A 72089-nucleotide genomic window follows, 5' to 3' on the forward strand; every position below is an offset into this window, starting at 1 on the left:
ATAATCATACTGCTTTTCTATCTCAGATTGAACCAAAAAATATTGATGAAACACTTCTTGATAAATCTTGGGTTCTAACTATGCAAGAAGAGTTGAATCAATTTGAAAGAAATGATGCTTGGACACTTGTTCCTAGACCCAAAAATCATACTATTATTGAAACAAAATGGGTTTTTTAGAAACAAGAAAGGTGAGTCTGGAGTTATTACTAAAAATAAGGCTCGACTTATAGCCCAAGATTTTAATCAAGAATAAGGAATCGATTATGATGAGACATATGCACCAATCACAAGATTAAAAGCTATTCAAATGCTACTTGCATAGCTTCTTATAAAGATTTCAAACTTTTTCAAATGGACATTAAAAGTGCTTTTTTAAATATTTTTATAAATTAAGAGGTATATGTTGAATAACCTTCAAGTTTTCAAAATCATATTCCATCAAATCATGTTTTCAAACTCACAAAAGCATTATATGGACTCAAACAAGCTCTTAGAGCTTGGTACAAGAGACTCAGTAGTTTCTTAATTGAAAAAGGTTTTTCAATCGATACAACTCTATTCATTAAACACGAAAATGATGATATTCTTTTAATTTATATTTATGTTGATGATATAAAATTCGGTGCTACTAATGAAAATATGTGTCAAGTTTTTGCTAAGACTGTGCAGGAAGAATTTGAAATGAGCATGATGGGAGAACTTACATTCTTTCTCAGATTTCAAATTAAGCAAGTAAAAAGTGAGACATTCATCAATCAATCAAAATATATTAAGGAATTACTGAAGAAGTTTGGGATGGAAGGTGCTAAGGAAATTGGAACACCAATAAGGCCATTCACAAAACTTGATAAAAATGAATCCGGTAAATCAGTTGACTCGAAGGTATATCGAGGTATGATTAGTAGCTTATTATATTTGACAGCCAGTAGACCAGATATTATGTTTAGTGTGTGCTTGTGTGCATGCTTTCAATAATCTCCAAAAGAATCATATTTAATTGCAGTTAAGCGCATTCTTAGATATCTTAGTGGTACAATTAACCTAGGGTTATGGTACCTTAAGCACACATCTTTTGATCTAATCAGCTACACAGATGCTGATTACGCTGGTTGTAAAATAGATCGAAAAAGCACTAGTGGAGCATGCCATTTCTTAGGTCATGCACTAGTTTCTTGGTTTAGTAAAATATAAAATTCTGTTGCACTATCTACTGCTGAGGCAGAATATGTTGTTGTAGGTAGTTGTTGTACTCAAATTCTTTACATGAAGCAACAACTTGAAGATTTTAAACTCATGTATAATCACATTCCAATCAAATGTGATAATACAAGTGTTATAAATTTTTCAAAGAACCCAATACAACATTCTAGAACTAAGCATATTAAAATAAGATATCATTTTCTTCGAGATCATGTGCAGAAAGACGATATAGTATTAGAGTTCACAAACATACACAATTAGTTAGCAGATATTTTCACAAAACCTTTACCAGAGGATAGATTATGTATGATTAGAAGAGAAATAGGTATGATGCATGCTCTGAATCTCTTAAAAGATAGACCAGAGTCAATAAAAATAGAGAGAGATTTTTTAAATACTTTTACATAAACTTGAGATTCTTAGCCTCATGTTTGAGACGCTCATTCTCTTCATACAATATCATGTCATTCTTATCCATGGGAACTGGCAAGCGGAATGAAGAATCTAATAAAGATTTCAACTGTTTATTCTTCTACCAAATGATTCCGTCCCTTGTGTGAGACTCTTGAACAATTCGTTGAAGTACAACAATTTTTTCTTTGAGTTTATCAACTTCATGATTTCTAATTTGTAGCCGCTGGGAAAAAGCAACAATAGAGGAAGAGTAGCAAGTCCTGAGACTCACTAAGTCATAGATAGCATCGAAGTTTGACTTATTAGCTAAATTATTATTTTCTTACTGCAACATGGCACCAATGGAAGCTGTAGAAAGGACAGGAGGTTGAGGTGTAGAATACCTCATGGATGGATCTAGAGAAATGTTAGAAGAATGAGCCATTGAGAAAAGAATTGAAAGCTTAAAGCGAGAATGTTGAAGGAATGCAGATGAGTTATAGAGATGAGAAGAAAATTTGATGCAAGTTGGATGAACTTTAAGACTGATTTTATGGATATAGTATAAAGAATAAGACAAGCTATCATCCAAGTCAATGAGTAGTGTGACTTTTTTTTACCGATCAGTGAAAATGACATTTTTTTATAAACTCAGAGCCCTCAATCTTATTTGTCAACAACATCAGGTGATTTTTTTCAAATCTCCAGCCACACTTGTCGGGTCACGGACGGATCCATTTTTTCAACTATCTACAGTTTCTACTAACGCATCGTTTTCTTCAGTCCATTTACTTATTGCGGATCATTTTTAATGATGCCAAAAGGGAGAGAAGTGTTAAACTAGAACATTAACGTTGTTTGAATTGCTAAACTTGTTACATATGCTTGGAATTATATTTATACTTTTGCTTGAAAAACTAACGCACATCTCAGGGGGAGCATAAGTATTAATACAGGTTTTGATGATAACAAATGAATTCAAAAAATAAATGAGTCTCAAGCTCAAGTTGTCTACACAATAGAGTCAAGCACATTAAGGAAACAAGCATGAGAAAGAAGGGAATAAGTTCACATTAAAGTCATAGAGTAATGTCGTAAATCTCTTAAAAATTTGAAATTAGGATTAAGGCTCAAAATTAATATTTTATCATAAAGCATTAAAATACATTTTCCACATGTGCATGAATATTTTGAAAATTAAATTTGAAAATTTTGAAAAATGATTGATCGTCATCTTTCACATGTGCATTACATAATTAAAATTTTGAATTTTGAAAATATTAAAAATGATTGATTCTCGTCTTTCACATGTGCAAGTTTTATTTAAATATTTTCAAAAGTGATTGATGTATTTTTTTTTTACTTATGAAAAATGTAGATGATTTTGTTTGAAAATTTTGAAAAGTAAAGTGTGCTCCTTTTGTCATATGCAAAAAGTAGAAAGATTAGATTTGAAATATTTGAAAAGTAAAGTGTGCTCTTTTTGTCATATGCAAAAAGTAAAAAGATTAGTTTTGAATTTTTTGAAAAGTAAAGTATGCTCCTTTTGTCATATGCCAAAAGTAAAAGATTAGATTTGAAGTTTTTGAAAAATGAATGATATTATTTTTGACAATTGAAAAAGAAGAATCTTTTATTTGAATTTTTTGAAAAAGTGAATGATGTTATCTTTGACATGTGAATCTTTTTAAATTTGAATATGAAGTCTCATATGCCTATAGATAGATCATTTGAGAGCTTCACATTTACAACACCAAGAGCATATAACATTCATTCAAAACTTTCATTCTCTCTTTTTTAAGTATTGAGCCTTAATCCTTATTTATTTTGAAAGAAATATAGTTTGCGCTGTATTGTTCGTATTTCACTCGTTGAGGAGTGCTTTCTGATATCCTACCCACTATTAACTCTTGTATCAGTTAAATGGTGTGTATAACCCTTGTGCGTGTAGAAAGTGTTCTACACAGGGAATAGTTGAATCACCACGTGTAATGTGATTGCAAGTGTAGAGGGTGTTCTATACGGATCCTTTGTAGCGGTATTGTTCAAAAGTGTAATAGGTTTCTATCTCCACCTGAAGAAGGTTGAATAGTGAATTTGGGGATCTTCAAGGAGTAGCTTGAGGCGAGGACGTAGGCAGTGGGGTCGAACCTTGTTAACATATTGAGTTTGCTACTCTCTTACCCTTACTCTTTATATTTATTGTTGTTTCGTATTTAGTTTCTATTTTATATTGTATATTTGATTTATAATTGTTATTTTTTTAAATACACCTCAATTTACCCCCCTCTTGTGTTAGTCATCTAAGCAACAGGCTCCCTGCGTGAATACCAACAGGAATTTTAACAATTAGGCAATCGAGTCTGAGGCTGGACACAAAAGGCTCTTGTGGGAACATTCATGGGTAGTTTAAGTGACAGTGATCTCGGACGGGATCCACATTATTACCCAGATGACTAATACAAGAGGGTGATGAATTGAGTTATATTTAAAAAAATAACAATTATAAATCAAATATACAATATAAAATATAAACAAAATACGAAACAGTAAAAAATATAAAGAGTAAGGGTAAGAGAGAAGCAAACTCAGTATGTTAACGAGGTTCAGCCCCACTGCCTACGTCCTCGCCTCAAGCTACCCCTTGAGGATCTCCAAATTCACTATTCAACCTCCTTCAGGTGGAGATAGAAATCTATTACACCTTTCAACAACATCGCTACAAAGGATCCGTGTAGAACACCCTATACATTTGCAACCACCTTACACGTGGTGATTCAACTATTCCCCGTGTAGAACACTTTCTACACGTACAAGGGTTATACACACCATTTTTCTGATACAAGAGCTGATAGTGGGTAGGTTATCAGAAAACACTCTTCAATGAGTGAAATAAGAACAAAACAACGCAAACTATCTCTCTCAAAATGAACAAGGATTAAGGCTCAATACTTAGAGAAGAGAGAATGAAAGCTTTGAATGAATGTTGTATACTCTAGATGTTGTAAATGTGAAACTCTCAAATGATCTATTTATAGGCATATGAGACTTCATATTCAAATTAAAAAGGATTTCGTATGTTAAAGACAACATCATTCACTTTTTCAAAAAATTTAAATAAAAGGTTCTTCTTTTTCAATTGTCAAAAATAACATCATTCATTTTTCAAAAACTTCAAACCTAATCTTTTACTTTTTGCATATGACAAAAGGAGCACACTTTACTTTTCAAAAAATTCAAACCTAATCTTTTACTTTTTGCATATGACAAAAGGAGCACACTTTACTTTTCAAATATTTCAAACCTAATCTTTTACCTTTTGCATATGACAAAAGGAGCACACTTTACTTTTCAAATATTTCAAATAAAATCATCTACCTTTGCATAAGTGTAAAAAAGCATCAATCACTTCTGAAAATATTCAAATAAAACATGCACACGTGAAAGATGACAATTAATCATCTTTAATATTTTCAAAGTTCAACCCTTTAATCAAGGCATGCACATGTAAAAGATGACAATCAATCATCTTAAAAAATATTCATGCACATATGGAAAATGTATTTTAATGCTTTGTGATAAAATATTAATTTTGAGCCTTAATCCTAATTTTGAATTTTTTAAGAGATTTACAACATTACTCTATAATTTTAATGTGAACTTATTCCCTTCTTGCTCATGCTTGTTTCCTTGATGTGCTTGACTCCATTGTGTAGACAACTTGAGCTTGAGACTTGTTTATTCTTTGAATTCATTTGTTATCATCAAAATCCATCATTCAGATATATAATTACACAAACCTTGAAACCTTGGGTTCAATAATCTCCTCCTTTTTGATGATGACAAATATTTGATAGAACCTGAAACCTATATTAATACTTAAGCTCCCCATGAGAATGTGCGTTAATTTTTTAAGCAAAAGTATGAATACAATTCCAAGCATATATAACAAGTTTAGCAATTCAAACAATGTTAATGTTCTAGTCTAACACTTCTCCCCCTTTTGGCATCATTAAAAAGGATCCGCAACAAGTAAATGAACTGAAGAAAACGGTGCGTTAGTAAAAACAGTTGATAGTTGAAAAACAAATGGATCCGTCCATGACCCGACAAGTGTGGCTGGAGATTTGAAAAAAATCGCCTGATGTTGTTGACAAATGAGATTGAAGGCTCCGAATTTCTAAAAAAATGTCATTTTCACCGATCGGTAAAAAAAAATCACATTGCTCTTTGACTTGGATGATAGCTTGTCTTGTTCTTTATGCTATCTCTATAAAATCAGTCCTGAAGTTCATCCAATCCGCATCAAGTTTTCTTCTCATCTCTATAACTCATCTGCGTTCCTTCAACATTCTCGTTTTAAGCCTTCTATTCTTTTCTCAATGGCTCGTTCTTCTAACATTTCTCTAGATCCATCCATGAGGCATTCTGCACCTCAACCTCTTGTTCTTTCAGCAGCTGCCATTGGTGCCATGTTGCAGCAAGAAAATAATAATTTGGCTAATAAGTCAGACTCTGATGCTATCTATGACTTGGTGAGTCTTGGGACTTGTTACTCTTCCTCTATTGTTGCTTTTTCCCAGCGGCTACAAGCCAAAAATCATGAAATTGAAAAGCTCAAAGAACAAATTGTTGTATTTCAACGAATTGTTCAAGAGTCTCACACAGGGATGGAATCATTCGGCAGAAGAATAAACAGTTGAAATCTTTATTAGATTATTCATTCCACTTGCCGGTTCCCATGGATAAGAATGACATGATATTGTATGAAGAGAATGAGCATCTCAAACATGAGGTTAAGAATCTCAAGTTTATGTAAAAGTATTTAAAAAATCTATCTCTATTTTTATTGACTCTGGTCTATCTTTTAAGAGATATTCATAGCATGCATCATACCTATTTCTCTTCTAATCATACATAATCTATCTTCTGGTAAAGGTTTTGTGAAAATATCTGCTAACTGATCGTGTGTGTTTGTGAACTCTAGTATTATATCGTCTTTCTGCACATAATCTCGAAGAAAATGATATCTTATTTCAATATGCTTAGTTGAATGTTGTATTGGGTTCTTTGAAAGATTTATAGCACTTGTATTATAACATTTGATTGGAATGTGATTATACATGAGTTTAAAATCTTCAAGTTGTTGCTTCATGTAGAGAACTTGAGCACAACAACTACCAGCAGCAACATATTATGCCTCAGCAGTAGATAGTGCAACAGAATTTTATTTTTTACTAAACCAGGAAACTAGTGCATGACCTAAGAAATGACATACTCCACTAGTGCTTTTTTGATCTATTTTACAACCAGCATAATCTGCATCTGTGTGGCTGATTAGATCGAAAGATGTGTATTTAGGGTACCATAACCCTAGGTTAATTGTACCACTAAGATATCTAAGAATGCGCTTAACTGAAATTAAATGTGATTCTTTTGGAGATGATTGAAAGCGTGCACATAAGCACACGCTAAACATAATATCTGGTCTACTGGCTGTTAAATATAATAAACTACCAATCATACCTCGATATATCTTCGAGTCAACTAGCTTACCAGATTCATCTTTATCAAGTTTAGTTGATGGGCTCATTGGTGTTCCAATTTCCTTAGCACCTTCCATCCCAAACTTCTTCAGTAATTCCTTAATATATTTTGATTGATTGATGAATGTTCCACTTTTTGCTTGCTTAATTTGCAATCCGAGAAAAAATTTAAATTCTCGCATCATGCTCATCTCAAATTCTTCCTGCATAGTCTTAGCAAAAACTTGACACATATTTTTATTAGTAGCACCGAATATTATATCATCAACATAAATCTGAATTAAAGAATATCATCATTCTCATATTTAATAAAAAGAGTTGTATCGATTTTTCCTCTTGAAAAACCTTTTTCAATCAAGAAACCACTGAGTCTCTCGTACCAAGCTCTAAGAGCTTGTTTAAGTCTATATAGTGCTTTTGTGAGTTTGAAAACATGATTTGGGGAAATATGATTTTCAAAACCTGGAAGTTGCTCAACATATACCTCTTCATTTATAAAACCATTTAAGAAAGCACTTTTAACATCCATTTAAAAAAGTTTGAAATCTTTATAACAAGCATATGCAAGTAGCATTCGAATAGGTTCTAATCTTACGACTAGTGCATATGTCTTATCATAATCGATTCCTTCTTCTTGATTAAAACCTTGGGTTACAAGTCGAGCCTTATTTCTAGTAATGACTCCGGACTCATTTTTCTTGTTTCTAAAAACCCATTTTGTTCCAATAATAGTATGATTTTTGGGTCTAGGAATAAGTGTCCAAACATCATTTCTTTCAAATTGATTCAACTCTTCTTGCATAGCTAGAATCCAAGATTCATCAAGAAGTGCGTCACCAATATTTTTGTGATGACCCGCTTTTACATATATTTTCACTGAAGGGTTGTTTTTAATTTAATTAATATATTGGTCTATTTATTTTAAATTATTGAGTTTTAAATTGGTTTTTAATTTATTTGATGTTGTGTTTTATTTATTTAGTCATTTTACGGTTTTTAATATCGTTTTCGGTGGACCTGTTTTGGTTTCCGGAGTGAGGACTGGACCTCATTTCTTTTCCATCATCTTTTCTTTTTCTCTTTTCTTTCTCTCTTTTCTTTTTTTATTCTTTCTCTTTTTTCTTCTTTTTCTTTCTTTTTTTTTTTCTTTCTTTTCTCTCCTCCCCAGTTCTCTCTCCCGCGCGACACTCTCTCTCCTCTCCCTCACGCCGTTTCATCCAGCTGCCCAGACCCACCGCCGCTGGCCACCGTGCGGCACACCACCACCACCAATCTCTTCCCCTCCCTCCGGTGAACCACCCCACAAATTTCCACCGCCAATGGAGCCGCCGTTTAGCCAGAAAACCACCTTCAAGCCGAGCGGCTTTTGCTCCGATTTGCAGTCGTCGCTCCACCTCCGACCACCACCTCTTCACCACTTCATCACCGACTCCTTGTCGTCCTAACCCACCCATTTCCGGCCTCATTCCGTCACTGGAGCAACTCCCACGAGCTAGCTTTCCGATTTGGGTATTTTGGCCTTCCTCCGCCGTTTTCGCCACAACCCATGGCCACAGTGAAATTTCACTGTTACGTTACTTTTCTTCTGCCGTTTGCAACTCCGTGAGCTTTCTAAAAATACCATATAGCACTGTAAGTATTTTCCAAACTCTGCTTTTAGATTTAAATATATTTTGCTCATACAATAAATTATTATCTGTTGGTTGGCTGATTCCGGACTGAGTCCGAAGAGTTCGGGGGTCGGATAGATGGAGGACGGAGTTGCTTGATTTATTGATTTATTGTTGGTTAATTGTTTTGTGCATTGAAATCGCATTTACATGGTGCATGCATGTGCGTTTTATTTAATTTGAGAAAATCTTGTTTTATTAGCGTAAGTGGATTTTCGGGTGCGTGTGTATCACGACCCCAAGCCGGGATGGGGTATTATCTTGGTGAAGCTCCTCTGGTCACTCGGGAACATAATAAACTGAGTGACGTCCCCTGAGTTGTCGCTGGGCGACGACGGGAGCGGGGGCTAGAGGATGCTTGGCTACGAACGCGTCGGGCGCGGAATCGAGCATCGCTCTACGCACCAACTCTGTGGCCCTTCGCTAGTGAGGGCTAGGGGATGCTTGGCTACGAACGCGTGGGGCGTGGAACTGGGCATCGCTTGTTTAGGTGTCACACGTGTGCTCGTTACCTACGGTGTGACACAGAAGCCAGGTTGTGCGGATGACCCCTAGGGGAGGTCATGGTGCATACGGATTAATTGGTTAATGGTTTGAGTTTGATATGGGCCAAATGTGACTTTTGGCGTGATACTTGGAAAGGATATGTTTTTGGGCCAAATGGGATTTTTGGCGTGTGTGGAAAAATATGATTTTATGGGTTTTGAGATGTGGCATCCTTTTATGCATATTGTTTGAGTTTCATATGTTTTTATCTAGTGGTGTTTGGATTTTACTTACCTACGGCACCTTTTTTGATTCTGTAGATTTTGGTGCAGGGTTCGAGGAAGAGGAGGAGGTTAAGCCCGAGGATGCGGCTCTGCTGGAGTTCTAAGTTAAAGTTGATGTTTTGTTGTTTGGTTTAAAACTATATTTGTGTTTTGTAATATTTTATCATATATGTTTTAAACAGTTTTGTATTAAATTAAGAAAAATTCTGGTACTTAGTTATTGACTTTGCTATCCGCTGCGTTTTTTCTCGTGCACATTCGTTGCTTATACACACACTTGGCACACGTCGATAGGGTGGTGACCCGAGATGTCATCATCCGGACGTCTCAATTTTTCTATGTCTGTGCATGGGGATTTGGGGGCATCATAATTTTTGGGTTCAAATTGAGATAGAAAAGCAGTAAGATTGCAAATATTTCTAAGAAATGATCGAGTACTTACACCTCATGAAGGTTCTCCCCAAATTTGTTCCACTGGATGATCTTTCACAAGTTTTCACTGTTTGGTTGCATCTTGTATTAAATTTTGATGATCTTTCCTGATGGCTCCATGTTGAACTTCCTCTATTGTTTTCTCTTTGTTGAGATTGAGACTTTTCGTGTTATTTATACCTTCTGTTTCTTGATCAATAGATTTCTTGGAGAGTGGAGAATTAGATTCATCAAATACTACATGCATAGATTCTTGTACAGTCAAAGTCTTTTTATTGAATACTCTATAAGCTTTACTATTAGTAGAATACCTGAAAAAGATATCTTCATCAGATTTTGCATCAAACTTGCCTAAATTATCCCTGTCATTCAAAATAAAACATTTGCATCCAAATACATAAAAGTAACCAATGTTGGGCTTTTTCTCATTCCAAAGCTCATAGGGGGTTTTATCTAATTTAGACCTGAGCATAACTCTATTTATAACATAACATGCAGTACTTACCGTTTCAGCCCAAAAATAATTAGGCAAGTTGTTCTCATTGAGCATTGTTCTTGTCATCTCTTGAAGAGATCTATTTTTCCTCTCTACTACCCCATTTTGTTGAGGAGTTCGAAGAGCAGAAAAATTATGCACAAAACCATTTTCATCACAAAATGTTTCAATATTTTTATTAACAAACTCTTTTTCCCTATCACTTTGGATACTTGAAATAGTATAGCCCTTTTCATTTTGAATTCTCTTGCATAACTTGGTAAAGTCATTATGTGCCTCATCTTTATGAGCAAGAAAGATGACCCAAATATATCTAGAGAAATCATCAACAATAACAAATGCATAATATTTTTCTCCTAGACTTGCAACTCTATTTGGTCCAAAAAGATCCATGTGTATCAGTTGCAATGGTCTAGTAGTGGAAATATGTTTCTTAGTTTTAAAAGAAGTTTTTGTTTGTTTACCAAATTGGCATGCATCACAAATTTTGTCTTTAAGAAAATTTGTTTTTGGTAAACTTCTCACAAGATCATTTTTTGAAAGTTTGGAAATAAGTTCCATGTTGGCATGACCTGATCTTCTATGTCATAGCCAACTAGTTTCATTTTGAGCTGAAAAGCAAATAGCATCTTGTGAGGTAATTTTTTCAAAATCGATTGCATAAACATTATTGTTTCTAAAAGCAATAAAATAAATATTACAATCATGATCATTCAAAATAATGCACTTATCCATTTTGAAAGTAACTGTAAATCCTTTATCATATAATTGACTTATGCTCAAAAAATTATGTTTTAGACCTTCAACAAGTAGAACATCTTCAATTATGAGAGAAGATTCATTACCAATTTTACCTATTCCCACAATCTTCCCTTTCGAGTTGTCTCCAAATGTCATGTGTCCTTCTTCTTTAGATCTAAAATCAAAGAACTTAGTCTTGTCTTCCGTCATGTGTCTTGAACATCCACTATCTAAAAACCATGTTTTTGCTTGTGAATGACTTCATGCATATCTATAAAAATAATTAAAATGATTTTTCTTGGTACCCAAGTTCTTTGGGTCCTTGATTTATTAGTATTAGAAGAAACAAGATTTTTAGATACCCATATGGCCCTAATAGTCATTGTATGATTTCTTCTAATAGGACAAGTATGATAATTATGACCATTTCTATTACAGAAATTGCAAATAACATGTGACATATATGAAGAACTTGAATGGTTATAATAATATTTTTTTTTGACAAAATTATTTTTATGAAAAGAATTTTGATTATTGGTCTTTGATGTAGAAGGATTATCAAAGAAAGTTTTATATAGTTTGTATTTTTGTTTTGGCATATATCCCAAACCTGCCTTATCAAAAACACATCTTTGACTACCAAGAAGTTTTTCAAAATTTCGTTTTCCATTTGTAAAGTTTTCAACGATATTTTCTAAATCGGTTTTCTTCTTATTCAATTTAAGATTTTCATCTTTCAAAATGATACTTTCTTTTCTTAAAATATCAATTTCATTTGTTAAAGAAGAATTTTTCTTTTTCAAAGCAGTATATTTGATACCCAATTTTTTAAATTCCTTATAAACATCTTCTAAAACATTTTGCAATTCTTCATATGGAGGATCTTCAATATTATCAAGATTTGTTACTTCAATGTCATCTTTAGCCATAAGACAAAAATTTGCTGATTCTCCATTGCTTGCTTCATTATCTGAGCTACTTGAATCATCATCCCATGTAGCTTTCATTGCTTTCTTGCCCTTGTTTCGATCTTTCTTTAGCAGAGAACAATCTGGCTTGATATGACCAGGCTTATTGCATTTATAACAAATTAAAGTGTCATTTTTACCTGAATCTTTCTTAGAAAACTTTTTGAAGGATTTCCTCGGAGGAGTTTTATTTTTCTTTAAGAACCTCTGAATCCTTCTTGTTATCATCGCAACTTCTTCATCTTTGTCTTCATTTTCCTCATCTTCATCACTTTCACTTTCATGAGGAACAGCTTTAAGAGCCAAGCTCTTCTTTGGCTTTCCTTCTTCTTCTCCTCTTTTCAATGTGTACTCATGGGTGATAAGTGACCCGATGAGTTCATTCACTTCGAGCTTCTTGAGGTCTCTAGTTTCAAGAATCGCTGTCACTTTTGATTCCCAGCGTTTTGGTAGAGAGTTGAGAATTTTTCTTACTATCTCCGACTTGGAATAAACTTTGCCAAGAGCTGTCAAGCTATTTATGATGTTAGTAAAACGAGTGTGCATATTAGAAATAGATTCATCATCATTCATCTTAAACATTTCATATTCATGAGTAAGAATATAAATTTTTGATTCCTTGACTTGCGAAGTTCCTTCATAAGTAACTTCCAACTTATCCCAAATTTCTTTTGCCATAGCACAAGTCATTATTCTATTAAACTCATTTCCATTGAGAGCATTAAATAATAAATTCACAGCAGTTAAATTCAAAGTATAAAGTCTATCGTCTTCACTATCAAACTCTTCTTCTTCCTTTTTGACCTTTACTCCATCAACCACTTTTGTTGGAATAATAGTCCATTTACAATACATTTCCAGATTTCTCGACTTTGAGCCTCAAGGAATATTCTCATTCTAACTTTCCAGAATGAGTAATTATCTCCACAAAAGAGTGGAGGCCGACTGCAAGATTGACCTTCACCAAATGAAACTGCAATATTAGCCATAAGATTTTAACTCAAAAGATAGTTAATCTTATAATAGAGCTCTTAGCTCTGATACCAATTGTTACCCAGATGACTAACACAAGAGGGGGGTGAATTGAGTTATATTTAAAACAATAACAATTATAAATCAAATCTACAATATAAAATATAAACAAAATACGAAACAGTAATAAATATAAAGAGTAAGGGTAAGAGAGAAGCAAATTCAGTATGTTAACGAGGTTCGGTCCCACTGCCTACGTCCTCGCCTCAAGCTACCCCTTGAGGATCCCCAAATTCACTATTCAACCTCCTTCAGATAGAGATAGAAACCTATTACACCTTTGAACAACACCGCTACAAAGGATCCGTGTAGAACACCCTCTACACTTGCAATCACCTTACACGTGGTGATTCAACTATTTTCCATCTAGAACACTTTCTACATGCACAAGAGTTATACACACCATTTTTCTGATACAAGTGGGTAGGTTATCAGACAACACTCTTCAATGAGTCAAATAAGAACAATACAACGCAAACTATATCTCTCAAAATGAACAAGGATTAAGGTTCAATGCTCAGAGAAGAGAGAATGAAAGCTTTGAATGAATGTTGTATGCTCTAGATGTTGTAAATGTGAAGCTCTCAAATGATCTATTTATAGGCATATGAGACTTCATATTCAAATTAAAAAGGATTCACATGTTAAAAACAATATCATTCACTTTTTCAAAAAATTCAAATAAAAGGTTCTTCTTTTTCAATTGTCAAAGATAACATCATTCATTTTTCAAAAACTTCAAACCTAATTTTTTACTTTTTGCATATAACAAAAGGAGCACACTTTACTTTTTAAATATTTCAAACCTAATCTTTTACTTTTTGCATATGACAAAAGGAGCACACTTTACTTTTCAAATATTTCAAACAAAATCATCTACCTTTTGCATAAGTCTAAAAAAGCATCAATCACTTTTGAAAATTTTTAAATAAAACATGCACACGTGAAAGATGACAATCAATCATCTTTAATATTTTCAAAGTTCAACCCTTTAATCAAGGCATGCACATGTAAAAGATGACAATCAATCATCTTTCAAAATTTTCAAATTTAATTTTCAAAAATATTCATGCACATGTAAAAAATATATTTTAATGCTTTATGATAAAATATTAATTTTGCCTTAATCCTAATTTCAAATTTTTTAAGAGATTTACAACATTACTCTATAATTTTAATGTGAACTTGTTCTCTTCTTGCTCATGCTTGTTTCCTTGATGTGCTTGACTCCATTGTGTAGACAACTTAAGCTTGAGACTTCTTTATTCTTTGAATTCATTTGTTATCGTCAAAATCCATGTGTAGATATATAATTACACAAACCTTGAAACCTTGGGTTCAACACACATGTTTAAAACGCAGACATTAAAAGATGCTATTCGCTTCACGTGGATGAGAGACAATCAACTCACACTGCAGTGGGAGTTCTTACAACCACCACCACTTGAACAAGCTCCTCTAGCTTTTCCACCAGTAGCTCGTGTAGCTCCTGCAACACCTGCTGATCCAATCAAGCGATTATCATGGGAGGAAATGCAAAGGAGGAGAGCACGAGGCCTCTATTTCCATTGCAATGATTGTTTTACAGCAAGGCATAGATGCCAAAGACCTTAGTTGTTTCTCTTGGAGGGACATGCGGGTAACGTGGTATGTGAGGCCTTTTCTGGAGAATAGGAAATGGGGACTCAGTATATATAGGCAGAGATAAGTGAGTACCCCAACCCACTTCATATCGGGTTCAATCTCCTTTAAGTGATAGGCACACAAGATGGCAAGTGAGTGAACTGATTGATGATTGAGCTGAATTATTACATTTTTAATGCTTTTGGAACCAATATATATTAATTCTTTCATTACTTTATCATTGGTTTTATATGGAAAAATGACTAAATCAAAGTTGTAATTTAATTGATTAAAAGCATGAATTTCTCTTTTAATTTTATCAACTGTTGATTACTATGGATTATGGTACATATCGCTCGAGTGGCAAAAAGCCGCCGCTCGAGTGAATTCAAGTAGATTCAAACGCTCGACTTTCGCTCGACAGTGGGCTCGAGCGGGTGTGCGAGAAAGGAGATTGCTGGAGCGGGGGCATTTGGTCGCTCGAGCGAAGTCAGGCAGAGTGGAACGCTCGATGTTCGCTTGACCCTCCGCTCGAGCGAATTTAGGCAGAGTCGAACACTCGATGTTTGCTCGACACTCCGCTCGAGCGAATATCGCATTTTACAGATTAGTGTTTATTCCACCGTCAGAGTATAAAAATGATTTTTTACATCTTATGGCCGACTTTTTGGCCTGGAAAACTCTGTTTTGATTAGAGAAACACTTAGAATTTATTTTTCCTTTGATTTTCATTCAAATTCGAAGAGGAGGATTCATACAATCGATCATTCACGCAGCTATACAATTTCCACTGGATCATTCACTCACACTGCAGCAGATTGAAGAACTCCTTGAGGGGTCTAATTGCCACTGCAGCTCAGCCTCCTCCACCGCTTCGAATCTTCATCTCCATTCAATTGGTTTGATCTTTTCAATTCCCTACTTGCTATTTCATTTCAGTTTTGAGTTTCTGAATTATTTTGGAGAATTTTGATTTAGACGTTTGAGTAATTTATTTTTTATTCCTTTAATTCATGTTATTTATTTTTATCGTTTCGTTAAGCTTTCATTTTAATAGTGATTACAATTACGATGGTTTAATTTGAGAATTTGTGATTTGAATACAATGATGAACCCTAGAATATTGATTTTGAGGCTTTTCAATTTTCAATGCATGTTTTGTTAATTACTTCTTAATTTAGTTTAATTCTTAATTTTTGAGTTTAATCTATTAGTCCTTTACATTCCAATCCGACAATCAAAATCTAAAAACATGAATCTAGTCCATGACTAGTACCCTTTTTCATCCATTGCACATACCATCATTTTATTTTCTCTTTGTGAAATTTTTCACCCTTTTCAACGAGTTTGATTTTTAAGTAACTTTCCCAGAGGAGACGATTTAGGAATTTATTCCTAATTATTACACGACATCCTCCTGCACTTGGGATAGCTTTAGTGCTACTCATTTTTGAGTGAGTCAATTGATAAGCAAGAGAAGACATGGAATAGGTCCATGTTGAGGGAGGTCTTCTCAGAGGAAGAAGCTATGGCAATTAGCAAGATTCCTATAAGCCTGAGCAGGAGCCCTGACCAACTAATTTTGAGACTCACAAAGAATGGACTATTCACAGTCAAAAGTGCTTATCATCTTCTAGGGGAGATGGAGGTGTGCTCAAAGGGGCAAGCTTCTAACATTCTAAGGAACAGTGACTTCTGGCATAGGCTATGGAAGTTAAATGTACCAAATGCCACTAAAATGTTGCTTTGGAGAGCTTCTCATGAGTCCCTGCCCACAAACCAGAAGCTAAACAAAAGAAGGACAAGGGAGTCTGCTTTGTGCCCTATCTGCACCAGAGAATTAGAATCAACTACACATGCCTTATGGATGTGTCCCTCAGCTCAAGATACATGGGGTGTCAGCTCGAGAAAACTACAAAAAGAGAGAGTGGTCAAGTCTCAATTCTCAAACATAGTATGCCACATGTTTTCAGTACTAGATGAAAGTGACATGTCTATCTTTGCTTCTATAGCTCACCAACTGTGGAAGAGAAGAAACCTATATGTCTTTGAAGGTAAGTTTGAAGCCCCTGAGACAGTGGTAAAAACTGCCACTCAGATAGCACTAGAGTACAAGGAAGCAAATAGCATCCAAGGGAGTAAGGTCAAACCAGTAGTTTCCTCGGCTCAGAGCTGGTCAGCCCCTCCTTTGCACGTGTTTAAGACCAATTGGGATGCCTCAGTAGACAAAGTACAGTGCAAAGTGGGAGTAGGGGTGGTGATTAGAGATTGGAATGGTCATGTGGTTGCTACCCTTAGATCCCAAAGGGATCTTTTCCCTGATCCTTTGTTAGCTAAATCCTTTGCAGTCCTGAAAGCAGTCATCCTATGCAACCAACTGAACATGTAGGATATACTTCTAGAGGGGGACTCTTTCAATGTGGTTCAATTGATCAAGGGTGAAGAGATGAACTAGAGTTGCGCAGGAATGATCATTCAAGATACCAAAACACTGCTTAAGAAAATGAAAAACTGGTCTGTGATGCATGTATCTAAGAATTTTAACAGTATTGCCCATTGTTTAGCTAAGGATGCACTTAAACTCTCTGAGGAGATCATCAGTTTGGAGGGAGTCCCTCCTTGTATCCAACATTTGCTAATCTAAATGAATTCCATTTTCAAAAAAAAAAAAAAAAGCAGTCATAGGTGCTCTTCCATTACGCCAAATATAGACCTGTTTGAGTATCGTACAGTACATTTTTTGGACTATTTGATTGCCTCCTTCTGGTTGGGACAAAACTGTAAGAGTTCTTGACTTGTCAAATTGATACAACGACGACATACATCCGGCGTAACATCTCCTCTACTAAGTGCAATCGCATTCACTTTGTCAGAATTTACTCTGGCAGTGAAATTGTAAAATCTGTAATCGATCTTCGTGTTGGAAGAGATGGAGGCTAGAAGGCCAACGAGGTTTGCCCTGTAGGTACTGTTGCTGATGTAGTTACCAGTGTCATAACGGTAGTGCTGAGCTGTGGGAATAACAAAAAGTAAGAGAAGGATGCCGAGCAATAAAAGTCATTTTAAATAATGCATGATCTTTGTTGTTCCTCTGTCTTTGGCCTGCAAATCAAGGAACCAATATGATTAGGTTTTATGGAGATTAGGAAGGATGGACTTGCGCTGTACGTTAAAGATACCAATCTGGAAATTTGGGTTGCTTCTGTATTTGTAACATACGAGCACTATGGGCATTTACCTGTTGAAAATTCCAAGTCTCTGATCATAAATGTTCATTTGTGACCCTTCCAACTAATAATGTATCTAATGATATATTAATGGTACTAGCCATCAACTTTTGTAATCTTTTTTTTTTTTAAATAGAAATAATTTAAAGATGATAAAAATGTAATATTTTATATAATAGGATGAAAGATGAAAATAAGACCTTATAAATTATTACTCTGATAATATTAAGAGAACACCTATAAGCCTATTCCCCACTACAACCACGTCCAAAAAAGGACAAGCACTTTATGCGTTGAACTGCAATTTTTCAGCAAAGTTGGAGAATGGTACCACAGCATCTCCGTTTACTTCTAGAAAAAGTTTAAATGCATGCCACCATTTGCGGACTCCCCACGCACGACCCAACGTGGCCAACACATTTTTTTTTTTTTTTAGAAGAACATTTCGATATCATTCATAGAAATCATAGTCAAATACATAATAGCGTACGACAATAACAGCAAAATAAACAGCAGTTAGCAATGCGGAACCCCTGCATCCACTTCAAGTCTGGGATAGATAAAATTAGGAGGGTCAGTCCACCACTGCAGGGTGTCATTCACGAACTGGGCATGGCGTGCTAGAGAATGGGCAACCAGATTGCCCTTACATCCAACATGCAAAACCTCATAGGATGGAAAAGTAGACAGTGTTTTGGATGCATTGATTAATGAAAATGAAACACGGTGTTTTGGATGCATTTTAGGTGGAAAGAGATTTCAACTGCTTTTTGTTCCCCGCCCTTCTTACCTAACTTCATTTTCAAATGCATTGAACTTTTTTTTACAGAATTAACCCTTTTTTCTCTTAGAAAAATAATAATTGTAGTTGAGAGCAGTGTTTTAAATACTATGCCACAGCCGGTATGACCAGTATATGCCATATATGTCGGCCACTGGTCTGGTACATATATTACATCAGTTTCGTACTGCCCCAAATACCGGCCTGTATTTCGGCCTTTACTTTTTTTTTCTCATTTCTTCAAATTACAAACTCATTTTTGACTCTTAATTCAGATCAGACTATTTATAAATTATATATATGTATTTATATATAGTTTATTCAAATATAGACTATTATTTTAGAATATAATTTTTATATATAATTCATTCATATATCGACTATTTCGAAACAGTATATGAAACAGTAGATGTATCAAAATATTTCGTTCCAGTGACTTAACTGGCACGGTATTCAAAACTTTGGTCGAAAGTATGCAAGTGCCATACAATCACTTTGAAAAAAGTTAATTATGAATACAATATCCATATGAAAAAATTAATTAATTTTTTAACAGTGATTTCTACATTTTTTCAACTTGACTACATGACACACACACTCTACGACTATATGAAGTATTACTAAGAATTAATACGAGTATAATTAACATAAAATACTATGGTACTTTAAGTAACATGAAATATTTTCTCCTCAAATCCTCTCTACAACCAAAGACAATCCCCTTTCACTTTATCTATTCATTTTGTATATCTGATTATTGTTTGTATTTAACTTTGATTAGAGAAAGATGAATGAGAAAAGTATACCTGTTTCTGCATGAGTTTAGAATTTCAAGCCCCAGAGTGCACGATGTTGAAAATTCCAAGAAGTGGGATGAGCCAACTTATACATATGTACATCCGTGTTTTTTACGTGGACCAACTGAATCTGATGGGACCATATCTTATTGATGACTGATTCAAAGCATCTAAATATCAATACAGCTCATATCATGATCATGACTTGAGTGACATTGGTTGTGGAAAATAGGACTGTTCACCCGGGTTTGAAACCTGGGCTAACATAACTCGATCTGGGTTAGCCCAGGTTTCATCCGAGCTAGAACTTGGATGAATTTGGGTTGTTGAAATCCAAAAATTTAGATTTTGGGATGTTAACCTTTCTTCTTCTTCTTTTTTTCTTTTTTGTTTTTAACAAAAGCTTATGTGTTATTTATTATTTTTCAAGAAAAAAATAGTGTTGAAAATCAATTATTATTTTTTAATCTAAAAACCTATATTTTATAAAACTAAAAGCATAATAAAATGGAAAACTAAATTTATATAAAAAAAAAATAGCTAAAGCTTTAAGCCTATAAATAAATAACTTTTTAACTAAATGCATATAAAAAAAATTAATATTCATCATGTAAAATTCATGTAACATTGTTTGAACTAATTTTTAAAAATATTACAAAACACATATATTGTTTTAATCAAATTCCAATACACAAAAAATTATCTACAAAAAATAAAAGTAAAAAATTCCTTAAGGATATTTCTCCCTAATTCTTGCTGCTTCAGCACACCTATTCTCTATAGATAAAGGAACCATGAATTTTCTTTACGGTATTTTCATCATTGACTTCCATGAGAAAATTGTAAAAAATAAAATTTAGGAAGAGTTTCCCAAAACTAAATATTATCCATCCATCTTTTCAAAAAAAAAAAAAATATTATCCATCCATCACCAATGCTACTATAAAATTACTGATTACACAATAAATAGGACTAACCCGATTGACCCGACCCGACTTGACTTTTATCGTGTTTTTATTTGATCGTGTTGGTGTTAACGGGTTTGTTTTTTGCTTTCAACCTATCCATATATAAATCCATGCTTATGTTCAGTTATCCAACCCTCCTCCCAAAGTCTCAAACGCTGCTTAGTTACGAGTGATGCCCCATCAGCGGCCGCGATGATTTGTTCGTCTTGGGCATGCACAGTGGCGGCGGTGGGCAAGGTGGACCCTGGAGCACAAGACGGCTTCATCAGCGTCGGAGAAGTTGAAGCAAGCACTATTAGCTGTGATGGTGCTAATGGCGGTGGAAGTAACCGAAGGTTAAAATCAAATCTTTCGATACTGAGGAGGAGAAACCGAAGCTTTCCCAAATTTAGGTAAGCATTGCCAGCAACCAGATTGCCATCAACTCAATTTTCTCCCTTTTAAATGCGACGGTTGTCGAAAGGTACATACTCTCCTCTCCTTCATATCAGCCTCTTTTTTGTTAAATTTCTCTCCTTTCCCAATTCGATCGATGTTGAATAATAGGTTATCGTTTGCGAGAATTGCTTGATGTCGATTGAGACAACGAGGCGGGATGGAGAGGACGAGAATGTGATGTTGGAGAGGCATGAGAAGTCAGGGAACTGCGACCCCAAGAAGAAGAACAAATCGACGTGCCACGTAATGCAGACGTTTTCGAATACACGCATGTGGGTTTTTTCTCCGTATTTGAATAGAATCTGTTGTGGTTTTGTTGTTTGGCTCGTGAGAAAATGGAGGAAAAAAGGAATCTGACGTTGAGTAAAGAAAAATGAAATGGGTTCCTGTTGTTGTCAGGTCACTCGCTTTTTGTTTTAGTCGGGTCGGTTACTTGGCATCTGGTATGCTGTTTTTGGTCACGTTGGGCCCAAACCCAATTGGGACAGATCGAGTTGCAGGCCTAAATAGGAGTGCCGGATTTTGTCACCTGTATAGAGAATACGGCGGAATCTGAATAAGTTTGCTGGTGAGTGTAGGAAAATGGACGGTCCACGTTTTCAAGATTGAGATGCCAGGCTTCAGCTTGAGATGATATCCATGACAGAAGTGGGCCTCAAGCCTGTCTTGGAAAGGACATCACATAATCAAACAAAGATCTTAGAATGAATAGATCAACACAAACTTACTTGCTGGCTCCATAGAATGAATAAATTAATGTTGTTTTGGCAGCACTGCCTATTCAATTCCCTACCGTTTAAATCTTCAAAGTTGGTAGAAAATAACAAGCAATAAAGCTAGTTTTTTTAAATTGGTAAACCTGAATGAGGACACATAGATATAGACATAATTAGTAGGGGTGTAACTGGTCTGTTTGATTCGATTTTGGACAAAATCTAAAACCGAACCGATAATACCAGTTTTACATTTTTTAAAACTGATTACACATTAGTTATCTTTTTAAACTAGTACTTCTGATTTTATTGACTCCGGTCCAATTCGGTCCAGTTTTAATATATTAAGTATATTAGTATACTAACGTATTTATCAAAAAAAATATGTTAAGAATTTATTAGGCAATAAAATGTATTTAATATATATTTTATTTTTAAAGCACATGATCAAATAAATATTCATGTTTAAGATTAAAATGTCATATTATGAATTATAATCTATTACTTCATACATAATTATACATATTATATAAAAAAATTATATATAATATAAAATATATTATATATTATATATAATATTAAAAATTAATAATATATATAATATTTGAACAAGCTCGGTCCGGTGTTGAAAAATATAAAACCGATTTTAGACCGGATTTAATTGGTTTTTATAATGAAAAAATTGATTCTAGACCGAATCGGTTAAAAGCCAGACCAAACCAATCGACTCGGTCTAGTTTTTCGATTTATTTTTATACTCCTAATAATCAGTTGCATATATCATCTATATATAAAAAGTGTCTATAAAATGAAATATTGTTGTTTTAACGGAAAATCTTATTTTTCCGTTAGTTTTATTGTTCCCGTTAAGTAGTAATTAAGTCACCGTTTTGTGGCCCTTGTTGTTGTTTTACTGTTTGAATTCTAGCACCCAGTGACTCTTCGTATTTATCGCTCTCGCTTCGTCTTTCACATGAGAGTTACCGATGTCCCTCATCAATAGCTTATGCCAGCCCCTAAAATCTCCCTCGGAGTGTTCAAATCCCTCATTCAGCATCACTCCAAATCTCTCTCTCATCTCTTTCTCTTGTGCACAGCCGCTCAGCTTGACGGCATCTTCACTAGCCACCTAGTACTGCCTCGATCTACTATCGCGAGCTCCCTCTGGTGAGCAAGGCCTTCGTCTCACGTCTTCCCTCTCTTATGAGTTTCGGTTTTCTCTTCAGTAGATGAGTTTCAGTCCTCCATTTTTCATTGTTTTCCGTTTATTTCATTTCCCCCTGTTAAGCATCCATTTATATCTATTACAAGTGTGCTTTCTGCAAGAATGAAACCAGAGAACACCCTCTTCTCTCCTTTTCTCCCTCAGGCCGTCTCTCTCTCTCTTTAAAATTGATGGGTTTTTTTTTTTTTTATTCATTTCATTATTTATAGATTTTTTAAAAGATATAATTTTTTTGGTTGTTTGATGTTTTTTTTTTTTTAATGGGGTTGTCTCTGGCTTTTTCTTTATATTATTTTGGGATTGGGATTTGCAGAAAGAGAAGATTTGGTTAATGGATGGAAACGATGATGGAAGAGAACTAGGTATTTGTTTTTCCAAAACAAGTTTTTTTTATATTTCATTTTCTCTATTTTTTTTTTTATAGAACAAGTTCTAGAAAGCGATCATATCTTTTCTGGCTGTGGCTTCACGTCAGTTAAATCTTGCCCTTTTGCTGTATCTTTATAGTTCACGTAGCTATTTTTTTTCCTGTATTTTCTTTCTTTGATAATCTAACTCTGTTTTTACAAGTAAATAATTTAACTTTCTCTATTTAGTTTTAGAGAAATTCAAGAAATTGAGATGAAGCACAATTTTTTAATCTGGTGAGCTATGTTTATGTGCTTTTTCTTTCTTTATTATTTTCATATTTATTTTAACTTTTCATATGGTGATATGTTGTTTATCACTTATGATTTTGTACTCAACCACTTGAAATGTTTAAGAATATATTATATTTTGTCCACTAACATTTGTATGAGATGTTTGCTTTTGCCTCAGAAGGCAGAGATAGAAAGTGTACTTTTATAATAAGCAAATTGAAATGTATGAAGTTATTAGTAGAAAATATGAGGATTACATGGATTGGGAATGGTCTCAATTTCTACGTTCATCCCTCAATGTAAGGATGCTAATGTCATCAGTTATAACATGCTCCTTTAATTTGATACTTCTTTTACATGAAACTATTTGTGATTTAAACATCTTGATAATTATATATTTGAGTGACAAGTTTTGCAGAAAGTTAAGTAGTTATTATGAATCAGCTTTCAGGATAAGCTATCTGATCCAATTTTGTGTGGTATTTTCACAGGCGATTTAGACCGCTGAGCATTTTTTTTGTTATGTTTCAAGCCTGCTAGAAACTTTTAGGCTTATATTTGGAAGTGTCTTCAAATCAATAATTTTGAGAAAATATTTCATTTATGAGTATGGATTGATCGAGTCACTACTACTGCCATGTCAATAACAATTGTGGAAAATTTAATAAAGACTAGCCAAAAATAAAACAAAAAATTAAAAAGGTAAAAAAAAGTGGATTTTATCATTGTATAGTTCTAAAAACTGGCATATGTGTGTGGGTGAAGAAAAACCAGGTAAGTTAGATGAGAGTTTGGCAAAGAATGGGCTACTTAAACCATGATCTTCCTGGTTTAGTATTGTTGTACATATTTTCTATTAAAGTTTAGGGATGTTCTTTCTGCTTGAATAACAACAAGCAGAACAAATGTCAGACTTCAAAGTAGAAGAGTGGTATCAATATGTGTAGAATTTGTGTAGTTTTCTTCTTATCTTCCTCTTTATCTATCTGTTTAATATGCATAGAATTTTTTGTTGTGTCTGTTTTGTGCATCTGTTTTGGAGCTTATCAAGGGATGTTGTTGTGATTTCAATTATAAGGATATGAACATCTTAAATGTTGTAATATTACACAAGAAACTAAATAAAATTGGAGGATAAGTGAAGAGAAAAGAGAGTAAAACCTTGTAGAGATCCATGGTTGAGTTGCGGCAGATTTTCCTTCTTTTTGTTGATCTTTTGGACATATCTAAAAAGATAATTGTAGCTACTGATTTGTTGGCTTATAAGGAGCTTTTGATACATTTTGAAGTGGTCTATAAAAGGATATATTTTTTAAGTTTGTTGATGCAACAAAGATGCAAGCAAGAATCTATTGGAAGAGCGACCTGGGATTAAGAACTCTACCCTCAGTGCTCTTATTCTTGTGAAATGGAATGTATTTATTTGTTTCTTACATGAACTTTGTTATGTGACAAATGACAGATGAACTTATTCTTCTTCAATAATATCATGTTCCGTGGTTACAGGATTTGAATGAAGTAGGGAGAAAAACTTGAAATGACAAGGCTCCTGAGGCAATGCAAGCATACAAAAAGGAATTTGAGGACTACAATAAGTCTACTACTGCAACCTTGGAACAGAACCCTGAAAAATGAAAAGCTTTTGAAGTGAGAAGAAAGGCTTTGTTATACCGTCAAGGGCAGCTGTTGTTATTCCTTCTATTGGTGTAAAAGTTGACGTCTCATATCTTATTCATCAAGTTCCCATTTAATCTATCATGTGTATAGTTACATTTTGGGGTATTTGATATGAATGTGATTTTTCACATGTTGCATTTGCATGTTTGTATATGCTCGATTGTTTCTTTTGCTCCCAAAGGCTACATACCAAAAGTGTTTCCCCCAGTTTGATAGTTATCGACCAAAGCCTTACAGAGATGAATTTAAGGAGTGGGATTTAGAGCCATGCATATTTCAAGATTGCTATTTAGATATAAAGGTTTTGTTCCTTCTTTTTTTTTTTTTTTTTTTTTTTGTGAAATAGACTTCATTTCATTCAATGAAACCGAAGTTCCAACTATGACTAAATAATATAGGAAAACCCAAATTACTAGCCAAACTGCTCAACTGTGAGGGGCTCCCTCTGTAATATCCGCTCCTTCTCTCTTCTTCTTTTTTATGAGCCTCGATCCACGTGTCAAAATTCGGTGTATGTGCTGATCCTTGTTCTACGTGTTGAGAGTCAGTCTATCTGACGAGTCTCGATCTACGTGTTGAACCTTATCTTATGTGTTGTATCTCGATGGCGTGTTCTGAAAATTATCCTGCAGATTTCAAAGTAAGATAGATATTTTAATGCTTACGAATATTTTAAATATTATGAAAATATCTATAGACGATATTTTCAGTATTATTAGATAAGCTTGTTTTTAATGTAGCACAATTATAATATTTTAATGAGCTCTGAAAATATTATAATTGTGGATAATTATTTATATTAAATATTTTAGTTGTTTTAATATATTAAGAGGTTTAACTTTACGTTGAAAACTCTTATTCAATTTAAATGATTTTATCCTCTTTGAGTAATTAACGATGCTTTATCATTTTAAATAATGACGAAGAAATATTATTTTATAAACTTTAGTTTATAAAATAATATTATATCTTAATTCCTCTCAGTGTTTTATTTAAGTGTTTTCAATAAAACACTTACGCATTTTCAAATCAGTGTTTAAACTCATCGTTAGATCGTTTGTGGATCCCGAAGCGTAGGATTGAAGATAAATACCCAGACCCCTACCCTTTTTCCTTCACTTTTTCCTTTTTCCTTTTTCTTCTTCTCTTTCCTCTCCTTCTCTTCGTGCTCGACGTGAACCGGTTTCTCCTCCACCATGTCCGATTGAAGCTCCAGCCGGCGCCACCTCCGGCCACCATGCCTCACCTCCCATACCGGCGTGATCTTCTCCCTCCAGCGAACACTACCTCACTGGTGGTGAGCTACACCGGCCACCGAGTCTCTCTCTTTCTCCCTCCAAAAAAATGGGTCTTAATGCTTTTTCCTCCTCTTTGGACCACCATACACGGCCGAAACGGCCACCAAGCACCACCATTGGAACCACCATGTCAAGGGCTTCCTCCCCATGTCCTTCTTTCTCCCTAACTCTCCTTCTTTCTCCGATGGGTCTCCACACACACGTTCGGTTGCACCACCGTGCGCCACCGTACACGGCCACCCATGGTGTTTCAACACCACCACCTTGTTCCTCTCATCACCATGAACTTTCCCAAGAAATTCCATGGCCAACGAAACTATGTAGAGCTCTCACTCTCCCTCACTCTCCAAGGCCGAAAATGGCTTCAAATGGCCGATCCGCCGTCGTGAGCCACCGTATGGCCACCACCTCGCCACCACAGCTCCACCACATCTTCATCTACCTTTCCCTAGCTTCCCATGAAGTTCTATGGTCTTTCACCACCTCAAGCAAACTCCTAGCATTCGGATTTACTGTTCACGGCATGACGCCGCTGTGCTACGCCACCTTTGACCACTACGAGGCCATCATGATCCTTTTCAAGGCTACACCTAGCTATCCTCAAGCCTGAACCACCACTTCACGTGGTGGACAGCCACCATACGCGGTGCTACCGCCATGTACACTCCTCCGATGCTTAATTGTGATGAGCAGCGAGCGAAGCACGGGTTAGCCCATTGATAGTATAATCCTCTATCTCTAGTTATTTACGTTTGAAGTAGTTGATTGGTTGGATAGTAAACTGTGTAATTAGTAATTGGGGAGTTCGCTGCGTAATTGTGCAGCGAAAAGTAGTTGTGAGGTGATGGGCTTGAATTGTAGTATTGTGGATTGTACTATGAAGTGTGGACATGAGATGGATGCCATAGTTGTGATATGGCGTGATGTGTGAAGAGAGTACGCATGGAGCGTATTTTGTGTAATGCAGCGATGCATCGTGTGTCGTGCGTTGTAGTAAGGTGTGGCGTAGAATGAAGGGAGTGAGCATCGAGTGCACTCTGTGTTGTATGGCGATGCACCATGTAGTGTGCATCGTGTTAATAGAAGTTGTAGTGAAACGAGTATGCGTACCACATACTCCATGTGGTGTAGCAATGCACGGTGAAACGTGTATCGCAGTGATGTTTGTCATAGTATGGATGGAAGAGAGTTCACATGAATGTATTTTGTATTAGGTCGTGATACACCGGATGGTGTATCACAGAGTGTCGAATGGCATAGCAGAGAAGCGTGGAGTGTATGGTGTAGCGTCGGAAATTGTGTAACAGTGTCCCGAAACAATGGTGATATGGGCTGTAGTCTAAAGTGACGAGTGTCACCTTGTGATTGACTATGGCTAAGAGTATAAGGAAGTGGTGGAAAAGTATCAGAGCGTGCAGCGGAAGCATGATGGATATCGTGATGTGTCTCGGGATTTATCTCGAATTACGTGACGTGACAGATGTGCATTTATGAATGCAATCCTCTCTTATTAAGTGTTGGGATGAACTTATAAAGAGTCGGAAAGTAGGAAGAGTCCTATCGACCGGGTCTTAACAAATTGGTATTGGAGTTTGGAGCTTGTTTATACAAGCAAGCGTTTATTAGAATTATAAGTTGCTCTTAGGTGAGAAAAAGGGGATGAGATACATGTGTCTTTGGTAAGACAAGTGTACAAGACAGATTTATCATATGTAATGAGTAATCTGTCCTGATTATAGTTACATGGTATTTTAGCCCCAGAGTTGGCTTGAATTCATGTAGTCTAAGTGGATGGGAATGAAGATGTAGTATGGGTTAGGATACGTGAAAATAGTGACGAGTATATAGTTTAAGGTTAGGATGCATGACTCTGTCGGTCGGAATCATGCGTTGGATTGTGTAAATAGAAGAATGAAATGGAGGTCTTAATGTCTTAACCCTAAGGTGAATCACAGAGGTTCACTTTAAGGAATTAGACCCCGAAGGTTTTAGTATAGTAAATAGCACGTAAGAGCCTAGGGATGGATAGAATATTTCAAGCAAGGCATAGTTCTATTTTCTAGAATAGTTATTTATGCATTAGATAGATGATGACATAAAGTTATGTGTATGCATGTAGGTTGCCATCTGATACGCACATGAATGGACTGCATGGATTGAGTATGGCATGAAGTCCAGGTAAGTGTTACGTTCATACTCTTCTAGAGTTTTCTCTATAGAAATGGAAAAGAAGACGAAAGCTTTTCTATAAAAAAAAAAGAAAATGAAACGTAAGTTTTCAAGTATAAATACGTAGCGGCCTTCCTTGGCCGCCCCTTTTTATGCACCCAAATTATGTACGTATATGCATGTGAATGGATGCTATAAGTGGTACGTATTGTATGTATGTTTATGAAAGGAAACGAAATGAAGCTTTAAAAGACGTTAGAACTGTTAAGGACTGTAATGATTGTTAAAGAAAGAAAATCATTTTTTTTTTATCTTAAAGAAACTCCTCTTAAAGCAACTTTTATGAAAAATAAAGAAAACTATGCTTTAAACGACACGAATAAAAGTAAATGATTGTAAAGAAATGAAAGGATTGAATGTATGATGTATGAAAATACGTAAGGGCCACATGGACTGTACTGGAAATGATATCAAAGAAATGGGCAGATTGCAATGCCGGGTAAGTAGTACTAATAGTGCACCCAGTGCTGCACCCTGACTAAATGGATTCCTAACCCGCGGCCACGGGCGGAATCAGGTTCAAAAGACCGCTAACCCCAGCGCACGGGGCGTAACAGTATGCAATGGCCAATGAAAGTGATAAAAATAAATGAATGCATGTTAAGAATAGATGCATGTATGTATGTATGAAAGGACTGAATGCATGAATGTACGTAAGTAAGAAAAGATGGTTTAATGAACATATGTATGCATGAATGTAAGAAGAACTACAAATGCATAAAAAGATTCTTTAAGAGATGAAAGCAGCGATGCGTGGGAAGCTGTTTTAAAGAAGAAATCATGTTTTAAATAAAAAACCCACCTCGAAACCTTTTCAAACGAAGAGAAAGACATATGCATGCTATGTAAAATATGCATGTATGGAATGATAACTGCATGACTGGAAAGCTATGTTATTATATTTTGACTGTATGAAGTAATACTTACGAGTCATCGACTCATTTTAGTTTTTATGTGTGCCCTCCCAGGCACAAGATGAGCATGACAGGTCAGGACAGGCACAACCCAAGGGAATGAGCATGAAGGCCTAGGCAAGATGTTTCATATTAAAAGCTTTAATTATGAAATGTAATGTTTTCCGCTAAAAGCTTTAATTAAGAAAAATGGAATTTTATTTATAACATGGAGTCTTTTGTATTCTGGTATGAATGGAAAGGAAATTTAAAAGGAATCGTAATTCCCGTCGGTTTTTGTAAAAAAAAAAAATCGATATGAAAAAGGACCCACCACAAGGACGGGCGTTACACCCTCACCCATAAATTTCTTTATAGCGGACATTGTCTTAATTTCTACATACTCTCTCTTGACAACAATCAAACTGAGAAAGCGCTCTGTTTAAAAAAATATAACTGAAACGACCTCTCTTCCAAAAAAGAGAGATATTAACACGCTCCATCCTCTCAAGGAGGAGGAGTACAAACACTCACCTTCCTCTAATGGAGGAGTGAGACAGTCACCCACCTTCCTCCTAAAGAGGAGTGGGACTCTACTGCTATGGACCTCAAGTCCAATAGCCTATTTTATATATATATATATATATATAAACAAAGTACTTAAAAAACAAAATACATGATCCATTCTAAATCAAAAACAAATGGGCCCAAAAAACACCAAATCCCATGGACCACGTCTGGCCCATTAAACGACAGGCCCGTGGATCATGTCTGGCCCATATAAACAAAAGCCCCTGGATCACGTCTGGTTGCGTGAAGGCACATTAAGGTTTCATCTTTAAGCTGTCGCCGCCTCCCTTCCCTCAACGAGATCACCAGCGCACAAGCACTAGCTTCCGTTGTGGTTCACAGGAACTGCACTTTGGCCGGAGCACCGGTTTCTGCACATCCACAAGTAAAACATTTTCGCACCTCACCCGCCGAGACCCATCCCACCCTGCATCGCATAGCGCCACTCCAAAGGCCGTCGTTACCTTTCGGTAACTTCCACGTCTGCAAGAGGACTTAATCCTCTGTTTTATGCTCTGAAAATAGAGCATTTACAACCAGAACAACCGACCGGGAGCAACCAGCTTAGAAAAAACAACCTACCCTTTCCGAAACAGGGGTCATGCATCCCTTTTTTTCTCCGTCCCCTTTGCATTTCACCTCTGTTTACAATCAGAAAGAGGGAGAGATAGATTGATGAGCCACCGGGATCTTGGGCTATGCGCATGAGCCATGGCGTCACGCCATCAACACAATCCATCACCGATTAACCTTATCCTCAAAACTAGACGAAGCAGAAAAAACTACTAACTAGAAGAACAAAAACGAAAGAGGGAGGGAGGGAGGAGGGAGCCGAGGCTCCCACCTCCCCAAAGGGACGACTCTGAGTTTCCCTTCGCGCAAAGGGTTTCTAGGGTTTTCGGGAGCCTCTCTGAAGTTTTGGTTCTACTTCTAGGAACCCTTGTGTTCGAGTTAGAGGGTAAAGGGTCCCTATCGTAATAAAGAATTCAGGTAAAAATTCGATGCAAGATTTTGGTGCTGGGGAGATCACCAAGTTAATGAATTGTTTTGTTCCTTTCTTGACACTACAATAACACCGTGGTTTTCTGATCCGAGTTCATTTTAATATTTTCATGCACCTCTATTTGTCAACAAGTTGTGCATCCTAGATTAATGTACCTGATAATGTTTTAAATTGCTGGAAAATTAAGACAACTCTAATTGTGGTTTTTAGAGCACATGCTTTCTTAGTTAGAAAACCTTTTTCTCAAGTCCGATGTTCACCATACTAAATAGTCATATCTTATTCATTGATTTACAAAAGTACACATCCAACAATTTGTTAACTCTCATCTCCAACGCTTATGGTTGAGGCCCATGTCCTCTACGGTACTAAACAAGAGCAATAGGATTGACCTCTTTCCTTTAATTATTATACTTTTTGTTTCTATATTTGCTAAAACTTAATTGTTTTCATTCATTAGATTATTCATTAATAATTTTTTTGAAAAACCATATTATTTTTATAAAAAAAAAAAAAAAAACTGTGTCACTCAACTTTGTATTAAACTATGTTGTAGTTTGAACTAATATTTTTATCTTCTAATATATGAATTAAATTATTGATTGAAATCAATTTTTTTTATGAATAATATATTATTTTTTAAAAATAATCAATTCACCTAGCTAGACAAACTTGCTTTGCACGTTACTCCTTTACTAGTATATATATATATAATAAATTGAGTTATTATATCAAAACATAGCCATTGCATATATAATACCAATACCTCCATTGAAGATGAACATTTCTCTCATAACAGGTTCTAAAGTTTTCAACATGAATAGAAAGTAAGACTCACAGCAACCTCGGTTGAAGATGAAGCTAGATTATCATCGAAATAAATATTAAAAAATGAGTTAAATATATAATAAACTGAGTTAGATAGATATTTAGAAAAATATTTCAAGTTTCAAAATTATTTTCAAGGTCCATCGACTATATGTATTATTCAAACTTTCGAATGTCGATTGGTTTGGTCCTTAACAAAATTTGGGTGCAAAATAGGGTTTTGACAATTTATGGAGATACTGAACTTCTAAAAGGATCCAATATGTGTCCTCCAATACTGAATGCAGACTCTGAGGCAACAGTGGAAATGAAGGTGGCTAACACATCACGTGTTACTTCAGCAAGAACATGATAATTGGCAGAATTAACTTTCCACCAATCGAAGATATCAAAACCGAGCGAGTCTTTTATACACGCCTCAAACAAATAGTTCTCTAGCTCCAATGTAAATTCCATAACAACCTATTCCTCAAGGTATTTGGTGAACATGATTTGAAATTTACTCAAAGGAGGTGCTAGCTCATTACCAATATTTGTATAGGTAGTGCTTGGCGTCTTTTGAGCCACATTAGAACTGCCCCTACTATTCACACGAAATGTGTTATACTACTCAATCATGCGGCCTAAAATGAATTTAACGTTGTCCTCTATCTTATCTGTCAACTTATACCCTTTGCACTTTTGCAACTAAAACTTCATTGCCATAATTTTATATTGTGGATCAAGCATAAAAGCAATAGATATAATCAAGTTAAACCTGTGTTCGCTACCCCAATACTTATCATACTTACTTTTCATATCGATGTCCATAATACTTGTGCTAATATCATATTACTCAAGCACATCATTTAATGCATCTTCAATTATGCAACTTTTGGTAGCTTGAGCTCCAACATTATGAAGTTGCGGTTAGCCTTTTTTTAAAATGGAACTTTTGGCTGCTAAACTCCAAAATTTCAAAGATTTTTTTAAATAATGAATTTAAATTACGATTAGTAATTAGGGACTGGAGAAAAATGAGGAGAATAATTTTTACATGTTCAAATGAACAAAACAAGGAAACTAATCATTTCATTTTAACAAAAAAAATAATAATGTGTACAAGTTCAAGATCTACAAGCTACATTCAAAGCCGTAGACTTTTAAAAACAATGATATTCACTCTAAACAATTTACATTTTTGTAGTAGTAGATCGTATTTTTACTAAAGATGCTCAATTTTCAAAAAGCTTGCATAGAACTAAGCACCATGGCTCGTGGCCAAGAAGTCTAGATGAATGTATCACTTGCTTCTCTCCTTCAATATTTTAGTTGGAGGTAAAAACCAGTAAAAAATTATTTAAAACCTAGACACGTTGAGCATGGCCATAAAGACTAACGACAGTAGTTCTCCTCTCATTTGGGGCTTCCCATACATTTATAAGTGCATAAGTGGATGCAGGTGATAATAATTAAGCAAAATTGTAATATTTCATAGAAGAAGAAGAAGTACAAAGAGCATATGCATGAAGGATGGAAAAAGTATATTGTATATTCCTCTTAGAATCAAAGGCTTGATACATAATGACCCTCATATACACATTCTGTCTAACAAACTAACCAAAAGCATACCAAAAATAGAAGCCAACTAATAAAGGAAAAATATCTACCAAAAATGAAAATAGTAATACTTAAAAGCAAGGAAAACAGAATATATTTACAAATCATCCATTTACAGTTTTAAGACTTCTAACTATACGACTTGTAGTTGCTGTAAAGGGAGACAACATGCAGCTTGGTCATATGCAGTGTGTAATAGCCTCCCTCAAGATAGAGAATAGAGATTCACTATTCCCATCTTAGATAAATGTAATTGAAAAATAGAAGAAGGCAAAGCCTTTGTAAAAATATCAGCTAGTTGACATTGTGAGGCAACATGTGCTATGGTTATGCTTCTCTCTTGGATCTTGTCTTGGATTAGATGACAATCCAATTTGATTTGCTTTGTTTTTTCATGGAAAATTGGATTGGCATCTATATGAAGGACTGCTTGGTTGTCATAATAAAGTAATGCAGCCTATGGATGTGAAACCCAAAGGTCAAGAAGTATATGAGCCAAGTGAGCTCAGAACATGTTGTTGCCATGGAATGGTACTCAGCTTCAGTGGAGGAACAAGAAACCACATATTGTTTCTTTTTCTTCCAACAAATAAGTGAGTCTCCAAGAAGTATACTATACCCTGTCATAGAGCAACGTGTGTCAAGACATGAAGCCCAATCAGAGTCACAATAGGCCTTGAGTTGAAGCTGAGATGAAGAGGATAGCAAGATGCCTTGTCCCGGGGTTGCCTTAATGTATCTAAGGATCTTATGAGCTGTGGCTAAATGTGTAATTGTAGGGTGATCCATAAACTGACTTTAGAGCTGGACAACATAGCATATACCAAGTCTAGTGATAGTTAGATACAACAAATGGCTAATGAGTCTTTGATAAGAGCTTGGGTCTGGTAGAGGATCACTAGAAGTCTTGCTTAGCTTGAAATTCTGCTCAAGAGGCAACTTGAGAGGCTTGCTACCAAGTGTACTCGAGTTAGCCAAAATATCCTAAGCGTATTTTCTTTGTCACAAGTGAACCCCTTTTGTAGACTTGGCAACTTCCAAACGAAGAAAATAAAGCATACTTCCAAGCTTTTTAATCTTAATTTGAGTGTTAAGGAAGGATTTAAGAGATGCAATAGAGGTTGGACAGTTCCCAACGATAATAATATCAACTACATAAACTAGTAGTGCAGTGAAGGATGTACCATCTAATTTAGTAAAAAGGCTGTAGTCAGCTTTAGATTGCTCAAAACCAAAAGCAATAAGAGAGGAGGAAAACTTGGAATACCATTGTCTTGAGGCCTGTTTAAGGCCATAAAGACTCTTAAGAAGCTTGCACACTTGGTTGGGTCATCCTTTGCTATAACCGGGTGGTTTGTGCATATAAATCTCCTCATCCAAATCACCATAGAGAAATGCATTGTTAACATCAAATTGAAGAAGTGGCCAACCTTGCACTGCTGCCAGAGAAAGTAAAACTCTAATAGTGACAAGTTTGGCTACTAGAGAAAATGTCTCTATATAGTCTATACCTTCTTGCTATGTAAATCCCTTGGCATCAAGCCTTGCTTTCAACCTCTCGACAGACCCATCAGCATTAAACTTTGTCTAGTAGACATACTTGCAGTTAATGGCCTCTTTTCCAGGAGGCAAGTCAGTGATAATCCAAGTATGGTTCTGTTCTAAGGCTAATAGCTCAGTGTTTATGGCTTGACACCAACTAGGGTGTTTCACAGCTTTCTTGTATGTAGGGGGTTCAGAAATAGTGGAAATGAAATTGGAAAAAGTAGTGAAAGAGGGAAAGAAATTTTGGTACTTAAGAAAATTTGCTAAAGAACAATGGTTACTAGTAAGCGGAGATGGACACTTGGACAACAACTGAGAAGGAGCTAGAAGTGAGGTTTGGTGACAGTGAGATTCTTGCAAATATTGTGGAGCTCTCCTTATCCTGTTGGACCTGCGAGAAGGGGGGGGATTACATGGAGTACCAGGGGTGGAAAAGGGGGGTACAGAATCATGAGGAGAAGTAGCAGGAATGTGTGAAGGAGGTGAAACATAAATGTTGGGAGGAGTAGCAGGATTTGGAAAGGTGGCAGGTTTGGGATGGGAAGATGATGTAGGGAAGTCAAGGGAATCAGGTAAGGGTTGTGTAAAAACAAAGGTAGGATTGTGAGAGGGAGTTGATGAGAGATGAGGCAAAGATTGAAAGGAAAAATTGAATCATGGAATATCACATCCCGAGAGACAAAAATGGTTTTGGACTCAAGATCAAGAAGTTTATACCCTTTAGTACCAAAGGGGTAGCCAAGAAAAATGCACATGCGACCTCGGGGATCAAATTCTTTCTACCTTGAGAAAGAGTGAAGGCAAAGCAAAGAGATCCAAATAATTTTAAGTGAGCATAAGTGGGTTGGGATTTAAATGAAAGTTCAAATGGAGTTTAGTTTTTAAGCAAAGGACTAGGAGTCCTATTAATAAGATATGTGGCTGTTTTTTTTTTTTTTTTGAAAATCGGTAGCCACCCACATAGCGGCCCTGTCCCAAGTTTATTAAGACAACCCTCACATATGGCGGAGGAAAACCGTGGTTACATCACTATCAACAGGGATTTTACAAAAGATAAACAAAAAATAGAAAAACCCCTGTGATCAAAGGAAAACAAAACAAAGAAAGAGCTAACAACAAAAAGGATAGCATGATTACATCCTTAGATAAGGAAGAACCCACATATCCGTACGTACTAACCCACGAAGGATTCCCCTATCAAGGGCCAACCCTGTTAAAAACTTACCTCTATTAAAAGCCCCCTCTTTGGCAAGATAGTCTGCAACCATGTTTGCTTCTCTGAAAATATGTTGGATGGAACACTGTAAACCAACAAACAAACACTAGATGTCATCCCAAAAATCCCACAAATACCATAAACTGCATTTCCCAGCCTGAATCCATTTTACAATAACATCTGAATCGGACTCCACCAAGATGTCTCGAATACCCAACTGTTGTGCCAACTTTAACCCATCCAGTAAAGCTCTCCCCTCAGCAACAGTATTGGAGACCTGCCCATAATGAATAGAAAAACCCGCCAACACTCTACCATCATGATCTCTAATAACCCCACCTCCACCTGCTAACCCAGGATTTCTGAGCGAATTCCCATCAACATTGAGTTTATACTGACCTACATTTGGCTTACTCCAAGCTATAGCTTTCATACTTTTTTCCCTAACATGAGAAAAAGGGCAATTTAATTCTTGTAAAACCTTGATATCATTTGCATGCAATCTATCAAATTTTCGATGCGGGGAAAAAATATCAATTAACATCAATTTGATCCTCCTTACCACACCCCTCCAATTAGAAATCTTGCCTTCCATTCTATGCTCACACCGTGCTCTCCATAAAGCCCACGTGATAATGATTGGTAAGATGCCACGACAACAACTTACTTGAGAAGATTCTGACGCTCGAAACCACCACACATTCATAACCACAGTCCAGTTTTGGAGGTTAGGCAACCGAACCACCAAAACATCTGCAAAATACCTCCAAACCATAGCAGCCAACTCACCACTACAAAGAATATGATCAATGGATTCTTGTTGTGGTAAAACACAACAATGACACTTTGAAGCTAGAGGAATTCCTAGCTTAGAAATGATGTCATCCACAGGTAAAACATGTTTTTTAGCACGCCAGCAAACAAAAGACATTTTTTTTGGCACCATACTATGCCAAAGCCATTTTTTCCAAAGACAAATAGTCCCTATCTCTCTAATTAAATGCCAAGCAGATTTGGTAGAGAAATTACCGTCCGGATTAGGCTTCCAAATACGCACATCTGAGCCACCTAAGATTTGAACTGGCGAAGCAATAATTTTTTCAACCATCTCTTCCGACACCAGCAAATGCAATTTAACCACATCCCATCCAGAACTATTTAAGATATCAGCCACCAATAAATTCTCATCTATACTAACCTCTTCTGTATTAGCAATGGCCCCATCCCCCAACCAATTATCAAACCAAAAATTACAAGCACCACTTCTAATCAAAAAACATGAATTATGTTGCACAATCGGCATTACTGACAAAATACCTTTCCAAAATCTTGAACCTGTGGAATTATAAAGAGCCATAGGGTGCTTACCACCCACATATTTCTTCAGAAAGAATTTTGCCCACACCGAGTTCCCCTCCAACAGTTTCCATGCAAATTTCATGAAAAGAGACTTTTGCACATCATGTAGATTCTAAATACCCAAACCTCCTTCCTCAACCGGCAAACAAATATTTTTCCAAGAAACCCATTTTCTTTTTCTTTTATCATCAGTCGAATTCCAAATAAAATTAGAGAAAATACTTTTGATGGCCTTGAACACACCCTTAGGTAAATTCATAACAGAAAGAACATGAATTGGCATACTAGATAAAACATGTTTGAGAAGAATAATCTTACCCCCAAAAGAGAGAATGTTACTCTTCCACCCAGCCAATTTTTTCTGCAACTTTAACAACAAAGGCTCAAATAATCTGATAGTCATCCGCCCCACATGTAGCGGAACTCCCAGATAAGTGCATGGCCATTTCCCCTCCATAAAACCTGTGATCCTCAAAGACTCCAATTTTCTAGCAACAAAAAACTTAGAAGAGAAAAAAATAGATGACTTAGCCGGACTAATCATCTGCCCAGACATAGATTGATACGCTTGCAAAGTCTTCATAATCTGCATAAGAGATCTTTTACCCCCATTTGAAAAAATAGCACATCATTAGCATAAAACAAATGAGAGATCAGAGTACCCCCATTAGCATTAAATTAGCTTGACTCTTTCCTGTTGAAAATCAACATTAATCATACGAGAAAGCAATTCTTGGGATAAAATGAAAAGGTAAGGCGATAGGGGATCCCCTTGCCTAATACCACGGGAAGGCTTGAAAAAACCCTTCAAAGAACCATTAAGCATCATCGAACACATAGGAGAAGAGATACAATTAAAAATCAGGCCCCTCCAATGATCTGAGAAACCCAACCTCTTCATCACCTCCAACAAGAACCTCCAATTTACCCTGTCATACGCCTTTGCCATATCTATTTTAATCATTACATTACCACCTCTCACTTTTTTATTCATAATCTGAACCATTTTTTGGGCAATAGAAATATTATCAAAAATGCTTCGACCTTTAATAAAGGCTGATTGTTCCTCAGAGATTATTTTCTGCATGATTGGTTCCAACCTATTCACCATCACCTTGGCTAAAATTTTATAAACAACAGAGCATAAACTGATAGGCCTGAATTGCGAAAAACCCCTCGGGTCATCCACTTTCTGTATCAACACAATATTGGTGGCCCCAAAGAAAGTAGTTAAAGGCTTACCCTCAAAGAATTCAATCGCCAACATCAATAAATCTTCTTTGATAATATCCCAGGCATGATGGAAAAAACTAGCAGAAAAATCATCAGGCCCCGGACTACTATCTTGTGGAATCGACCAAAGCGCCCTTCTTAACCTCCATCAAATTTGGAACTCTGCAAAGAAACTGGTTATCATCCCTCAGTAATAATAGGAGTTATAAGATTCATACCAGGCTCCTCAAAGGACACTGCCGACGTGGTTAATTGCTGCTGGAAGAAATCAACCGCCCCCTCAAGGACTGCTTCACCTGAATCAAGAACACTACCATCTTCAAGCGTCATACTCTCTAAAGCCTTAAATTTCTTTTTACATCTAAGAGAAGCATGAAAGAAAGCTGTGTTTTCATCTCCTTCACAAATCCACTTAACTCTGGATTTTTGACACCCCATAATCTCCTCTCTATGCAAATATTGGAGATGCTTTTGCTTGCATCTCAACAGTTCAACTTCCATATCTTGAGTATAATTATGCTGCACATTATTCTCCAACTCAAGAAGCTCCTCTTCAATAATTTTAAGATCTACTCCCACTTTTACCAAAGACCTCCCTATTGCATTTCTTCAACACTTGTTTCAATTTTTTTAATTTTCTACTAAATTTTCACCATCGGGCATCCTTGAAATTCTTGCCGCCAACACTCACTAACCACACCTAAAAAATCCTCATGCAAACACCACATTCTTTGAAAACGAAAAGGTATAGGACCAACCCTCCTATCAACCCATAAAGAAGTAATCATAGGACAATGATCAGACGAGGTTCGAGGAAGATACATCAAACAACTATTAGGAAACCTCGATAGAAAACCAGTATTCACCAGCACTCTATCAAGCTGAGCCCAAATTCTTCCACCCCCTAACCTCCCATTACACCAAGAAAAACGATTGCCAGAATAAGGAAGATCAACAAGACTACAATCTTGAATACATCTATTAAACTCGTCCCGCCCCCGAGAAGACTGACAAACTCCACCAATTTTCTCACCTTCAGACCGGATAATATTAAAATCCCCACCAAGAAACTACGGTATATTTGCACCACCATCTAAATCCTGAAGATAAGACCACAGGACCCGACGCTGTTCTTGAAAACAACTTGCATAAATAAAAGTAGTCAACACTCTAGAATTGCCAATAGAAAACCAACCTGAGAGAGCTTGAGCCATCACTGAATGCAGTTGAAACTCTATGCCATTAGCCCAGAACAACCAAACTTTACCACCTGCGTCCACATTATTACAAAAATTTGGAAGACGTAACCACCGCGCCCAATGAGCACACTTATTGACTGAAAGAAAAGGTTCTAAAACTGCCACAACTGAAGGATGGTATTTATTATTGATCCGCCTCAAACTTGCCTTCGAGGAACAAATCCCTCTAATATTCCATATGACTCGTGGTCGAATGTGCTTCCAAGTGTAGAAGTGTCAAGTTGTATCAAGGATAAGTCCAGGATTGTATTCCACAGGGACAATGGGTTATCAGAGCGTACAAGAGTTTTGTGAGTAACAAATGAATCAAGTATGAGAGATGAAAATTCAAATGCAATGCAAAATGCTAATCGAAGCTGAAATTAGAGTTTCTAAAAAAAAAAAAAATTAACGAACACTTGGGTTGGGTATGAGACTCTCTTTATTTCGGATTCTAAATAATTTTCTCGATTAACAATCCAGTCAAGGCATTGATAAACGGAAGATAAAAAGTTATGCTCAAGTTTTGCAATATTTTTTTTCTAAGGGATTCTCTACCTTACTAGCCAAACACACATTAACAAACAACTGAGAGAGGCCTTGATAGTTTTCAAGCTTTTGTTGTGCCTCACATCAACAACAAAACAAGAGCAAGAGCCGCAATCTATTTTCAATTTAAATCTGACTAGTAACGTAGTAAAATCAACAATTAACAACAAAATATTGCATCGATCTAGAATCCAAAACAAATCAAGCTTCGTTCCATAACCCAAGCTTCAAAAATTAGCTACACATTATGTTTCTAGCGATAAAAATAAATTTAAGTTGAGTCATGACAAAACCTGAGAAAATATCCGAATGAGATAAATCCTAAAGATGTTGCCACTGCCCGCAGGAGATCAAATACTAAAATAAAAACTGAAACGTAAATTGCAGAAAATAGAATGAAGAGCAACCATGAAAAATAAAATGAAGAAACAGCCGAATAAAAATAAAGATACTGTCTGAAACGAAAATGAAATAAAAATAAAACTGCTGCAACACCGAATGAAAATGAAAGAAAGTAATAAACTCCAAGCTAAGCTACTGCTGTAGCCGAATAAAAAAAAAAGCAAAAGAAAGTGCAAGAAAGATAAACTCGCTGCGCAAAAACTAAAACAAAAGAAAGAAAATAAAAATACAAACTAAGCTACTCAACTCCTAGCTTAAACGAAAAAGAAAACAAATGAAAGAAAATAAAAATCTAAGCTAAGCTACTCTACGAAATGAAAGAAAGAAGAAGCTAAGAACTCCTAAACTAAGCTACCGAACTCTCCTCCTTTCTCCATTTCAGCCTTCTTTCCTTTTATAGCCGTGTGTCTTGTGAGCTGCTCATGTGATGCCGTGGTGACCTTCCATGTGCAGAAGCAAGAAAGCTGAAATGAACAGCTTGCCTTCCATGATCCCATGTGATCTCCTGTTGCTCCAGCTTCTAAAACAAAAGAGGGAACAAATCTGCTGCTGCATGTGCATGTTCTATCAAAGCATGTCCGAGTGTCTGCTGTATGTGTGAGTTGATGTCCATGTGATGTTGTCCGAATGAGTGTTCTGCTGTATGTGTGCTGCCCACTGCATGTCTGCATGTGCTGGTTTGTTTGAGTGCTGTCCGAATGATGCTGCATGTGTGCTGTCCACTGCATGTCTGCATGTGTGCTGTCCATGTGATGTTCTTTCTTTTGCTGTAGTAGCTGCTGTCCGAGTGCTTTCTGTTCTGCATGTGCATCGTCCATTTCTTCTCCTGCTGCATGTGTGAGTTTGTCCAGCGTGTGTGAGTGTCTTTGCTGCATGAAGATTTTTCTGCAAGTGCTGTGAGTGTTCTGCTGGTGCTGTCCGAGTGTGTGCATGTGCATTGTGAGTCCACTGCATAATTGTATTGCCGAGTGAGTTTGTTTGCTGTCCATGTGATGTGTGCTGTCCGAATGAGTTTGTTTTGCATGTGTATTGTGCATTTCTTCTCCTGCTGCTCTGCGTCTGCATGTGTGCATGTGTTCCTGCATGTGTCCGAATGCTTTCTGCACTTTTCTGCATGTGTGCATGTGTGAGTCCACTGCATGGTTGCATTTTCTGCATGTGTGCTGTGTTGGTCTGCTGCATGGTTGCATGTGTTGGTCTGTATTTTTGCATTTTTCTGCATGTGTGTATGTGAGTCCATTGCATGGTGTCCGAATGTGTGCATTTGATCTCTATTAGATGAGATTCCATAAAACCATAGTTAACTTTTCTTTTTTTTTCTCATAGGTCCCATTCATTCTTTCCTTCCATAAATGCCCTACAATATATAAATGAAATGATATTATAGTTTAAGTATTTCAAGGGCAAATATGAGACTTTGATGTGCAAAAATATTGGCATCAATTAATTTGACATTCAATATTAGAATTTGATGTATAATCAAGTGTTCAATCCTTATTTGATAAAATAAATCACTCATTTAAACAACTTAATTATGCAATTCTAACCCTTTATCACCATACAAGAATATTCATCATTTAATAATGTTTATTAGAACGTGTCGTTCGTTCAAGAACAACAATCGGTTTCTTTGCTTTATTACCACGATATTTTCTTTTTTTCGGAACTTCAATCTCACTATCTGACTCATAACATTTAGTAGCCAATTCTTCAATCTCATCCTCATTATCATTATCAGTCAAAGAATGTGCCAAAAAAGGATACCTCAAACAATTTTTAGTACCTATAGCATTGCAGCAAACTTCTCCTTCAAGAGCTTCATCAATCAGCTTTAGAGAGCTTCTAGGGGACCCACGGATATGTACCAAACCATCACCCTCATCCTTTTCATCCAGCTCTTCAGACTCCTCAAACCAAGACAACTTACCAGCCGATTGACTCCCATAGACGTTCGGTTCCGCATCACGTTCTTCCTCATGTTCCGTCAGCTGAGTGTCTTCAATCCTTTTCATCTCTTTATCCTCCAAGAGAGCTCGGGTCTGTGAAAATAAAACACCATTAGCATCCATAAATAAGGTTTCCATCTGGTCAGACAGAGCAATACTCTGTTTCTGGGCAATCCGATCCAAAATTGCTTGCCGTCGACTACTCGATATTTCCTGCTTCTCGTTTCCAGCCTGCACTTTCTCCTTTGTTTTCTTCTCCCCTACCACCTTCCATACTTTGGTTTCTAGCCCCTTCCCATTATCAACCGAATCCATTTTCTTTTTCCTCTTCATGTTGTACTGATTTTTAGATTTGCTGGAACCTTCCGAGTGCCCCTGTTTCCTACACCAGTTACAATACATCGGTAAGTTCTCAAAAATAACTTCCTGAAAAAAACTGCTCTCCAGCCCAGGTGATCCTATCCAGAAGTGATTCTTCAACGGAGCCGATACATCCAACTCCACACAAATTCTAGCCGCTTCCGGTCTGGTCACACACAACGTAGCATTATCACATTTCAAGAACCGGCCAAAACCATCACCAAAACTCTTCAACATGGACATTTGGAAGTAATTCGGTGGTAATCCAAGTAGTGTAAGCCAAACAGGGACCAACGGGGGCTCAGCCTCTTCATTAAAACCCAGAGTCCAGTGGAAGATCTTATACGGCACACCATTCACGTCTGAACATCCTCTTGCCATAACCGATACAAAGTCACCCTCATTAATCAAACGAACCAATATATTCCGAGAGTTTCTCAACTGACCGACCACCGGCATAGCCTTAAGACCCCATCTGCTTTTAATAAAGATTCTAATCTGATCCAAAGAAGGCTGGCGCCATTGAAATTTCAGAACAACTGCAAAACGAAAAGGCTCTGCCGATTTCGCTACTTCAGCCGGAGAGAAAGTGAAGAACATCTCCCCATCCACAAAACGTGGTTCACGTACTGAAATATCCAAGGAAGGCAAAGGTTGTGGCCGGTTAACCACCACATCTAAAAAGCCCCTCCGAGAGCCAACTCCAGCAGCATGCAACGAAGAAGAGAGAGCCACAGCAGCCACCATTTCAGGCACCCCCAGTGGCTGGCCAGTAGTGGACGAGAACGGCGCTACAGGGTTTTCCATGCAAACCCTAGGGTTACGTACTTCCTAGAGAGAAACCTGCCACGTCATTGAATTTTCTTTTACGCCATAATTTATCAGTTAATATAAGATATGTGGCTGTTAAAACACAATCATTCCAATATTCAAGAGGGAGACCAGCTTGAAATTTTAAAGCACAAGCCACATTAAGTAAGTGTTGGTCCTTTCTCTCCACAATTTCATTTTGTTGAGGGGTGGCAACACAACTTGTGTTATGTATAATCCCTTTGTTATTAAAAAAACTCTTTCATTTGGAATTCTCCTCCATTATCACTTCTTAAAATTTTGATTTCAAGGTCAAATTGAGTTTCAACCAAATTTGCAAAGGATTCTATGCTTTTCCTAGTTTCTACTTTAGTGTGAAGAAGGTATAGCCATGTGCTTCGAGTGAAGTCATCAACTAATGTGAGAAAATACTTAGAGCCATCATAGGCAGGGGCAGAACAACGTCCCTAGAGGTCACAATGCACAATTTCAACAGGTCATGAGGTTTTATGTGTGCTGTGAGGAAATGGAAGTCTATGAAATTTTGTCAATGGACAAATGTAAGAAGACTTTGTATTAATAGTAGAAATGTTGTTCTTTACAATAGGATCTGTAATCAGATTTAAAACTGCAAAGGAAAAATGGCCTAGTGGACAATGTCATAGGTCAGTGATACCAACAGTATTTAAAACAAAAGTTGTGACAAAATTCTGGACATTTGAGAGGTGTGAAAGTGTGGTGATCAGAGTGGAAGGAAAGACATCAGTGTTAAGCAAGTAGTATAGGCCATTCCTCACCTCACACTTCCCAATCGTTGTCCAAGATAAAAGGTCATGAATGAGATAGAAATCATAGAAGAAAACTAGACAGCATGTGAGATTGGCAGCCGATTTCTTGGCTAAAATTAGATTAAATTTAAAAGACGAGGCACATAAACTTCTGGGAGACAAATTAAGGGTGTTAACTAGATAGTGCCAGTGTGTGTAACAAGAACATTGGTTCCATTTGGCAATTTAACAGAATGTGAAACAGTGGCAGTAATTGTGGTGAGGCCATATGGTATGTTGCACCAATATCGATGATCCAAGGGACATCTTGAGATGACAAATTGTTGTGTGCACAAGTGGATAAACAAAGAGAGATACCAGAGATATGTGAAGTCGAAGTGGTGGAAATGTTGGACTGAATCTGATTAGCAGAGGGTTGAACAGCAATGGAAAACTCCCTTGGCTGAAGTAAAGCCATTAATTGCTGGTACTGAGACTTATTTATACCTATGCGACCATCACTGATGTCATCAAGGTCAGGGGTATGGGGTAAAAAAAATTGAGCAGCAAGAACATTAGAACCTTGGGAGTTGTTGAATAATTGGTGTCCAGGTGGGTAGTCTTTGAGCTTGTAACATATCTCCATTGTGTGGCCAGATAAATGACAATGGGAGCATACAGGTGCCTTAGCAGTACAAGCCTTGAAACATGTTTCAAAAGAGTGTCTTGTCATTTTGTAGTGGGTGCAGTAGGCTCTTTCTTTCTTGGGTTTGAATTGAGGTGAGTATTTGGCAGGGTTTGGGAATGTCTAATGGCAAAAGCCATAGAGTCAGGTGAGGGGGAATTAGAGATGAGTTGATGATTGTGTTCTTGTTGTTGAATGAGGGAAAACACTTCGGTAATGGTAGGTAAGGGATCTAAAAGTATGATTTGGTCTTAAACAGGAGAATAAATGTCATGCAAACCCATCAAAAATTGAAAAACACAATCATGCTAATAATGGTATGAGAGGATTTGTATAGATCCACAATTACAAACTAGAATGGAATCATAAATTGACAATTCATCCGGAATGGTTTTTAGCTTGCCAAAGTAAACACTTACAGTGTTGGTTTCTTGGAGAAGGCTAGCTAAGGTCTTCTTGAGTTGGTAAATGCGAGGCCCGTTTTGTTGAGAAAACCAATCCTGGAGATCAAGCCAAATGTCACGGGCATTATCAACAAATGCAATGCTAGATTTGATGGAGGGGATTATAGAGTTTTGAAGCCATGAAACTACCATATCATTGCGGTGTTCCCAGAGGTCATGGAGAGGGTCTTCTAGGTCAATGGATTGAGGAATAGTGCTAGTGATGAAGCCCAATTTGTTTTTAGCACAAAGGACTCGTAGCATTGCACATGACCAAGTAGCATAATTATCACTGGTGAGCAAATCAGGGACCAAAATCATAATAGGATTGTCACTTGTATCCAAGTGAAATGGATTGATAGGATTAATTAGGTTCAAGAATCGGGTCATATTTGTGGCAAGGGGAGTGTTTGAGTTATTGCCTGAATGGACTAAGGGGTTATGGGGGCTGTTTGAGGAAGAGTCATCGGAATCTTCCTGGAAATCCTCCATGAATGGGTGCTTTCAGGCTCTCGATACCAAGTAATACTCCAGAGAAGAAGAAGTATAGAGAGCATATGCACGAAGGATGGAAAAAGTATATTGTATATTCCTCTTAAGATCAAAGGCTCGATACATACTGACCCTCATATACACGTTCTGTCTAACAAACTAACCGAAAGCATACCAAAAATAGAAGCCAACTAATAAAGGAAAAATATCTACCAAAAATGAAAAGAGTAATAATTAAAAGCAAGGAAAACAGAATATATGTACAAATCATCCCTTTCCAGATTTGAGACTTCTAGCTAAACGACTTGTAGTTGTTGTAGAAGTGAGACAACCTATAGCTTGGCCATATGCAGTGTGTAGTAGAAATATATATCTTATATTAGCCTATACATATATTAATGCTCAATTTGTAGTGTCACCATCAAATTATAAATTTGTTCGATCAATAGGTACTTCAATTCATTTTTTTCCAAATCACAAAAGTACTGACAGCACTCCCACCCTTAACAAAAACAATTGACATGATGTTGTAACTTGAATAGGCATGTATTATACTTGAGCAAATGCTCTTCCAATATTACCTTGCGTCAATTTTTTTTGTACTAAGAGATACATAAAATAATTTTAGAATATGAGCAGGTCTATAGTCTCAGGCTTTGACGAGGTCAACATCTTGATCAGTGCGTGGTGTCTTTCTTGTACAAATGCTATGTAAATTTCTTTTTCACTGGAAGAGAAATTGATTTGTGATTTTGACTTGGTAGTTCTTTATATATTGGTTGGATTTTGGTTCTTGATGTAAGCACATCAGATGAATCATAGCTAATGAATCAAGAGTTAGAGAAGACTACAACCTTAAGACATCAAATGAATCGTATGTAATAGCAAGTGAAATTTGCACAAAAACACATAAGCCGTGGTCACACCCACAAAAGACTACCTTGGATCTAACTCGGTAATCGAAACCTCGTATTGACTCATTGGCCTGCAAGCAGTGTCCAGTTTCATTGATGTGGCCAATGGAACCCCATTTTGCACAAAACTTGTTGGTTGTGTGGGCAAAGGAAGAGCAATGGAATTGCTATTAAGCATAAGAACAACTGAAGCCATGTCTAGTCTGTCGGCAACATTTGCTTGAACACACAGCAATCCAATTTGAATACATCGTGTCATTTCGCTCAGTGGACCACTCCTCAATGTGAGATCTATGAGATTCGCAGCTGTCCCCTCTCTCCAGTTTTTCCAAGCCTAAAGATATACATTAATTCACGCATACATGTCAAAGAAAATAGTTTAGAATATTACTGATTTTCACTTTAACAAAGAGCAGAGGCCGTCTAATAATTTATGTATACACTCACATAGCTTAGAAGGTACTCTATATTCTCCCCTTCACGGAAAGATGTAATTTTTTGACCACTTACAATCTCTAGCATCAGTACACCAAAACTAAAAACATCTGACTTGATCGAGAATTGCTCAAGCATTGCATATTCCGGTGCCATATATCCACTACATATAAATATTAATAAACTCAACGTCAATTTGATGGCAGTAGAGCTTTGGTTATTATTTTCAATTGATTTGATTTCCATCTCTTTATATGCCTTTCTTGATGCAAATAACCAATATAAATCAATCATATAGAAAATGCAAAATTGTAGTCATTAGCTCTAGCCTATTTGGATATGTATATATACTTACTAGGTCCCCACAATTCTGTTTGTATTGCCTTCAGTCTGATCTAGTACACACATCCTTGCCATGCCAAAATCTGAAATCTTAGGATTCATTTCTATATCTAATAGAACGTTAGCAGCTTTGAGATCACGATGAATAATCCGAAGTCGAGAATCCTCGTGAAGGTATAAAAGCCCTCGAGCAATGCCTTTTATAATTTTATATCTACTCGCCCAATCTAGATTTGCACTCTTCTTGGGATCTACATATGCATGGAATTGTACGTACTCAGTCAAATATTAAAAATTTATAACCTTTTAAGGAAATGAATGAAAATATCTTCATCCCAATGTAAACATAGAATGCAATGGTACCAAATATATGGTGATCGAGGCTTCTGTTAGGTACGAACTCATACACAAGAAGTCGTTCATTCCCTTCCAAGCAAAATCCAAGAAGCCTTACTAGATTTCGGTGTTGGAGCTACGCCACTAATACAACCTCATTCTTGAATTCCAAATTTCCTTGTCCAGAGTTTTTTTATAGTCTTTTTACTGCTATCTCTTGTCCATTGGGAAGCTTACCCTGAATATGTGAGAGAATAAGGCACAAAAAGAATTCGAATGAGTTTTCAAGAACTAAATACAATGGTATGACATACCATATTGCTTTCATACCTCATAAACGGGCCCAAATCCACCTTTTCCAACCTTATTTGCATTAGAAAAGTCGCATGTGGCAGCTTTAATAACGTCGAAATCGAATTGCAAGGATTCCAAGCTTTCAATTTCATCCATGGCTTCAGAAAGGAAACGGTAGCCGGGTTGATATATATGAATGATTTATTAATTTGCTCAATATAGAAAGCATACAACAAGGTATGGCATCTAATTTGATTTGTGGATTCATATCTCTGATAACTAATAACAGAGAGTGGAACCATTTACAAGAAAAAAAAAACATTTTATTTTTCCTCAAAACCCAGTGTACACATTATGCAAGTGAAAAAAGAAAGTCATGAGTTTTTGGAACAGTTATATAATATAGGAAAATAGCCTTCAAAATCTCAAAAATAACGAGGAATACAAGATGTCAAAAACCATGTTGTACTTACTTTCAAAATGATCCTTGCGCTTCCTCACTCTTATAAATAAATAAATAAATCATACTGATGACCAGTACAATAACAACAAGAGTGGGCACAACAATGATGACGGCAATTCGAGTTGTGTTTCTCTTAGTTCCTGCAAAAACCAAAAGCGCGCTATTTTTGAAAGGCAAGCCAACTACAAATTAACTTGAAATAGTCAAATTAATTTGTCTCACAAATCACAACTTATCACGTACAACATATATAATAAAGAAATAACTCCAAAACATAAACGAAAAAAGGAAAAGATATGACTGGACTTCATTTATAAGAATTAATAAAGAAAATCACAATTAGAAGAAAAAGGAAGATATGCTATTTATGAGTTACTATTCATCCCACACTCCACACTTGATGTGGCTTTTATTTTACTCTTTTCTTTTTCTTCCTTTTATGTCTGAGAACCTTTCCAAGGCAGGGCCCTTTAGACCCATCCCTATAGAGTAAATCTTAGTCATGTGCACCGCAGTCTCGAAATTTGCCTACACAAAACTAATTAAATTGCTGGCTTTTTACTAGAGGGTGTGGCTCCAAAAGATTGTTTGCATCCATAAAGTGATGAACCTTAGATCTTGGAAGGAGTGATATCCCAAGACCAAGGCCTTCACCACTTGGGACAACCCCTTGGGGTTATTTTATTTTTATTTTTCTTTTCTTTTCCTCCTCGGCCTTGGTACAAGACGAATGCAAGGTCCAAAGACCCCTATACTACACTAGCCGAGCCTATCCAGGAGCGGAGGCCAGATACCCGCACATAGAGAAACTCACCTTCGCCTTAGTGGTGACCACCGGAAAACTCCACCCATACTTTCAAACCCACCCAATCAAAGTTCTCACTAAGACCCCCCCTGAAGAAGATCCTGCAAAGGTCGGATGCCTCAAGCCACCTCATGAATTGGGCCTTGGAGTTAAGTGAATTCAACATCCAGTACGCATCGCGAACTTCAATCATAGGGTAGGTGTTGGTGGATTTCGTGCCACAGTTCAAAGGCTTTAGCAAGCCTTTGCAGCTTGTCTTGCTGGGCTAGAGAGGGAGTGGGAGTGCATATAGTTATAGATGAGGGCGAAGAGCATAACTATGCTATCAAACTGGTGTTCAAAACTACAAACAATAAGGCAGAATACGAGGTGTTTTTCTTTAGCCTGACGCTCGCTAGGTCCTTAGGTGCTGAGGAAGTAGAAATATGAGCTAGCTCCCAGGTAGTGGTTATCCAAGTATGAGGGGAATTCGCAACAAAGAGCGAGAAATTGAAAAAGTATTTAATGCTGATAGAGGCTGGGCGCACCAACTTCAGGTACTTTCAGATTCAGCAAATTCTGACGGCCAAAAACCACAAGACAAACAAGCTGACAAGATCAGCATCTGAACAAGAGTGCCCTTCTCCCAGAGAAAATAGTGTTCAGGAACGTCGAGAGTGCTGTGGGAATTGAGGCAATGGAGGTTGAACCAAGAGCATCGGAATGGGCGCTAGACATAATCAAATATTTGGACACCAATGAGATGCTCGACGATAGGTGAGAAGCCAGGAAGATCAGGACCAAAGTAGCACGATACATCATAGTCGATGGAATCCTATATTGAAGGGGGTATTCCACACCCCTCATGAGGTGGATCTCATTTGAAAAGGCCCAATACTTGTTAGTAGAGATACATAACAGAATCTACGGCAACCACTCCGGAGGAAAGATGGTGGCAGGCAAAGTAAGTGGGTGGGATACTATTGGTTGCATGCCCTTAAGGATGCCGAGGAATATGTGTGGAAGTGTAAAAGGTGTCAAGAATACTTCAGGGTGCGCCATCGCTCGCTGGAAGAATTGATATCCATCACCTCGCCCTAACCCTTTGCCTAGTGGGGAGTCGAACCTGGTGGGCCCCTCCCCCCGGGCAAAGGGGGAGTGAAGTTCATGATGGTCACGGTAGACTATTTCACCAAGTGGGTAGAGACTGAGGCAATGGCAACAATCACAATGAGCAACATCACACGTTTTCTACAAAAGACCATCTTTTGTAGGTTCAGCATTCCTCGTAGCATCATCTTATACAACGAGAGACAATTCGACTTTGGCCACTATCGATACTGGTGTTGGGACTTAGGAATCAAATTCTGCTACTCGTCTCCAGGACACCCCTAGTCCAATGGGCAAGTGGAAGCGACTAACAAGACTCTAATAGGGATACTTAAGAAGAAGCTTAGTGACAGCAAGAGCGCTTGGGTGGAGGAGCTCCCTACAATTCTGTGGGCATATCAGGTCATGGTGAGGACGCCAACGGGAGAAACCCCATTTACCCTTACTTACAGCCACTTGGCAATAATGTCGGTCAAAGTTGGGATCCCCACCTACAGGGTACAACCAAAGTTTTGAAATTTATTCTGTTCTGGCCGGAATAGTCAGAATTTTCCGTATCGAAACAGTGACCAGCATGGGGTAGGTCATTGTTCCGTACTAGATCAAATTCTGACCAGTTTTGGTCCATTTAGGCTGGATTTCAATATTCTGGCCAAAATAAAGATTTTGGTCTAAAATGAATAGAAATAGAGAGATAAAGTGAAATCAATGGTTTTTGTGTAAATCAACTCAACAATAGGGACAAATTGGTATTTGTATGGTCAACTACCCTCATTTTCTTCCCCCCCCCCCCCCCCCCCCCAAAAAAAAATTACATGATTACTGTCCAAAATCTCTCAAAATCTCCCCAAAAGGCTAAAAGCCTATTAGCCTAAAAGCAATGCAATCATGATTCATGCCTCTTGCCTGTTATTTGTTCTCGTTAACATTTATGCATTTTTTTTTCTTTTCATGCAGACTTCAGCATTCTATTACATGCTAGTTTTTGATATTTTGTTTTATATAACATTTTTTATTTTATGTCTATCCTGAAATGGTACACCAAAACGTACCCGTTCTAAAATATTCCATTCTAGTGCCTCAACTGGAATGCTCTCCAGAATGGATTTCAAAACTTTGGGTTCAACACTTCAAGCAAGACTCCAATGACAAATGACTCAAAGAACAACTTGAACTGTTGGAAGAAGGCTTAAGGTGGAGGTAAGAACGGTCGTCAATAAAAGAAGGGTGGAGTGATGCTTTAACAAGAGAGTAAGCCCGAGACGTTCAAGGTTAGGGACCTCATGCTGAAGCGGACTAGAACCACTACCCTAGACGAGGGGAAGCTCGACCCTCATTGGGAAGGCTCCTACATGGTCATCGCCAACAACCGCTCAAGCTCCTACTAACTCCTAGACCCAGGGAATGAGCTGCCACACCAATGGAATGCTGAATATTTACAAATGTTTCAGCGTTAAATACTTTATAATTTGTAATTTAAATTCCAATGATTGACAGTGCAAACTCATGTAATGGAAGTGTGGTTTCTCAAGAATAAAGTATGTAAACTCCTCATCTCCACCAACGAAAATATCTATTAGCAAAATCCAAGCAATTACTTACTTCCCCATGAGGCACCAAAGGGATGGGTGCAATGCCTCGGGCTACTATGTCCCTTCCACGGTTGAGTGCGGGCCAACCCTTAACTGCTCGACAATTTACCTTCCTTATGAGCGTCAACAAGAGGGAGCGAGTTCGATTCCAAACTGTTTGAATAGAATACCTCCTCGCGAGGGTCGACAGGTGGGACCAGCCCACACGGTGGCCCTACCTCCCCCACGGAGGAGAACGGATCCAGCCTCATGGCTACACAACAACTTACTCTGACCTCCACCAAGATGAAGAGTGGGTTCAACACCAACTTGACCTTCACTTACCTTCCTTGTAACGTCAACAGGCGAGGAGAGGGTCCAATCCCAAACTACCTGAATAGACTACCTACCCCTGAGGGTCATTAGGCAAGACCAGCTTCTCAACTACCCGAACAACTTACCCCGTCCCCATCACAGTGAAGTGCGGATAGCTACTTGACCATTTGACATTTACCTTCCCCATGGGGTACCAACGGGATGGGTGTAATTCCTAAAGTTACGTGATTTCTCCCACGAAGAAGTGCATGCCAGCCCCCAGCTACCTAACAACTTACCTTCCTCCTAGGAGTCAACAGGCGATAGCGGGTCCAGTCCCAGACTGCCCAAACAACCTACCCCCCTAAGAATGTCAACAGGCAAAACCAGCCTCCATGGTGGCCTAACCTCCCCCACAGACGGGAACCACTACCCGAGACGAGGGGAAGTTGGGCCCTCAGCAGTAAGGCCCCTACATGGTCATTGCCAACAACCACCCAGGCTCCTACTGGTTTCGAGAGTCCTGAGGGAATGAGCGCCACACCCGTGGCATGCCGAACATTTATGAATGTTTTATTGTTAAATACTTTGTAATTTGTAATTTACACTCCTATGATTTATAGTATAAACTCATGTAATGGAATTGTAGTTTTTCAGGAATATATTATGTAAAGTCCCTATCTCCACCAACAGAAATCTCCATTGGCAAGATCCCAACGACTACTTATCTCCCCGAGGGGCACCAAAAGGGTGGGTGGATGATTAAAGCCTTTACAAAAAGGAGAGAAATTTGCTAGATCTTCATAAAGTAAGGAATGGGGGAGTCCAAGATGGACACCTGCTCGAGAAGATCCTCGCCCCCAGAAAGATGCTCCTCAGGTGTAGGGGAGGGCACCCCTTTGAGTTTGACATCAACTGAGAGGGTGTGACCCCCGACTTGTGGAGAGGGCAATCCCGAAGAACTCTATGGAATCACATGGCGAGGAGTTACTCGCCAAGTGAAAGCTCTGTAGATCCTCTATTGCCTGGAGTGGTTAAAGAAGAAGTGTCCCCTCCCCCCCCACCCCCTTCCTTGAATGATTTGGGATGAACGTAGAGGGTTAGCATGGACCTACTGGAGAGAGGCCGCATAGCCCTAGTGACGGGGAGGTACGAGAGATGGCGTGGCCCAGAGAGGTGGCACAAACACCAACACTTTCTTTGGCAAAAATAGGCTGTTGAACGAGCACCTCGGCTGAAGATTTTCCTGGAGGGGGGATAGACACCTCGTCAGAATCAAACCTAGATGGGGATTCCCTCCTAGGTTTCTTCACTTTCCCCTTTAATGGCAGGCTTTGGGGAACACTTGCTAGTTTGGGGACCGGCCTCCGCATTGGGATGGTGCGGTCCATATAACACAGGTTGGCTGGGGGAGGTAAGTATCGCTACAAGCTGTCGTCAAATAGCAGGATGTCCAAAAGGACTTCAACTGGGTGGGCCTTCACTCAAGCGCGTAAAATCTCAATGCATTCAATCTCTTGCGTGTCACCAGGAACTTAACGACCTTGTTGTCCTTCAAAACCCCCTAAATGGCTCGGACAAGGCATTCCCAAGGGTCAGTCTGCCCGACGGGAACTCTCACCCCTTGCTGCACATGAAGAAGAAGCAACTGTGCCATCCTTTCAAGTTGTTGTAATGTGGCTCTAGACGAGCCAGCACCTGGATAGAATGGAAACTACAAGTATTCCTACTCTGCTTCATAAGGTTGTAGATGAGGAGGAACTCTAGAGTGGTAGGGTCAGGTCGATCAAACCTAGCCTCTTCTAGGCCACGTAGTAGCACATTAGGATCCTTTATGTATTAGGGTGGAGTTGAGTAGGAGCCACAACCACAAAGTCCAACATATCATGCACTGGATGACAAAACGACAATCTAAGGCTGCTAGAAAACATGGTAGGGTAGCACAACCTTGGAACCAAACCCCTCAGAATCTATAGCACCTTCGTCTAGCGATGGTACCACCAAATCGACGACACCAGACACCTCGTACTCCGTCATCAGCAACTCCAACTCACTAGGGGTTACCACCGACCGCCATGAGAAAATGTCGAATCCCTGGGCCTTTGTGGGGGCCTTTGCTAGTTCTGCAATCCCAAAGCCTCAAGGGAAACCTGCAGGCTAGGCAGGCTTAGGGTCTTTGGTGCTTTTCAGGGCAGCACGAGAAGAACTCTTCGAGGCCATAAATGTATGAGGACGAAAGGGGATTCAAGGTAGAAAGACAAGGGAAAAAGGGACTCAAGGAATGGAAAAGGAAGCAAAGGGACTATATATGGCCAAAGGAGGGGGTTTATATAGACCCCGATGACGGTTCGTATCCTGAAGTCATGGGAACACACGAGCCCCATGGAGACTGCAAGCCTGACGCAAATCCTGCAGCACGAACTGCACAAAGAGACATGGAAAGAACTGCTTGATAGCATCAATGAGGAGGGACATAATGGATGTAATCAAGTACAGGTAAGCGGGCCCCCAACCTCCCCTTACGGGCCTAGCCTTAGAGAGCTTGTGTAGGCAGGTAAGCGGTAAACACTGGGAGCCCTTGATCTACTGACAATAGGTAGAGAGGAATTGACGAAGTGTCCTTGTGATTAGGCAAATGGGACGAGAACCCACACTGCATTTATTGCGCCACGCCAAGAGGTCACACCGCATTTATGAGACCTAACTAAGGAGATAGTTGAGGTGATATGTACTCCCAAAAACCAAGTATATAAGGCAATGCCCAGGTATGAAGAAGTTTCTCTTAACTCTCTATTCACTCGAACAAAACTCTAAGGTTCGGTTTGGCCATTAAAAAAACTCAAAATTCTCATCTCATCATTACAACTTTTCCAAATACTCATATAAAATATAATAAATAATTTAATTTTTTTTAATCCTAAAAAAATAATAATATTAAAATATAATATTTAAGATTTCATCTTAAAACTCAAAATCCTCATGTAAAAATTCTCAATGTCCAAACCGAACCTAAGACAATATTGACTTTGGTATCGGAGACTCCCCGACCACAACCACAACCCCCGTCTCATGATTTTTTATTTGTATTCATAGGCCCAAGACCAAAGACCTGAGTTACTGAGAGTCCAACCCAAATGTTAACAAGGATGACAAATCCAACACTAATGCTCTAATAGGTTTCCAGAGCACATTTTTATTAATGTTGATATATATTATATTTCATATATATATTCTAGTTATTCTATAATATAATTATATACATAATTAATTTATCTATATAAGGACTATCTCGAAACGGCATGTCAAAACATATCGATACAAAAATATTTTATTCCAGTATCTTGATCTAACTCAAGATTGTATAAAACCCTTTGTCAATAATGGGATTGGAGGAGATGGACAGGAGGACTTGGTTGGGGTCGGTCTTGTACATAATATTATTAGTATAATTACACTTTTTTTAACAGAAATGGTATATGATAAAACCTGGACTGCCCTAATAACTTTGTCCAAGAGTGCAGAGAAGTAGCGCAAAATTATACATGAGGAAATTGCAAAGGGACATAATAGAGAGAAAGAAAGAAATGAGAAACTGAATTGCATATCTGTGGATTCATCATCTTACGATCTTACGACTTGAAATGTGTAAATGCATTTATAAAAAGAATTACACATGTGACTGCTACATGTTTAGTTGTTATGTCTATCTCAATACGAGTGTTGGATTTGTGAAATCTGTTTATTCTTGTAGTGACCTAATTCGACAATCTAATCTGTCAATGATTCATTAGGATTTTTTGTGGAGTTTCAATTATTGGCCAAGCCGAAGTGAACATGGACAAGCAGTTTGGGGGCAAAGCATGCAGAAAGTTCACTCAACACTTGCTCAACATGTCGCTCGAGCAAACATTAGACAGAAACTTCAAGCGAATAATCCAGTAATGGTGAAATTTGAGTTTCCACTATACAACCCTATATATGTGTAAATTATTAACAGTATGGCCGGTCTAAAACAATGTATTTCATCCCAAATTGTATTTTATCGTTCCTCAAGATAATAAAATCATTTGTAGCTCCATAGACGTAAGTCTTTTATTGAACTATTTAAATATCTATTTTATGTGAACTATTTCTTGTATTACTTTACTTTCTTACATCGTTTTTTAACAAGAATGAGTGCCAGCTAATCAATCAATATTGATTACTTTTATGATGACTAAGAGCCTATTTTGGAATACAATTATTGTCAAATATTCTCATATTATTTTACTACCATTAATTACTGTTTATAAACTATTTACTACTATTGATAGATCATCTGACTGGGTGTGTTTGGTTGTTCAACTCAATCGGACCTGCATTTTTGTCAGAAGAATCGAGGAAACAAAGACGAAAGCAACTGATTGCTAAAATGGAAAAAATAAACAATAGGATGTGTATTTCTTTTAAGGGAAATGCGGCGTACGTACACAATGGTCGTCAGCGATGGTGGCCACCGTTTCTCTAGTTTTATTTTCTTCTACTTAATAGTTAAGTGGTTATTTTTTAATAAATTTTTATTTATTTTTAAAATATTTTTATTAAATTTAAAAAAATATTTGATAAAAAACAAAAAACAGATAGAAAAAACAATATTATCCATTTCGGTTGAGGTTTCAGTGGACTCCCGCTGTGGGAGTAACACTGTCCTTTTAATTGTGATAAGGATGGCGTGATTACCTGCACTCGGAGTACTGTTGGTATTGTCTGAAGATTCAGGCGGAGAAACTGGTGGTGCTAGTGGCGACGAGCTCGACTGCTGCAACGCCTCGGCTATAGGGTTGTAGAATTGGTAGGTCTCAAACCTGAAATTACAGCTGGGGCTAACCACTCTACCTGCTGTCTTCCCACTGCAACATTGCGGGATATTTTGGAATGCCTCAGTTAAGCATGAGTAGCATTCTCTCTCAGGTAAATCAGGCGTGCACTGCACAAGTGCATATAGCGTCATGTTTTGGGGTGCAATTGTGTTATTTACTGCGTACTTACGAAGAGAACCACCTGCTGCAGCTTCATCTCTTAAGCCTTCCAACAAGGTCCTTAGAACATCATTGAACCGATCCAAATAATTGGCCGATACGTTATTCACGATCCACGTAGAGAAACTAGGACCAAAGAATGTAGGACCAGTTTCCGAGACGCCAAAAATAGAGCGATTTGAGTAGCGAAATATGCAGTAGTCGTACCATAAAATTGCCTCCTTCTGAACGGGACAGTTCTGTTTAAGAACAGACGCAGCGTTGTTGAGGCAACTGCGGCAGTCATCCGAGTTATAATCCCCTCTACAAAGTCCGATCGCGTGTACTTCGTCAGAGTTGTTGCCATAAGAGGAATTAAAGAACCCATAGTTAACTCTGGCGCCGGAGGTGAGGGAGTAGAGGATGTGATTCAGATTTTTGTCATAGCTACTGTTGGAGGTGTAGTTGCCCTTGTCGTTAAAACAGAGTTTGTGTGTTTGCGCGACGGCTTGTGCAGTTAGTATGACAATGGCGGAGAGGAGGAACAGCCATCTTGAGGAAATTGCCATGTTCCACAAAATGGACAGGTTAGTTTATGCCTTGAAGACTAGGAAGGCATTTATGAAGACCAGAGAACTAGTTGGCTGAATTTATGTTTGTGTTGGTGCCTTTATTAGAAGTTGAATAATTCAACGGACTCTGTTTTTTGACTAAAAGAAATGAAGTAGTGTAGAATTTGCATTTCCCCTTCAGCAGATGCTTATCCCCTTGGATCTCTCTCTGTTTGAAATGGCTCATGTCCGGGCAAATAAAAGACAAGAAAATGAAAGTTGGTGCACGAACAAAGCAGGACTATCGACAAGTTGGATGATTTGATGATTAATTTCCTTTCCACGGCATTCCTTTTGTGTTTTTTTTTCCGGGTCGGCGGTCAATGCATTTCACTGTATTAACTTGGGACCACAAGCGTTTTCTTTAATTAATGGAAGGGATGAAGACTTTCAGTTCCGGACATCATCAACAATTTCAATGGTATGAAAGGGATGAAGACTTTTATTATTATTATTATTATTATTATTATTATTATTATAGTTAGAAGCCTTTTCATGCTTCCAAGGGCATAAGCATCAACCATGGTTTATGGACAATATTAGCATTATTATTATTATTATTATTATTATTATTATTTTCAAAGATTGGCTCTGGTTGCTAAGCCACCAACTTTTAATCTTAATTTTTTTATAATATAAATAATCTAAAAATGATAAAAACATAATAGTTTTTATAATGGAATGAAAATAAGACAAAAATACTTTATAAAGTATTAGTCTAATAATATTAGAAGAACTCCTATTCCCAACTACTACCATGAAAAGGACCATCACTTTATGCGTTTAACTACAATTTTTCGGCAAAGTTGTAGAATGGTACCACGACATCTCCATTTACTTCTAGAAAAAGTCTAAACGCCAGCACCATTTGCACGACCCAACGTTGCCAACATATTGACTAATGAAACTATAGAAAATATTGAGACGAAACTATCTCACGTGTTGAGATAGAGAGGATGTTATTATTCATACATATAGATGTTTTACAAGCTGTCTTCTATAAGGGAACTATACAAGGAAAGTTATACAAGGAAACTATACTCTTGAAAAGTAATTAAGAAAATACTACAATAAAGGATTGACAGCCTTGATACTCTGATTCTAGCCTTGTACTAATCCTGACTTGATTCTTGATACTCTGATTTAATGCTATTCCTTATACTCCCCCTCAAACTTGGCTGTGGTAGAGAGCATAATCCAAGTTTGTGTCACAACTGCTTAAATTGTGGCTTAAGAAGAGGCTTGGTGAAGATGTCAGCAAGCTGATTGGTGGAGGGAACAAATTTTGTTTCAAGTGACCCGAGAACCACTCTTTCTCTGACATAGTGATAATCGAGCATGTAGAACAAGATTAATTGTCATGTATAGGGCACTTAGATTGTCACAATGTAGTAATGGAACTTTGTTTAAAGGAACACCAAAATCTTTGAGAAGGAGGGACAGCCATGTTAATTCTGCTGCAGTTGAGGTCATAGCCCTATACCCAGCTTTAGCACTAGATCTTGACATTGTAAGTTATTTTTTTGCACTCCAAGATATACAATTACCTCCAAGAAAGGTGCAAAAATGTTATACGCTGCTGCAGGAAGCTTACGGAGCTATGGCATATGAGATGAGAGTAACGTTGGGAGAAAGAGATGTGAGTGGCGGCTGGAAAGGGAAAGCGATTAGGGAAAACATATTCAGAAGACTTTAGAAGAAGTGATGACTCATGGGCTGAATGGAAGGCTTACATGTGGCGCTTTGACCCAACTATGACCTGCTATTTCTTTTCTATGTAATAAAGATCCATGGGCCCATGTATTGAGGGCAGTTTAGTATTTCTACCTGTTTTAGTATATAGCCTAACGGACTATGCTGAAAGAAGCATCCAGAATATCATTGTTTTAATTCAGTTACAATTTGGAGGTGCTCCCCTCGAAGAGAGCTTTGTTAGAATTCAATACAAATTTCCATTCTATTTCTCTACCTAATCTCGCTCTTTCACGGCGTGACTGTAACAAAGTGGTATCCAGAGCCTTTGATCCTGCACCAATGGTTGAAGGGACTCGTTTAAAGGATCTGCAGGAAGGGTTCCAGGCGTTCAAGACGTCCACAGAAAATCATGTTCAACACACTCAATCTCAATTCACCACCATTGAAGTAGAGATGCTGGCAATGAGAAGGCAGATGGAAGCTATGATGCAGCAATTCTCAGCAGTTGCAGTAGATCTGCACAACGTGAACAAAATTATTTCAGCAGGAGCAAATCACAATGAGGACAACAGCAACTCACATCAGCTCACACCTCATACTAGTGAGATCTATCCAAGAACAATAAGGTTGGATTTCCCAATCTTTAGGGGAGACAATCCCCATGGTTGGCTTTATAAGGTCAAACAATTTTTCTCATTCCACAACACACTACCTCAACACCGTTTAAGGCTGGTTTCATTCCATGTGGAGGGCAAGGCCCTTGTGTGGTTCCAAAATCTAGATGAATCAGGAGTTTTATCAAGTTGGGAGGAATTTGTGAAGGCCTTGTTAATAAGGTTTGGTCCTAGTAGCTATGATGATCCTGTAGAGCAACTTACTAGGCTGAGACAACTAGGCACGGTGGATGAATATAAAACAAACTTTGAAGAGATATCAAACAGATTGAGGGGCTTATCTGAGTCCTTTTTGTTGAGTTGCTTCCTTAGTGGTCTTAAGGATGAAATCCGTTTGACTGTGAAAATGTTTGAACCAACCAGTTTGATAGCAGCTTACGGGCTTGCTAGGATACAAGAAGAAAAAGTGTTACTCCATAAGAAATACAACCACAAATCCACCAACTTCACATACACTGATCCATCCATTATCAAATATAAGCCAACCTACCAAACACCACAACCTTTGACCCAAACACAAACCCAAACACAAGCCAAACAGCCAAACACAAACTATCCAAATGCAATTGTTCCTGTCCAAAAGATTTCTCAAAACCAAATGAAAGAACGCAGGGAGAAAGGCCTTTGTTATCATTGTGATTCCAAATGGAATCCAGGACATAGATGTCACAGCCCCAAACTTTATTTGATTGAGGAAGTGGAAGAGGACCAAATCTCTATAGACCATGATACTGGCCAAGTGTCAAACAATGATGAAGTTGTGGAAATTATTGACAAAGGAAAATGCCCAGAAATTTCATTACATGCCATTTTGGGATCTCTCAATCCCAGAACAATGCGGATTTGAGGTAAAATTGGTACTCAAGAAGTGACCATTTTAATAGACTCGGGTAGTACGCATAATTTCTTAGATCCGGCAATACTAGCCCGAGTTCCTTTAGCTGTTAATCAAGAGGAAAGGGTAAAAGTGAAGGTTGCTAATGGGGATCAAATCAAAAGTGAAGGCAAGGCAGTAGGAGTTAGTGTTAATATGCAGGGGCATCTTTTTAACATGGACATGTATGTCTTAGTATTGGCTGGTTGTGATATTGTCCTTGGGGTTCAGTGGTTGCAAGGCCTTGGATCCATTCTTTGGAATTTTCAGCAGCTGACTATGCAGTTCACTTATAAGTCTGCTGTAGTGATTTTAAAAGGCCTCAGCAGTACCAATTTAATTGAGGAAGGGAAACTGCCTAAGTCTAACAGTTTAGAACAGAAAGGGCTTCTCTTACAATTAATTGAAGACATCCCAGCTACAAAGAACCCGCCTATTCCTGAACCTGTCCAGTCACTTCTCACTCTCTATCCTGACATTTTTGCCACACCTACTGGCCTACCCCCATCAAGATCCCATGACCACAGTATCACCCTTAAACCAGACACTAACCCTATCTCAGTCAGGCCATATCGCTACCCCTATTTTCAGAAAGATGAGATTGAGAAAATAGTTAAAGAATTACTGGAATCAGGGATCATTCGACCCAGTCAAAGCCCCTACTCCTCACCTGTGCTGCTAGTGAGGAAGGCCGATGGTTCATGGCGTTTGTGTGTGGATTATAGGGCCTTGAATAGTGTTACTATCAAGGACAAATTCCCTATCCCAATGGTGGAGGAGCTCATGGATGAGTTACATGGAGCTCAAGTGTTTTCAAAACTGGACCTAAGGTCAGGATACCATCAGATTAGGGTGCAGCTTGAAGACATCCCTAAGACAGCCTTCCGAACACATGAGGGCCACTACGAATTTTTGGTGATGCCATTTGGCTTAACCAATGCCCCATCAACATTCCAGAGCCTCATGAACCAGGTTTTCAAACCTCATCTCAGAAAATTTATTTTAGTTTTCTTTGATGATATTTTGATTTACAGCAAAAATACTGCTGACCATGTGGGGCATCTTCAAGTAGCTTTTGACATTTTAAGGGAGAATCAACTATTTGCTAAGTTGAGCAAGTGCAGTTTTGGCTGCACCGAAATCTCCTACTTGGGCCACTTAATCTCAGGAAATGGGGTGAGAGCAGACCCAGAAAAGATAAAAGCCATGATTGACTGGTCAGTCCCAAGAAATTTAAAGGCTTTGAGGGGGTTCCTAGGCCTCACTGGTTACTACAGAAGATTTGTAAGAGGATATGGTTCTATCGCTGCTAAGTTGACCAGTTTACTGAAAAAGGACAGTTTTCAGTGGGATGAAGAGGCCCAAGCAGCCTTTGAGAGTTTAAAGAGAGCCATGACAGAACCACCTGTGCTAGCTCTCCCTAATTTTCAGTCTCACTTTGTCATTGAATGTGACGCCTCAGGGGCAGCCATTGGGGCAGTTTTAATGCAGGGGGGCAGACCCCTGGCCTTTTTTAGTCAAGCACTAAAAGGCAGGGCTTTAGGGCTCTCTACATATGAGAAGGAGTTACTCGCGCTGGTTTCCTTAGTCCAAAAATGGAGGCATTACCTCATGGGGCAGCCTTTTGTGGTCAAAACAGACCACCAAAGTTTGAAATTCCTTTTAGACCAGCGAGTGGGCACAGTCATGCAACAAAAATGGATCTCTAAACTAATGGGTTATGATTTTATAGTTGAGTACAAGAAAGGGAAAGAGAACCTAGTGGCTGATGCTCTTTCTCGACAAGGGGGTGAAAAGGAAATTACTGTTTCTATGATCTCTCTACCCACATGGGATTGGATGACTGAGATTAAATCCAATTATTTTTCTGATCAACAAGTCCAAACTCTACTAAAGAAGCACCAAGAGGGCCTTTTACCATCACCATACTCAGTGAGAGATGGCTCCCTGTTTTACAAGAATAGGGTTTATATCCCTGCCAATAAGTCCTTCCTCCATAAGCTTTTGGAGCTGGTGCACAGCAGCCCCATGGGAGGACACATGGGATTTGACAAGACCATGCATAGATTAAGAAGAGATTTCTACTGGCCAGGGCAGAAATCTGATGTCAAGGAGTTCTTAAGAAACTGTGAGATATGTCAAACTGTAAAGGTGGACAATACTTTACCTAGTGGCCTCCTTCAGCCTCTACCCTTACCTTCCATCCCATGGTCTGATATTACTATGGATTTCGTTGATGGGCTACCAACTTCAGGAGGGTTTAATGCTCTCTGGGTAGTTGTAGACAGGTTCACTAAATATGCCCATTTCATTCCCTTAGCCCACCCCTACACTGCTAAAGTTGTTGCCCAACTCTTTGTGAAACACATATTCAAACTCCATGGCCTACCCCACACCATTATCTCAGATAGAGACCCAACCTTTACCAGTAAATTTTGGAAAGAACTTTTCATGCTACAAGGAGTGCAGTTGGCGTTTAGCACTGCTTACCATCCTCAAACGGATGGACAAACAGAAGCCGTGAATAAATGGGTCGAGAATTACCTACGAAGCTATGTGGGGGACAGACCAAAAGAATGGTCACAGTGGGTGGCCCTAGCAGAATGGTGTTACAATTCTAGTGTGCATGCATCAACAAAGGTCATGCCTTTTGAAGCTCTGTATGGGTATAAACCCCCTAGGTGGGTGAGCTACACTACGGGGACAGCCAAAGTACAAGAAGTAGAAGATACCTTGCTGCACCGTGACGAACTTTGGCTACTGCTCAAACAAAATTTGGTTAAGGCTCAGGATCGGATGAAGAAATACGCAGACAAAGGAAGAAAGGAACTAGCTTTTAAAGAGGGAGATTGGGTTTACCTGAAATTACAGCCCTATCGACAGTCTTCCGTGCGCCATCGTCAAAATCTCAAGCTGTCACCACGTTTTTATGGGCCTTTTCAAGTGCTTCAGAGGGTGGGGGAAGTTGCATACCGCATCCACTTGCCAGAGTCAGCCCAAATACACAATGTATTCCATGTATCACAGTTAAAACCAAAGCTTGGTCAGAATCACACAACCATTCCAAGCTTACCACTCGTTGATAAAAATGGAGTATTTAAGCCCGAACCAGAAGAGATACTTACCAGACGCCTGAAGAAGATGAATAATCGACCCTTGACTGAGCTCCTCGTTCGTTGGCAAGGCCAACCCCCTGAAGAGGCATCATGGGAACCATATCACAAATTGTGTTCTGAATATCCTCACCTTGTGGGCAAGGTGATTTAATGGGGAGGGTATTTGTTATACACTGATGCAGGAAGCTTACGGAGCTATGGCGTATGAGATGAGAGTAACGTTGGGAGAAAGAGATGTGAGTGGCGGCTGGAAAGGGAAAGCGATTAGGGAAAACATATTCAGAAGACTTTAGAAGAAGTGATGACTCATGGGCTGAATGGAAGGCTTACATGTGGCGCTTTGACCCAACTATGACCTGCTATTTCTTTTCTATGTAATAAAGATCCATGGGCCCATGTATTGAGGGCAGTTTAGTATTTCTACCTGTTTTAGTATATAGCCTAACGGACTATGCTGAAAGAAGCATCCAGAATATCATTGTTTTAATTCAGTTACAATTTGGAGGTGCTCCCCTCGAAGAGAGCTTTGTTAGAATTCAATACAAATTTCCATTCCATTTCTCTACCTAATCTCGCTCTTTCACGGCGTGACTGTAACAAAAAACCTATTATAGACCTTCGTGTAGTTGAGCAACCGGCCCAATTTGCATCTGAAAAACCATATAAATCAAGGGAGCAGCTGTTGGACAGAATTCTGATACCAAGAGTTGCAGTCCCTTGTAGATATCTTAAGATTCTTTTGACAAGCTAAAAGTGAGCCAGTGTTGGAGCTTGCATAAACTGGCAGACATAGTTCACACTGTAGGAGATATCAGGTTTTGTAAAGGTGAGGTACTATAGGCCTCCCACAAGACTTCGATAGGTTTTGACATCAGTAAATAAATCCTGAGAACCAGATTTTTGGTATACTTTTGTTGGCATTGGAGTTGACAATGGCTTGCTCTCATGCATGCTAGCTTGAGTGAGGAGATCCACAATGTACCTATGTTGTGATAAAAACAGATTAGAACCATATTTTTGAACCTCAATGCCCAGAAAATGATGAAGGAACCCAAGGTCTTTAATTGAGAACTAGTTACTAAGCTGTGTGATTAACACTGAATTCTTTGTGGGTTGTCACATGTCACTACCATATCATCTACATAGAGTAGTAGGATTAGTACCCCATGTTCTGAGTGTGAAACAAACAAGCTTGGATCTACTACACTTGAGTAAAAACCAAGTTGAAGGAGGTAATCACTTAACCTATCAAACCATGCTCTAGGGGCCTGTTTAAGCCCATACAAAGCTTTTTGTAATTTGCAGACATGCATTGGATTATCCTTATTGATATATCCTGGAGGCTGGTGCATAAAAACAGGTTTGTTAAGATAGCCATGTAGGAAGGCATTCTTAACATCTAGTTGATGAAGTGGCCACTGTTTAATGGTAGTAATTGTAAGAACAACTCTAATGGTAGCTGACCTTACAATAGGAGAGAAGGTTTCTAAAAAATCTACACCATCCACTTGACTAAACCCTTTGCCACCAACCGAGCTTTTAGCCTTTCCAGGGTGTTGTTTGCTTTGAGTTTGGCCTTGTATACCCACTTACATCCAATGACATTCATCCCAGGTGTTCTTGGAACTAATTCCCAAGTCTTGTTGGTAGCAAGAGCTCTCAATTCTTCTTCCATTACAGCTGACCATCCAGGGTGATTTAATGCTGACTTGATGGTTTTTGGCTCTGTTGGTATTTGGACCAGATTATGCAAATTTGCATATCTTGGATTGGGTTTATGAATACCACTTTTGGCCCTAGTATGCATCTGATGTTGCAATGGTGGGACGTGTAATACTGGTTCAGCAACATTTTGTAATGGAGAACCTGGTTGAGAAACATTGTGAGATAAAATTGGTGAGCTATTGAAGACTTGCTGACTTGAGGGAGAATGTTCATCAGGTTGAGGAGAACTTAAATGTGGTGAGTTATTGGAGACTTGTTGGCTTGAGGTTGAGTGTTCAACAACAATTTGAAGAGGACTTGTAGTAGGGGGTGCAAAAGCAGAAGGTGGTGACTGACTTTGATGGTGACATTCCTCAAAACTTGAAAAATCTCCTCCAACAGGAGAAGAAGTATATAGCTGAGTAGGTTGGGTGTATGGCAAGACAGACTCATCGAAGACATGTCTTGAAATATAAATCCTACCAGTAGAGGGATATAAGCACTTGTAGCCCTTATGCTTGTTGTTGTATCCAATAAAAACACATGGCAAGGACTTAGGTTCTAATTTATTAGATCTATAGTCCCCAAGATAGGGAAAACATTTAGAGCCAAGTACCCTTAGAGCTGTATAATCTGGATGCTTGTTATGGAGTTTAAAGAAAGGAGAATCCATGTTAAGCACAGAGGAGGGTAGCTTATTGAGAAGAAACACAGCAGTGGAGAATCAATCTAACCAAAATCTGTTTGGTAGTTTAGCATGAAACATCAGTGTTAGGCTCAGATTTGTGATGATTGTACGTTTCCTCTCAGCTTTGCCATTTTGCTCAGATGTTTTGGGACAGGAAAATTGGTGGAGAATGCCATGATTGTGAAAATAAGTGATAAGATTTTTGTCATTAAACTTAGGGGTGGGCAGCGGGGCCCCGCACCCCGCTACTCCTCCCCCGTTCGCCTCGCCCCCGCACGACAAGGCGGGGTACACCACCCCGCATGGGCCAAGGCGGGGGCCCCCGCCCCACATCTAGTCCGCCTAGCTGGGGCGGGGGGCGGGGGCCGGGGAGGGCCCAACCCCGCTCAGCATTTCCCCCGCCCTGCCCTCACCTATATATATATATATATTATATAAACATAAATATTTATATATACAAAAACATAAATATATGTTTATATATATAAATATATATATATTTATATTTTACAAATTGTGTATATATAAATATATATATTATAATTTATTAGACTTGTTCACAAATTATGCATTAGCAAATTTAAAAACTATATAGTTTAAAAATTACTATACTACAACTTATACAAAATATGCATTAACAAATTTAAAAATTACATAATTTTTAAATTATAGTCATATTTAAAAAATTTAAATTTACAATTTAGATCTAAAAATATATTTTTTATCACTTTTAGATTTAGAAATAATTTTTTAAAATAATAAAATATAGTTAATATTTGAAGTGAAAATAAGGCGGGGCGGATTGGGTATCCACCCGCACCCCGCCCCCGGGATGCAGGGGCGGGTGGCGGGGAGGAAAACCCCACCCCCGCACCATGCAGGGCGGGGTGCGGGGAGGGGGCTACCCCGCACCATATGGTGCGGGTAGCACCCCTAATTAAACTCGCCACCTTCATCACTTTGAAACACTTGTATTTTGGCCTTAAATTGACAAGTAACAAATTTGTGAAACTAAATAAAAGCTTGACACAGGTCAAATTTATGTTTTAAGGGAATTAACCATGAAAAATTGGTTGCCTCATCAATGAAGATAGCATAAAATCTGAATTTTTCCCTAGAAGGAGTGGGAGCTGGTCCCCATAAATCACAATGTATCTTTGAGAATGGAGCAGTGACAGTTTGTGTTCTAGGAAAAAAGGTAATTTGGTAGCTTTTCCCATTTGACAACTTGTACAAAGTCTCATGGCATTTTGCTTAGAATCAAAGGAAATAAGCTTATTATTACAAAGATAATCAAGAACTGTAAAGTTTGGGTGTCCCAGCCTCAAGTGCCAGCTCTCCTCTTTATTTACTGTTCAAAATCTAGAGGAAAAGTAGTTCTGTTTTTCTGTAGAAGTCCATGCTGCAGCATTAAAAACATATAGGCCCTTTTGGTTCCTCCCTGTTGCCACTGTCCTCTGTGTCATTCTATCCTTTATCACAAAACCATTGCCATCAAACTAAAACTTTAAAGGGTAGTCTGAAGTTAGCCTACTAACTGAGAGCAAATCTTTTTTGATGGCAAGTACCATAAGAACATTTTTTAAGTGAATTTTAGACTAAGTAGAACCAATCATAACCTGACCAGTATGAGTAATAGGCAAGATTTTTCCATTTCCAACCATTATTCCATCATTACTAGAATAGGGAGTGACAGATTGGAGAGTACCTTGATTTGCTATCATGTGATCAGTGGCTCCAGTGTCTGGATGCCAAGAAGCTTCTGCTGGTTCTTCCAGCTTCACTGTTGTAAAACTTTTAGGAAGATTGTCATGTGTAAAAGAATGATTAAACCTATCAAAGCACTTCAAGGCTGTGTGATTTCTTTTATGACAGATTTGACAGACAATTTCTTCTCTATGTGCAGATTTGCTAGTGTTTGAAACACGAGAGTTATTATAGGAAGTTTGGCCCTGATTTGGTACTTTGGACCCAGTTGAATTTCCTTGAACAAAACCTCGTCCCTTGGAAGTGAAATTACCATTTTGTTTCTTGTTCTTGTAAGACTTTTATCCATAGAACACCATGGATGCAGGAGGGGCATCAAGTTTATACCTGTCAGAGTAGCTTTCAAGTAACGTTACTACCTCAGAGTAGGAAGGGACAGGTGGCCTCATCATTGTGGCTGTGAAGACCTCAAATTCTTAGCCAAGACCATTGAGGAGCCACCAAGACTTTTTGTGATAAAAAACTGGCTTGCCAATAGCTGCAAGCTCATCACTAATGGTCTTGAGTTTTCTCAAATAATCACTTAAGGAATCAGATCCTTTTGTGATTGAAGTGAGTCTTGGCTTAAGAGTAAGACCTCGATCTGAAGATACTCTTGCAAAGGCATGAACAAGAGCATTCCAGACTTCAAAAGTAGTTTTCAAACCTACAACAATTCCTAGAACCTCTTTTGAAAGAGTTGCTGTTAGCCAACCTTTGACCAACCTATCAGACCTTTTCCATTTGGGTTTTCCATAGGAGAAAATTGTTAGAATTGAGTTTGAGAGAAACATAGTTTGAAATATTTTGTGAAACTGGATAAGGGTAAGGATCAGAAGTATCAGAGGACACAGATGATGATGAAGTCATTTCTAAAACAGGAAAAAAAAAAAAAAAAAAAAAAAAAAAAAAAAAAGAAAAAAACCACTCTCTGTCAACACGTTTTGGCTCGCTATAGAAAATATCTCACGTGTTGAGATAGAGAGGATGTTATTATTCATATATATATATATATATATATGCTGTACAAGTTGTCCTATACAAGGGAACTATACAAGGAAAGTTATACAAGGAAACTATACTCAAGGAAAGCAATTAAGAAAATACTACAATAAAGGATTGACAGTCTTGATACTCTTGATTCTAGCCCTGTACTAATCCTGACTTGATTATTGATACTCTGATTTAATGTTATTCCTTATAGAAATACGGCGTTTTGGACATGTTTTGGGCAGAACGAGATTTCGTTCCACATCAAGAAAAGGACCAGCACTTTATGCGTTGAACTACAATTTTTTGGCAAAGTTGTAGAATGGTACCACGACATCTCCATTTACTTCTAGAAAAAGTCTAAACGCAAGCACCATTTGCATGACTCAACATTGCTAACATATTGATTAATGAAACACGGCGTTTTGGACATGTTTTGGGCGGAACGAGATTTCGACTCCATTTTGTACTTCTTAGCCTCTCTGAATTTCTTTATAACAGTGCCAAATGAATATCAATAATCACCTATAGAAAATTCATGTCGCTTGAATAAATATTCGGATATAGCCTTCAAATATCAAGGGCATAAATGTAAGATGAACTTCTCTTGCAAAAGATAGCTTAACACTTGAAAACAAAATTACACTACACTTCAGAAATAATATACGAAAGGAACAGAGGGCACGTAAGAAGCTTACACTAAAAAAAACAAAAAATACAAGACCAAAAACAAAGCAATGTCAAGAGGAAGAAGGATGGCACGCAGTGGACACCGGGCTGCTCTGAGAGAGAGAGAGAGAGAGAGAGAGAGATAACTGCGAGAGAGTAGGTAATGATGAGCGAGAAAGAGAGAGACGGCGAGAGAGAGTAAGCCGAGAGGGTGCCGCTGGCTTACCGAGAGGAAAAATGGCAGACCTGGAGTGGCGTGTAGTGCCCAGCGATGCTCTTCGTGCAGGTGGCGATGGTGTGGAGGAGACTAGCGGCGTGGGGTGGCTGGCTTGAGGCCCACGGCCGGAAGACTGCTTCCTCTGTTTCGGGGGCTCAAAAACAGAGGCCTCTTCGATGGTTGATTTCTTGCCATGCAAGCCGTGTGCTCGGCATTTCACGCGGTGAAATTGGGGTAGTGATAGTTTATGGTGAAGGGAGAGGAGAGGGGCAACGGGTTGGTGGCTCACGAGTTGGTTGGGTGCCAATGAAGATGGTTGTTGCTTGAAGGCTTAAGTCTGTGTCATGGTTGCTGCCAAGGTTGAGGGTGGCTCACGGGATGTGTTTCTACAAATGGAAGGTTGCTGTGCATTTGGAGAAGGGCTGGCTGAGAGGTGCCGGACGGCACTTTTTATGCAAGCGGTGATGTCAGGAGGAAGTGTGTGCGGCGGTAGTTTCTAAATGCGGAAGAAGAAAGAAAAAAAAAATGAGTGTGGCTGATTCGCAGTTTGCAGTGAATGGGAGAGACTTTGAAAGAGAGAAAAATGAGAGCATGAGAGTTGTGGATGGATAGAGTATGTTGATATAAAAATATGAAGGGAGAAAACGACTATAGAGGCGTGGGGAGGTGGAACTCGGGGTGGAGAGGGATTCGGAGGTGTAAAAAAAAACTGAATGAGAAAGTATAAGAGAAGTAACCG

General features: G+C 37.9%; 1 long non-coding RNA gene and 1 pseudogene across 1 annotated transcript; one reads left to right on the forward strand and one right to left on the reverse strand.

The window, feature by feature from the left end:
• The first annotated feature begins 20413 nt into the window (after positions 1 to 20413).
• On the forward strand, positions 20414 to 22150 carry LOC122308349. The gene is made up of 2 exons (XR_006242005.1): positions 20414 to 21109; positions 21193 to 22150. It is a non-coding gene; the product is annotated as an uncharacterized LOC122308349 (long non-coding RNA).
• A 22731-nt stretch (positions 22151 to 44881) lies between these two features.
• Positions 44882 to 59139, reverse strand: LOC122308348 (annotated as a pseudogene).
• Positions 59140 to 72089: the final 12950 nt, after the last annotated feature.

Source organism: Carya illinoinensis, chromosome 4 (assembly GCF_018687715.1).
Source record: "Carya illinoinensis cultivar Pawnee chromosome 4, C.illinoinensisPawnee_v1, whole genome shotgun sequence".
NCBI classification, from domain to species: domain Eukaryota; kingdom Viridiplantae; phylum Streptophyta; class Magnoliopsida; order Fagales; family Juglandaceae; genus Carya; species Carya illinoinensis.